This window comes from Uloborus diversus, chromosome 6, assembly GCF_026930045.1.
Source record: "Uloborus diversus isolate 005 chromosome 6, Udiv.v.3.1, whole genome shotgun sequence".
NCBI lineage: Eukaryota > Metazoa > Arthropoda > Arachnida > Araneae > Uloboridae > Uloborus > Uloborus diversus.
In genome coordinates, this window is record NC_072736.1 from 120,284,893 (window position 1) to 120,345,840 (window position 60,948).

Genomic DNA, 60,948 nt, shown 5'->3' on the forward strand with positions numbered 1-60,948 from the left:
TGTCAAAATAAAAAATTGTTAGAATCTCATAAAACTTGTGGACATCAAAAAACATACATGGAAAAATCAAATTACGTAGGTATAAAAATACGCCCTAAAATGATTAAAATTATGACTCTGAATGATCTGAAATTGCCTTGGGAGTTGCTTTTATTTTGAAACCTCTCAACATATACCTAAATTGTAATTGAACCTTTTATTTCAGGAACCAGTTAAGCGCTTATGCTGTTTTAAGGAGAAAAAATTTTTTTGGCAGCAATTTGCAAGCTAAGCATTTGTAACGGTGGTTATTAATGTCTAATTAAAGTAGACTTAATCTGGATACTTTACATAAGAACTCAAAAAAGAAAGAAAATAATATCTTACATTTTTTTCTTCCATACAAAGAAACGCACTTGTACTGGTTTCTGAAGTACAATTTAAAGAAAAATCCTTTTAATTTTCGGCATTTTTGAAGGATTTTTAATTACATATGAGACTGTTGATTAAGAATAATGTTTTTTTTTTTTTTTTTTTTTTTTTTGATCGGCTAACTGAAGTGATCGGGAGAGTAACTCCTTCTGTAAGTGAAGAATTAAAAAAAAAAGCAGCGGAAAGTTTTCCGAAATGGGACTAACATCTTGGTCTAAAGAAAAAATTAAAATGTTTTAAGGACGATACAACTTGAAACTAGTCTCTTCTTATAATAGGCTCCAGATTATCGAATTGCAATATGTTTACTTCAAAACGAAAATAAGGATAATGTAGAGAAATATTTTTTTAGAAAATGGAGCAAGGTCGAAGTTTAGGACAACCAATTGGGAAATATTGGGGTATTCATTCAAAACAATGAATACTGTATCTAGCCTCTTTTAGTCCCCCCCCCCCCCCCCCAAGTTGCTACAGTAGCATTGAAAACCGTAGATGTTTTTACTTTCTTTTTTTTTTTTTTTTGTAACCCATATTCCGTTCCAACACTTGTTAACAGCTCGAGGTATGTTCAACTGATACCAGCTTCATTTTCTTTTTCTTTGACAGCTGCCCATTATTAGAAATCTGAATATTAAACAAAGTGTGACGTAAAATAATTATTTAGAACTCTGTCTGTACTTAATATGAAATATTTTACTTATTTTTTTTAAATATTTTTTTCCTGCATTTTAATCCATAATTGTGTTATTATATTGTTAAAATTTAATTTTTTGGAGATTTTTCCTTAAGTTCAAAGGAATTACTTTGAAGAGTCATTTGAGTTGAAATAAAATAACATCGTAAGAACATTCTATCTTATATATGTCTTAATATTTAAGCATAATTTATGATGTTTAATGTATATTCTATGTCTTTCAAAATGGGGAAGCCCCCCGCCCCGACCCCCGTTTTGAACAACTATCGATGTCCCCATTTAAGCCACCAGCGGCTTTTTTTTTTTAAGTGGCACTTTTTTTGCGAGGATTTAGGCAATTTATCTTTAAGCTTTTCGGAATGTACCTGAAATCTGGAAGAAACAATTCTATATTCCCAAAATCAAAATGGCTTAGTTAAAGTAAATTCAGCAAAAAATGAAAATTCGGTCAGAAAAGTTTAAAGTTTTCAACAAAATAATAAATCGTCAAACATGTCAAAATAGAGTAAATCTGGTAGGGCCAGTTCTAATGATTAAGGAATTGCAAGTCCACATTTGGCCCACCGTCCTTGTTATAAACAATGCTATCCTTCTTGAAAATGCTTTGCCGGAAGACCGGACAACTTTTAACTATAGATTTAAACATGTTCACATTTGCAAGTCTGAATATGCGAAGAAAGTTTCATACGCTGTAATACATCGTACTTTTAACATTCTGTTTTGGTTCCTTCGATTTTAATAACATGTAAAAACAAAGAATCAGTGTTCCAAAATTTACTGGAAAATTAAAAAAATAATAATAATGAAAGAAATTTACGTCTAATTTATAGGGCTCGACCGATGGCATTTTTTGGCCGATGGGCCGATGCCGATTGTTGGCCGATTGTTCAAAGATGGCCGATGGCCGATTGTTTTCCTCCAGATGGCCGATTGCCGATGGCCGATGCTGTTGGCCGATGGCAAAAAAAAAAAAAAAATCTAACAGAAATAAATTGATAAAATTGTCAGGGATTTAAAGGACCATTAATTCATTTCACTTTACTTCCTTTCTATGCATAAGGAATTGTAATACTCCGCCCCCCCCCCCCTTCAAAAAAAAATTCAGATTTCGACCTAAATTTTTATTTTACGATCATCCAATTTAAACTTCACAAGTTTTTTCTGCGCATATGTACATGCATATGTACCTAAGAACATATAGATGACCGAAATATCCATTTTGAAAGCCTCATTAGTTAAAATTATCGCAAATTCTCTTGTGATGTTTTCATGCGCGTAAACTTACGCCACTCAAAAACGTTATGAAATAGTAAGTTGAAAACTCATATGTAGGTAGTATAATCTAAAAGTTCGAGGACAAGTTGTATAAAAATTTACCGTGAATCTATCTACAAAATCGTCACCTTGAACGACTATGCACTTCTGCCACCGTTCGTATAGCTTTTAGAAGGACTCCTGGAAGACATTTATCGCAACCTCCTGTAAGGGCTCTTTCGCTGCTGCTTTGAATTCATCGTGGGGAAGAAGGCGACTTTCATGTTGAGGATGCACGGTTCGATTGGTCAATACTCTGATATGACAAACCAATAACATCACGTTTCGTCGGACTTAGCTCCGTGTGACTTTTACCTGTTCCCAGCAAAAAAAACATTTGCATGGACGCCGCTTTCTTCCGTCAGGAGAAGATAAAGCTGCATCACAGAAGGTAGTGAAAAATGGCTTCCAGGAGTTTTTCCAAAAGTTATATGAACACTGGCAGAAGTACATAGTCCCTCAAGATGACCTTTTGTAGGTGGATGTGCTTCGGTAATGTGAACTATTCTGGGTAAGGTTTTATACAGCTTATCCCTCGAATTTTCGGATCGTACTACGTACAATCTGTATAGGGTGTAGTTATGCTTCTCCTTTTTTGACTGCTGTATAATGGAAGACGAAGAACAACAGCCAAGAAAAAAAAAATGGAGGAAAAACAAAGAGACTGTTTAATAACCAATTGATTTTTTTTAAATTGAACATATAACTAAGATTTCAATAATATTTTAATAATGTTTGGATTTAGGTAAACTAAACATAGTTAAAAAGCATTAAATTATGTTGTTTAATCATTCAAAAAAAATAACTATGAAACCGTCAACAAATTACGCTATTAAAGTGGAAAGATTGCACGTAGACATTTTTTAGTCATCAAGTTAAACAAAAAAGGTAACAGATAAATTACAATATTAAATCATAATAGGAATATTTTTATACTTATTTAAAATTTATGAATAGAAAAGTTGGCATTTTTCATAAAATGTATAACAATGGCGTAAATTTTGCGGGAAAAAGAAATAGCCACGAAATGAGTGAGATTCTTAAAACGCAGCTACCAATAAACAAACTCAATATTTACCCCAAGTTAATAACTGAATACATATACATACTACTTGATTTGATGTTTGCACACGTAATATTGAACAATTTGATTGATTAATCTTTTATGGAGCACTATACAAACACGTTCAAATTAAATTTTTCAATTCAACAATAATTTTCTGAAATTTAAAAAATTGCATAGTAGAAAATCCTTGAAACTTTTCTATAACATATTATTAAACATATGATGAAAACGAAAATAACTTATTCATTGATTTTATATAAATACTTAAAAATAGTTAAAACAGAAAAAAAAATCGATCGCTATTAATGATGCAAAAAAGGTGGCGCATTACAAAATATAGGTGAAACAAGTATAAAAAATACGCAAAATGACATTTCTTGACCAAAATAAATAATCGCTAAATATTTAAGAAATGCTTGAAACGACGAGGGCGGATTAGGGGGTCACCCTCTAATTTTGGAGTAACTCACAATGTTAAACTTCGGCCCCAACTTCGGCTTAATTTTTTTAGTACAGAAGCGCTACCACCAACGCCTCGGAAGAGTTTCTGAGTCCGGCACTTCCGAAGCACTACTTCAGCACTTCCGAAGAAAAATTCAAAATCTCTTTGTTGTCCGAATTATGTCACAATTCAAAACGTCTTTAATCAATTTGTAATTAATGCTCTAAACTCTTCCTAAACAATAGATAAAACTTGAAAAAAATCTCTAATTTTATGAATGGTGTTAGTTTTAAACAACTCAGAAGTACAACTTTAGTTTAATTTCAGAAATTGAGGGAGTGGGAGGAGGAGCACGCAAGTGTTCTCGAAAATACAAAAAATAGTCGCAAAAAATAGAGTTCAAAATAATAGTAAACATTGAGCAGAAAAACCCTTTTAAAACTTGCACCCGAGTTTGTTTTGACGTGCAGTGGCGGATTTAAAATGTAGCAAATGTTGCAATTGCGCGAGATCCCCATAACCATAGGGGCACCGTAGGAGTTACAACAATGCTTTTGATAAATGTTTTACAACTTCTGTGATAGAGAAATACGGCCCCAAAATGTATTTCGACGGGCCTCAAACTTGTAACTCCGTTGAAGCGATACAGAAAAGACTGCATTGCTGTGATTCATATTACAAACATCGAAAAATTAAAAATTACCGTCGGTTCAACGGGAATCGAACAAAATGAAACAAAACCGGTTTCGCCATCTCATATTTGTTTCCACGGTCTCCAATTCGGTAATATATCACCAAATGATCGTCAGTCTGAGACGCTATATTAGTTTTGCATTGAAATAAGTAATTAATAGCCACAAAAAATCAGTTAATAGGCTTTTTAGAACATCCCATCGAAAACAAAAAGGGAAGGTCACAACTGGAACGTGCGCACTTCCCACAGGCGAAAATTTAGCCTTCTACAGCTTACCATTTTTTAGTTATGACTTATGAGAGATACACACGTGCATCCAGCCGCAAGAAACAACGCAATAATTAACGTGTTTGGTACCTGAATGCAGTATTAAAAACTCTTTCAGGGGTGACTAAAATATAAATTCATACTGAAATTTAAGTAAACAATTTTGTTTGAAAACAACAACTCCCTTTACTTTGTATTAAAAAGTAAAACAAAGTTCTTTTTTTTTTCAAAAACATCGGCCAATTCCATCGGCTTTTCGATGTTTTTAAGGCCGATGGGCCGATGTTTCCTGCAAGTTAGCATCGGCCGCCGATGCCGACGCCGATGGTTAAATTGTTGAACCATCGGCGCCGATGCATCGGCCAGGCCGATGCATCGGTCGAGTCCTACTAATTTAGCTCTAGCAACAGAAATTTCTATATTCCGGTGATTCTTGAAGTGATAATATTCAATTACAAATTTAAAAAATTCAGAATTAAATAAATTGTATGACCGATCACATTTTAATCAAAACAAAATAAAATTGAGTTTAACTTCTTCCAAAAGATAGTTCTTGATTGTAACATAGAACCTGACAACGGGCCACAAAAATCAACTTCAGGTGTCCAATATGGCACGCAGACTGTCGAATAGGCTTACGTGGCTAAGAACGCTTTAAAACTCAAAAGCATTGGTAATTACAAATTACATCCGAAAACACAAAAATATAAATGAAAAGAGATACTTATAAACTTCCGTTGCCGGCATTCATGTCACAAAGTGAATTATCGCACATCGTTCAGACTAGAGGCTTATTTGAAATTCCAAGCGGAGCACAACCACGAACTGTTATCTTGATAAAATGAGACAACCATTATTCCATTCAGTTCTGGTCACAAGTTACGTAGTTCTTTACATTTGCATACCACTAAAAATAAAGAAATGATATTGCATTAGTGAATAAATTTAAATGAAGTAAATTCAGGCGGCTAGAATGAAATTTATAGTTTAAATTTTTCCGAAATACCTAACCGCAACCATATCACCAGGCACAAATTCAAAATGAAATCAACTACAATTGTTTTTCCTTCGTGCGCTGGAGGGACAGTAACAAAATATTCGATAGCAAATTTCCCCCTTCTTGGCACGCCAGCACACCGAAAAAAGGAAATACATTAAGACATGAATAAAAAATTAAAAAATATTATAGTCCATCCGTTTGTGTGCACAAATTATAGCTTAAACATAATGGAATAATTGAGACATTTCAAAAAAAAAAAAAAAAAAACACTCTAGAAAAATATGTCATTGCAATTCAAGCTTTACGTAAATTTTCCCTACAGAAAGGTTTTGTGAAACAATCAGCTAAATTATTTTTAGTTTCTCAACAAAATTTATTCCAAATTCATTTTCATCAATCAAATTCCGTAGGAAATGGTACCCCACATCAATCTGCTTAGTTCTGCAATTTTTTCTTGCAGAACTAGAAAAATCGATCGCAACTAGATTAATAGTACTCTATACTGTGACAATCAGTCTAAAATACTGAATTCTTTTCATGGCATTTAAAATTCTTTTTATTCTCATAACTTCCTCAGATTGTTCACTAACTGAAATATACTCTGCTTCTATCGTTGAGAGTGCTACGTATTTTTGTTTGAATGTACACCATATTATTCGTACCCTATCCAAAAACATTACAAGCGCTCCCCCCCCCCCGGCATTATATTCCAGTCGTCTTGATTTGAGGCGTAATCTGTATCAGAATAAAAATGATTTATTCAGTTTACAGACAAAATTTAGATTTCAGGGACCGACAAACCCTTCAGGTTGTCTCACAAATCTCTTCTTTTAAATCCGCATATAGATACGTATTGCAGACATCTGCTCGGAAATGGACCCAATGTAACTTATACACAAAAATTGAAAAGAAAGCCTCAACCAAAGGAAAGGAAATTACTGAAGAGAACACTTGCGAAAAGTATCCCCCCCCCCCCTCCAATAGCTGGTTGTTACCTAAAATTACCAGTCTGGCCTTGAAGCGAATTATTTCGTTCTGCTCATCTGTTCTGTTGCGTTTTGCCAATCTTCCCTTTCTGGCATTCTCAAACTTTGTTTCAAATTCGAAGGAATTACATCTTCGGAAATGTTAGTTTCTAGTTTACTTGAATTATCCCCCCTATCTTCATCAGAATCTGATACTTTTCTTGAATTATCATCAGAAATGAAATCAAAATATTTTGGGTCATATTCAATGTTATTTTCAGAACAATTAACCTCGGTTTCACGATTCGGACTTTAGAATCGTCGTGTCAATATATGCTTTGCCTTGGTATTTCTTCAACCAATTTAATTCTCACAACATGCTATTTCATGATTTTCAGGATATTCTTCTTCTACTTCAGATTTACTCAGAAGTGAAATAAAACGGTATACCTCTGTTTCCCGTTCCAATTTTTTTCCCGCCCAGAATTTATTTTCATCGAATTTAACATTCAGCATTTCTGTCACTTCACTATTTTCGGGATCCCAAATTCTATAACCTTTCATATAAAACGCATATCCTACCATGACTCCCTGTTTAGCTTTCATATCCAATTTGCTTATTTTCTGTTTTAGAAGTGCAATATACGAAATACAGACAAAAAACACGGGAGTGTTTAATAGATGGCTTTCTTCCCTCAATTAGTTTAAAAAAGGTTTTGGTTCTTCCTTTTAAAACCGCTCTAGTCCGTAAGTAGTGGAAGCACATAGCTGATTCGGCTCAAAACTGCTGAGGCAAACCCGATTCATTTAAAAGTGTTCTAATTCCATTCATTAATGTTTAGTTATAATGTTCTATGACGCTACTTTGTTAAATGGAGGATTTGTTGGTTTTTTCGATTCTTATGCTTTGGTCGCTAATTTAAATTTCAAACCGGGTGTTCAGAAATTTCTTTTTGAAATCGAATTTTTCCCGTAATTTTCTCTGTTCTCTTTTGAAACCTGACAAAGTATTCGAAAACCTCACTTTTTTGAAAAATCGTCTATTATTGTGAAAATAATCCCCCCCCCCCTAAAGAACTCAACTGCTAAGGAACCCATCGCATTTAAATGCAAAAGATCTTACCCGGCTTTGGCTTGAATCTCCGTTACAGGTTTAAACGAAATTCTGCAATTTTTCTTTTTACGGGGATAACAATCTGACATATTTTTACTTTTTATATGCAGTGAAAGACAGTGAAGTACAGAATCACATTTTTCAGTATTTTTAATATAGTTTTTGTCTTCATCATAAACGCATTGATACCAAACTTTAAGACTCAAAGGGTTCTTAAAGCTAAAACATAAGGAAACTGACGATTTCAAGGTTAAAAGAGTTTCAAATTCTACTGTAGTTCTAGGTATCTACTTTTCTAAATGAGCATGTCCTTCAAGGCGAAGAAAATATGACAAATCTCAATTTGTCGAACGGAACTTACATATTTGCCGATTAATAAAATACTGGTGCATGCACAAATTAAGTACGCACAATTAAGTACAATATCTAATGAAATTTGGACATGCGAGAATTCAAAAATTTGAATCGTTACAATTATGTCCCCAAATTTTCCGAATCGGCAGACAAAGTGTTCCCAATATGGCAGTTTTGGGGAGGTCATAGTGACTTCCCGTGACTTCCCATCGAGTGCCATTGAATATGGTTTCTAAAATTATTTTTAAGTTCACAATTTTCAATGCTATTAGTGCATTTTTCCAGAAGTAAAACTTTAATTTCTTACTGACCCAAATATAAAACTTTTAAAACACAAGGGTTTCGTGTTTGTATCTAAAGATGCTTATTTTTATTTATTTTTTTATTTTTTTGAAGTGCTTCATTGATGATTTTTTTTAATTATAATTATTTTAGTTTTGTTAGATAAGTATGAAAGCTGGCTCCAGAGTTCAGAGAATTTTGAGTCTTTCAGAGTGGCAAATTCTTCAACAAAAATATCATTAAACTTGATACTGTTTGCATGTCTCTCGGTCACGTTGTTATTTTATTTATTTACATTGCTATAACGTAAAGTTTATCAATAAAATGGTTAAATGCAAACTGTTAAAGAATTTAAAACTGAACATAAGAAAGAAAATAAAACAGAAGGAAGAAGTCAATCGCGATTCGCTAAAAATTTACTAGAAGACATAAGAATTTAAATTTTAAGTACTCACATGCTATATAACACAAAATATTATCGTAAACAAAATCTAATGTTCTAATAACTTTAAAAACGATAAAGAAAGGAACTGATTTATTTTTAAATCAAATTTGAGTTTCAGAAAATGTTTAAAAACTATCATACGGGCAGTAAAATATTCAGAATCACAACAACTACTCGGATTTTTGCTATAAAGCAATCGCTACAACTTAGCAACTAAAAGAAATTGCAAAGTCAACGTCAACGAATATTGGAATACGAATTATGATTTCAAAATAAATACTGTTATTTTACATACATTATCGATGATAAAAAAAACTACATTTTGAGAACAGGGAATGAATAATATTACTAGCACTTACCTTTAACTTGGATTACAGCTGAGCAGTCCTGTCTCAGCACACCCGAAAAATAACTAACATGGCTGTCGATACTTTGAATTCATTAGTTTCTCTTCCCGTATGAAAAGAAACACCTTTTGCGCATCGTTTTGCGCAATCTAAAACAGTTTTACAGTTTTTTTCTGTTATTTAGAAGAGCAGTATTAAACTGTAGGAAAAAGTAGTATATTACTGTAAAAACAACAATTATTTTTTGCAGTGTAGGCTGCCTGGGCCTGGGGCTCCATCTTCTTAAGGGGCCTCAAACTTCTCAAAAACTTCTGCGTAGCAAAAAAAAAGGGAAAATTAATTTGAACTTTGACATCTTGAATTCAAATTATGTTTTTCGCAATCACGAGTGTGTGTTTGTGTGTGTGGGTAGTTGTGTGTATGCGTGTTTGTGTGTGGGGGTATGTGTATGTGCGGGTAGTTGTGTGTATGTGTAGGTGTGTTTATGTGTTTGTGTGTGTAGGTGTATGTGGGGTATGTGTGTATGTGGATAGTTGTGTGTATGTGTGTTTGCGTGTATGGGAGGGGGTATGTGTAGGTGTGTTTGTGTGTGTGTGTGTAGGTGTCTGCATGTATGCGTGTGTGTATGTGATTGTGTGTAGGTGTATGTGTAAGTCTAGGCAAGTAAGTGACGCAACCTGGAGACGGCTTTCGCTATAGGAGCAGCATCGTGAGGAACCGGTCGACGGTGATGCTGCAGAGGGTGGCGGTGGAAAATAAAATGATAGGACACTAAAAACAGTCAAGTGAGAACAATAAGCAATCGTAATTGCTCAAAAAATCATGTTTTTTTTTTTGAAAATAATAAATATTAATGATTTATTAATTGAAGACATATTTCTTATAAATATTGCTAACATTATTTTAACATTATTTTACGTAGACTTAAAGGGATAGACTACAGAGAGGGGCCTCCAATGCATTGTGGGCCTTGGGCCTCGCTTTCTATCTGAACCAGCAATCTTCGGTTCAGATTGCTGAGGCTCTGCTCAGCGAGGGAACTGAGCATTGAGAAGCAAGGAAATTTAATTTTATCGCTTAATGATTCGGATGATTTCTTTGGGAAGACAAAGGTCAAGTATTTTTGCTATGGATTCTCTAAATCAACGTATCCGTAATACTAAATGTCTATCGCTTTCTCGCTTTTAACATAAAGCAAAACTGAACTCAAAATGAGGGAACGAGGGCCAGTCAATGTTGGTAAAGAGGCTCACTACCATCCATCGAAGATATTAGAAATTAATAGTGCAAAAATTAACAACTGGTTTTATTTCTAAGTTTAAGTTAGAAATTTCCAATCAACAATTTAATTTAATTATTTGGCCGCATTGCCATAGCAACGTCTTGTTTGATGGCTGCTGGGTAGCTCTACTAATTATTGCCGTATATGATGAGTAGTTTTTGGCTCTTTTTGAGGCAAAAGAGATAAACATTTAGTATTGGGAGGGCGTTGCATAGCAACATCATCGTTGGATCGTCGCTAGTATAGTAGAGCTATCTTCTCCTCAGTACCAGAAGTGAACGCGGGCACCGACGGAAGTTCACTTTTTTAGGCAAATGCGATAGGCATTTAGTATTACAGGAGCGTTGTTCTAAAAACTGTAATATATTATCCTTGCTCACCACAGCTGTTACAGGTTTGTAAATCTTTTTGCTATGCAAACAACAAGAATGCCATCAACTCCTATGCAAGAGTCAATCGTTGATGCAAATATGTTGTAAGAAATTGACTGCACTGAGTTAGCACCCGTTAGCAGGACCCGTTAGCAGGACCCAATTTCCCAATAGGCAGAGTAGGCAGGTGCCTTAGGGCGGCAGAATTTTCAGGGGCGGCAAATTTTGCTTTATCCACACATTTTTTAAATGACCTTTTTATTCCTGAATGCAAATCATTAGCATTCTTTCATTTTTCGGAGATAATTTTTTCTCGTAATTTAATAATGATTACTTTCACACATTTTACGAATATCAAATATATATTTCAATCATGGTAACTGATCAGCGTAAAACAGTAAGTGAAGACGAAAAGCGGGTGTCAATTTCAGAAAGTGTCGTTGCGTTTGACAGAAGTCGCCACAAGATTGGAGTTTGACTAAGATTTTTAGTGCTGTATACTAAAGTTTATTCAGAACTGATTTCTTGAGTTTTGTAATCAAGCCACACAAATTTAGCCATTGGCTACAACAGTTTTAACCAATCAGGGGCCCCTTAAAAGGGGAGGGGGGGCTAGGCCACGGCCTATTCAGTAATCAGACATTGAACAAGACTGCTGTAGATGTTGCGCGATGTTAGATGCATTAATACGCTATCAGTCTTTGAGGATTTATTTGTCTCATCTGAGAATTTGACTGCTCTGTTTCCTCATAAAAAATTACAATTAAGTCGATGATTTTGGATGGATTCCTCGAAGGAAAGAAACGTAGAAGGTCAGAGGTAGTTCTGACTCTGAGAATTGGAACATACTATCTTCGTTCACCACAACTGTAATCGGGGCTGTACCAACCACCGTCTCTATTAGAGACAATAATAGCACCAGTGACTCCTTGCGGAAAGTACAGATCTCGCCGGAGATGACCTCCGCGAACTTCCATTATGCAAGAAATGAACCTGCCCATTACAGCCGGACCAGGAATGCGGACATCGCCAACGAAAACGGTGGTTCCAGAACAGGAGCGAGCAATTTGGGTAGCCGGCTCCAAGAAACATCTTATCCACTCCACCTACCACGGCAAGATATCCTTTTTCGGAGATTTGTTTTGCTGTTTCTGCTTATGTTCCTCCCACCCCCTGCCATTATTGTTATTATTATTTCGATTCAGAGTGAAGTACGAGGTGTGTGTGTGTGTGTGGAGGGGGGATCTTCCCACCCTAGCCTCTCTTCGATCGTTGCGTCACGATTCCGCGGTGGCAATTCTTTTGTACTTTTGTTGCCAACATATAGGAGGAAGAAAAAAAATGGTGAAAAAAAGAAAGATCGTTGAAATGACGCTCGATGCCATTTATCACCTGAGCAATATGGTATAAACAATGGATATGTGGAATGGAATATTTGAGGCTTGTTCGGTAGCGTTTAGTTGATCGAACGATAGGACAAGTGAGTGGTAAATAATTTTCTGGAAGACTTATTCGTGAGCTAAACGAGTTTGTAAAAGTGTGAAGAGTTGTTTCTCTGCCACGCTGTAGAATCATTACGCATATGTATATGACTATAAGCAGCACTTCCTTGCTGTCCTATTTAGCCATGCGCGGAATTCTCTTTCACCACAAGTTTCATGATTACGGTTGTTCACCGATCCGTCAATACAGTAGAATCTCAGTCCAACATTAAAACGAAAGCTTATGATGGCAGTCAGAGATTTTTAAGGTTTCGGATTTGGATGCCGTTTCTTTAATTGCTCCCAAGAATTCTGTTGCTTGCAAATAAATCTATTTTTGAAATAATGAACTTTTAATATTGTATTAGCGGCATGCTGAATGCTAGTGCTAGAAATTTAAAATCTGTTCCAATGCCCTAATTCGTTGTTTTATTAAAATTGAAACATAAAACGATATTTTGAAACAATCTATTGAAAAATGTGAAATTTTTCCGGGGGGGGAGAGAGGGCGCTGACCCACCCAACCCTTATAGCGACGAGCCGGATCTGGTTCCTAGAAAATAATGGGCAGCTATGTGCCCAGTTTCTGTCCGTAACGTATCTTGCAAAAACCAGGAACGTTTTCCGCTAAAAGTCAATAACCTTCCTGAAATATTCTTGAATCTTTCGGAAGAATCTCCTCGGTTAAAGCAAGGCTGGAACCTTCAAGGGAAATTCGGTAGATTTAATGTAGTTGATCAGAACCTTCCTGGGTTACTATGAAAGCCCCAGAAGCATCAATGCAACCACGGTCAAAGCTAAGGCAAATTTGCAAGTAATAACCAAGCATATCCCTTGCCTGCAATTCTTGCCATCCAAAGTTGCAGCTATATCCAGAGAATTATTCGCTCTCATCGGGAGCTTAGTCAACCTGGACGGGCCGGAATCGAACTGAAGCCGATGTGCTTATTAAACACGCTCAGTCAATCTTTAAACCGGTAGTTTAAAATATTTTTAAGAACAGTGAAAAGTCTGCATTCGTGTAACTTGCAGTAATTCAAGAAACTTTTTTGCAAAGATATTCGATTTTACGGGGGAAACCGTGAAATCCCGAAACGTTCCACGGAAGTAATCAGTGACGTTTCGGAATTTTTCTACAGTGTGGATCACTTCCGAACTACATACCAAACAGCTCTGTTATTGCATCCAGAGTTTCACTAGCGATCATTTGTGTGAAAGCTTTCTTCTAGAAACGGTGTCTTCTACTCGGATAATTAATTTGACTGTAACATAACGTGAGCGATCAGCGGTTTGCGGACCCTCGCTGGAGTGTTAAATTAGTTTTAACTTCCAGTCCAAGGGCAGATCCAGGTATTCTTCTAGGCGGCAAAATTTCGTTTTTAGAACTTCAACTTCGGAAAAATTATAGAGAGTTTCCAAACCCCCTCCCCTACTCGTTTAAAATTGCATTTCTGGAACTGCAGTTTCCAAAAATTTGCAGAAGAGCTTGAACCTCATTCCTTCATCTAACATTATCAAAGATGAAAGTTTGTTGTTGTTGTTGCCGTGTGCCAGCTAGGCTGGCAATTTGGGATGCGCTGCTTCACTTTTCCAACTGTACCGTAATTTGGTGTAAAGCCCGAATTCTACAGTACACACAGGGTCGATTCTAGCAGGTGTGAGCGTGTGCGCCGCACATGGGTGGCCAAAGCAAGGGGTGGCCGCAGGTCGCACCATATAGTTTTTGCAATTCAGCAAAATCCTCAAGAATTTCTCACAAGATAACTTATAATAAGTCGAATAAATATGCTGAATTTTAAATGTTCAATTATCAAAGTATGTGTCGATGTCCCGACAGCAAAGCATACACTGTTATAACCAGAGGTTCCAGACGAGTGAATATATTCCCCCTAAGGTGAAAGCATGATGCCCAAGGGTGCAATACTAGCCAGGAAGTAGAGCAGGGGTGCGAAAACAGCAGACAATCGTAGACAGGGGTGCCAAAACAGCAAGCAATCGCAAAATGACTTGCTAGCGCATGCGCTTCCGGCATACATTCACCATCCAACTACTTCAATATGGCGGACGAATGATAGGTTGCATCTAAGCGTGGTTCTATGTCTTTCACATTGAATGAAGTACACTATTGGATTAAATCTCAACTTTTCTAGGATAATTCTTTAAAATAACAAGTAAGTACAGCTTTTGATCACTTTGTAGCTTTTAGGGCTTTCAAACATAGTTAAAAGTACGTTTAATGCTTTTCAGTTACCGTTAGTCCGTTACGATACCGTAGTACCGTTAGTTGTTGATTTTCAGTTGACCGTTACTGTCGTGAAATTTCCATCATTCAAAACGCTACTAAATATATCTTTCATTATTTTCTTGAGTACTCGATAAGCAACATTTAATCACCAAAATAATAACCGCAATTTATCACTAATCAACAAGTGAGAACCTAAATAAAAATGATTCTTGTGCTTCGTAGATTACTACACAACAGCGAGCGCAAAAAATAAAAAGGAAATCTCTCTCCGTCTAGCTTCTTTTTTTTCTTTTTCGTTCAAGTGTTTGAATCATTTCCTGTTAGCGTTTAATGTTTTGTTAGCGTTAGGAATTTCTTATTTCTTTAGGTTTTTTCAACTGTCGAAAAATTTCATATGCATTTTAGTTTATTGTTACTCTTGATTGAAATTTTTAACGTTCGAGAAAGGATTTTGTTTTTCCGTAACTTTAATATCCCAGAATATTTTTGGCTCTTCATGTAAATAATTCATAAGTACATCTACACTTTACTTTCGGTGCGGTTATTTCTCACAAATAATCATTAACTTAACTATGATTATTGAAATAATTACTCGTCTTTAACTTTAAATATATTTGTGACAACTCTTTGATACCAAATAAAGTCTGTAGATATTTATTGTTTTATTCATTTTTAATATTACTTTGCAAAAAAAAAAAAAAAAAAAACTTATCAGTACGCAGAGTTTTTTCACAAGTTTTTTTACCGCCCCTAGAGCTATTATAATTATTATTATTTATTTTTAAGAAAAGGATAAAAATTTCACAGGTCCGCAATGTTTTTCATTTGCTTTTACCGACCCGTGGGTCAAAAGAGGTTGAGAAACACTGATGTAGAGAACGATCAGATGAATTAAAGCAATGAGCACTCCTTAACTATGTTGAAAACTCTGAAATATGGTCAAATGCTGTAATTACAAGTTTTAATCATTTCCAGTACTGAATTCATGCAATGTGAAAAGTGTGCAAAATGTAGACTATCATGAATCAAAACAAAACTATTTAAAAAAAACACACAATTATATTAAAAAAATGCACACAATACGGGGGAGGGGGGGGAGGAGAATCTACAGTAAGGGTGCCATTTCTCTCTCCGTAGGTTCATTCTTTTCACCCCGGCTGCCTACTTTTTGAAAGGTGCCTGTTTTTCACCCTAGTTAGAGGTGCAATTTCGGCTCCGTACTGGGTGCCGCTGGTGAACAAGCGTTTCACCCCTGAAAGGTGCCGAATGCAACCTGTAGTTTTAACAGTGTAGTTTAAGAAAAATAGAATGTTAGGGAACATTGTGTTGGTTCGTTGTCCATTAATATCTACTCTTAACACACATGCTCCATTTGGTTGCAAAATTTGTCACAGAACCGGTAATCAGACATGGATACAGGGGAGGGGAAATGAGGGAAATGGCCCCTCCTTCCTCCTGAAGCATGTAAGGGTGCCTTCTAAAAGGAGCACCGAGGGAGGCCACTAATGTTTACCCTCAAGCTTTTATAGTCCTAAAGAATGAAGGCATATTTTATTTATATAAAAAAGCTATACTGATTAGATACTCTAGCAAGCATTTCAAACAACAAACTCTTTGTTCCACAATCGTGGATGCGTGGAGAGAAAGTGGAAAAATGCGACTCCCCTCAGAGTCAAACATATATGAATGACGAACTAAAATTTTGTAATTTTCTCCCTTTACGGCAATTTTTTCTAATTAAAATCCCGAAAGAACTGCCTGGTTTCAGATCAGGTAAGAGGACAGGGCTCTTGCCCCGGGAAGCAAACTTAAATGTGACTCTAAAACGAAAAACGAAGATCCAAAAGGATGCCATGACCTCCTTGACGAAACTAAAAGAAGGCTTAAAATTGCGTTTCTAGGACTTTAATTTCGGAAAATTTCGCTGGTTGAACCATCGATCTTAAGGACCCAATTAAGTCTCTGATTTCCCCCTTCCACCTTAACTTAATCAAACACAGCCTAAAAATGTTGGCCCCAAAACCCAAAATGTGTTTTCAGAGGTCAGCCCTTCCTAATGCCATCAAAAATTGCTTAATGACACTTTCCGGATTTCTTTTTCGAAATTTTTGCGATGGAGAGCCCCGAAATCCATTCGCAAACATTGCTACCAAAGACAGTCTCATTTAGCGTCTTTAGAGAGGCCCCCAATCCCACCCCCTCCCACTTAACGTATTGAAAAACAAACTAAAATTGCGTTTTTCAAATATCAGTTTTAAGAAGTTTCGGGGAAGGACCTCGGATCCCCCTTTTGCCCAACGCAATCACTATACCTCAAAATTTTAATTTTAGACGGTTCCCTGGAGCCACAGCTTCCTGCTAAACTAGCCTGAAATTGACTTCAGTTTCAAAAACAACAGTTCGTGAGGGCAAATTGAACCCCCTCCCGCTTCGGGCGTGAAAAATAGTTTCCTGAAAATTAACACACCACGACACAAATTAGATATAAATTCTTACTTTGAATTTGCTCGTTCCTCCTGCGTCCGATAAAAATTATTGCTGCTGCCATCTATTGACTACAAACTGCATCATCAACGGAGTTGAAATGTGAAGCGCCGTAATAAAGCGCTTACAGGGGTGGGGTTCAGTGGCGAGTGGCGTAACGGGGGGGGGGGGGGGGGGGGGGGTGAGGCAAGTACCGCGGGTGGCACTTTGTTGTAATATAACACCATACTACTTAGAATATTTCTTACAAATTGTGAGAAATAAATAATATTGTGAGATACATAAATTGTGAGAAGACGTTTGTTGTGAGCCACAATATCTAAACATCGCTTTCTTTAGTTTACAAATAACCAGGGTTGTCAGATTTCTGAAATTCCGGAAGTTTTAGAAACACCCTTTGAGACGTTAGGCGGTAACAAGCGTGTGCTCTCCTTTGGAAATGTTTTGTGATTGAAGCACTAAAAATGTACTTTTAAGCTAAGTTTATCGATGTTCGGGTCAAGGAAAAGGTTCGGTTCGTCAGAAATTTTACAACATTGAAGTTCGAAAAACGCAATTATATTATACGGAAAGTAGTGGGAGGATCGAGATTTCTCCCCCTCCCCCCCCCCCCCAAAACATACAGCAAACTTTGGTGACGTTAGACAGGGAGGGAAGAACTACAGAAAAAATATTGAAATATAAGTCCTAAAAAAGGCATTTTAAACTTGGTTTGGCCGAGTTTGGGCTGAAGGGTGGATCAAATGGATCTTTTACGACAAAAATGGACTACATTTTTAAAATTTAAAGAAATGTAATTTATTTGGAAGGGAGTTATTGGGAGGCTCTCCCGTGGAAAGTTTATCAAAGGTCAAAAAACGCAATTTTAGGGCTTCTCTTTTGTATGTTCAAGGGGCTCACTACCCCTTCTGAATTTCTTATAGCTTTGCAGGGGCCTAAGCCCCTTAGCCCCCTCCGTGAGTGCGCTACCGTCCATGGGTCTCGTACGTCAGACGGTTTGGGGTCAAAATGTCGCCACCGAAATGTCGCGGGACAAAATGTCGCGGCCAAAATGTCGCCGTTCCAAAATGTCGCCGGGCCAAAATGTCGCCGGACCAAAATGTCGCCTGTCCAAAATGTCGCCTGTCCAAAATGTCGCCGGTCCAAAATGTCGCCGGTCCAAAATGTCGTCGGGCCAAAATGTCGCCGGGCCAAAATGTCGCCTGTCCAAAATGTCGCCTGTCCAAAATGTCGCCGGTCCAAAATGCCGTCGGGCCAAAATGTCGCCGGGCCAAAATGTCGCCGGGCCAAAATGTCGCCGGGCCAAAATGTCGCCTGTCCAAAATGTCGCTGGTCCAAAATGTCGCCGGTCCAAAATGTCGCCGGGCCAAAATATTGCCGATCCAAAATGTCGCCGGGACAAAATGTCGCCTGTCCAAAATGTCGTCGGTCCAAAATGTCGCCGGCCCAAAATGTCGCCGGTCCGAAATGTCGCCGGGCCAAAATATTGCCGATCCAAAATGTCGCCGGGCTAAAACGTCGCCTGTCCAAAATGTCGTTGGGCCAAAATGTCGCCGGGCCAAAATGTCGCCTGTCCGAAATGTCGTAGATCCAAAATTCGTTTATTCAGTTGGTAAGAAAAATTTAAATGTACAAAAATGATGTTTAACACCAAATTTGCAGAATAAATGGTTACTGCCTTTAATTAATGTCTCCGTTAAAAATGGGACTAGACTAACTGAGTTTCATGATAAATTCTAAAAAGATTATTCCGTTTTGATTCGCAACTCTCGGCTGTTTTTCAGCAAACAAATAGAATACAAGTGTTACGTTATCTTATTTCTTGTGACTCGCTATCTACCAACTGTAAAACGTTCTGACGGCGTTCAGTTCTGACGTTCGCTAAATTATTTTAAACTTTTCTTCAAGAATAGTGTGCGTTTGTATGTGACCGATTTTTTGGGGACATTCTACGTCAAAACCTGTAGCAAGAATTCGAACGATACCCGCAAGTACCCATATATGATTTAGGGCTGCGTGGTTTTTTGCGTCAATTCGTTCAAAATAGTGAAGTAACTGAACGTTTTCATCGATATGCGCGACTGTCATTGCTCAAAAAATGATGAACGGAATCAAATAAAATGTTAGGAAGCAGCAGGGGGACAGATTTTGGGCTCAATAACACCAGAGGGTTGAGCAATCGAATGTTTTTTCCTTTCTTTTTTATTATCTGTGATTGATATATCTCAAAAAGTAATACAGTAGACCCTCGTTTTCAGCGGGTTTATTTTACGCGGTTTCGATTATACGCGGTTGAAGATTTGACACCTTTATTTTACTTACGCAGATGAGTTTCGGTTTTACGCAGATGCGGCAATGCAAACAGGTAACATTTTCCTCTCTTTCAAAACCCAAGCTCCTAAAGATTGCAGATTACACGTAACTAACTGCATTTTGGCGTGCTAATAATCGAACTTGGGTCCTTGGAGACATTTTATGCGATTGGTTCCAGAGCTTTTTCCATCAGAAGTAAAGTGATTAAACTCACACAGTTCAGAACTCACTGGAAGAAGAGCTTTTAGGAGTGACAAAGGAGGTCAAAACCAACGCGGATACCGACTCCGGTGACACACAACCAAAAACGCTCACATTGAAAATTTTCGAACCATCCGTAGACAATAGGAATGATCTTTCTGATTTGTTAGTGAAAGAAGATTCCATCATGGAAATGACGCAAGTGATCATGGATGAGTTAATGCTAAGCAAAGAATTGGAGGAAAAATTCTTAATGACTACCAAACAACTATCATAGTCAGCTCTTCTTCATAAACAGAACACGAAATTAGTTTGTTTTCTTTATGCATATTGTGCATAAAAATTGATATAAGTACACATTAAACTTATTATACAATTAGTCATCTTTAGAATGAAGTATTTTTTTTAATCTACGGAACCTAATTCCTATTTTGACACTAATATTAGGTCTCAATTTACGCGGTTTCGATTTACGCAGCATTTCCGTGGAACATAACCCCCGCGTAAAGCGAGGGTCTACTGTACAAGGGTTAAGACAAAATTTGGTCTACAAGTATATCTTAAAGGGCGAGTTGCTCATTTATTTTTGGCTTCAGTCATCCCAAAAGGATGGATCACAGAATAATTTTTATCGTTTTATGTGACTGCTATATCTCAAGAAGTAATGCGAGGATTCATACAAAAATGTAGTATACAAGTGAAATTAAACGAAAACAAGCCTTATTTTCGTTCTAAGTTGAGTTTCGTAATCGTTTACGTGAGTCAGTGTAATTAAATAAATAATGAAAAATATACTGAATTTATGTATGAGAGGGTGAGCATGATATCAATAAAATCTAAATTAGCCGTGTATTCCTCTCATTTTTGTAGCACTTTAACTAGCGTGAGTGTTAAATAAAAACTGAGTTTGCATTCTTATATAATTTGCGTAGTAAAAATTCACTAATTAAAACAGCAATTTTTTCTGAGAGAGAAAAACTTATTTGTTTATTATTATTATTATCAATATTCTTTTCTTTCTGAATTACCAAGCTATATTGAGCTGGAACTATTACTTTTTGAAACTCATTTTAAAAATAAGTCTAGATCAAAATTGATCTGAATAATCTCATTGATATCAGTTATTTCACCCTACATTATGAAATTTTTTCTTTTCTATTTAAAATTGGAAAATGTGATTAGCTGACAAGCACTACTTCGCATGCATGAAAGTATCCTCTTGAAAACCTTCAATAAAATAGCTGTTCTGAAATTGTCCCTTGATGTTCTATCGAATATATAAACTTCATGAATGTTGAGAATTGAAAATATTTGTCATCGCGTAGAGTCGTTTTTCAAAAATCTGAGTGAAAGACACCTGTTTTGCAGTTACGGGTTTCATTGATTTCAAAAGATTTGACGGTGAACATTTCTACGTAATTTCAGAATTTTACTCATAAGAGATGGGAGTTCCCACGGCAGTTTTGATCTTACTTTAACCAACGTATATCTCACTGAAAACGTAGTTTTTTTTTTTTTTTACAGTTCTTAGGGTAATGTTAATAAATCTATGAGAAAATTAAATTTCATTAAGATACTTTTCTATTTTATTTCCACCCTGGCCCGTGATTTCGAATTTTACCAGTGAAAGGGGAGAGGGAGGATAACGGGCGTATGTATAACCAATGCAAATTTCATAGGATTGCCATAAAAACCACTCCCACTTGTATATAAAAAAAAATTCAAAGTCGAGGGCCATTCCGCCTGATCCCCTAAATGACTGACCTGTCGCTACCGTAATAATATGCTAGAGTGAAGGAGTTATTTGTTTTTACTTCATTACGCCAAAAAATACAAACCGCCTATTCTCTTGCCATATTCAAATTGCGCCTCACTATTCTTTCATTCGCGTTTAGAACAGTTTAGTTTTACTTCCATACCAATTTTTTGTCTGAATCCTTGCGTTACATCTTGATCCTTTATGTTACATCTTGAGTATTATTATTAATCAGATTAAACGAGAAAGAGAATTCCGTTGCAGCAGCCTTTCACATGTTTACGTTTGTAATAGTATACAGAAAAACGTATGTTTTTCTGAAAACTATTAATTTTCTGGAATTAATCTGATGTTTACGAATTAAGATAAGAGAAAACGTTTGGAATTTTTGAAGGAACTTACTTTGAAAGGCAATTAATATTCTTTCGCAACTTTTATGCTGGAAAGCATCGACGTACATTTAAATTTTTCGTACAAATTGAACTAGCGAATTTTAGGCCGGCGACATTTTGGACCGGCGACATTTTGGACCGGCGACATTTTGGGCCGGCGACATTTTGGGCCGGCGACATTTTGGACCGGCGACATTTTGGGACGGCGACATTGTGGGCCGGCGACATTGTGGACCGGCGACATTTTGGACCGGCGACATTTTGTACTGGCGACATTTTGGACTGGCGACATTTCGGGCCGGCGACATTTCGGGCCGGCGACATTTTGGGCCGGCGACATTTTGGCCGCGACATTTTGTCCCGCGACATTTTGGCCGCGACATTTTGGGCGTATACCACGTCAGACATGGTACCACGTTAATTTTGAAAAACTTTTTAACTGACTGGCAAGCAGGTATCGAGTCGGAGGAGGGGAAAGAGGGGTTTTAGCTGCATTTTGGAAACATGTTTCGAAAATTTCGCCCCAGACCCATTATTATAGCCTATAAACTGCACTTTGAACAATCCCCCCCCCCCCTTCCGATACTGACCCAAAAACAAAACACTTGATCCGTCCTTGCCTGCAAGGATTCCTGTTTAAGCCTCACAGTGGAACATTTTGGCTCGAGAAATCTGTAAGAAGCGATCACAAATGCAAATAAAGATGAACTGACATCATCCATCTAATGAGCAAGGAAAATAGTTTCTGAACAGAATTGATCTGGATTTTCTGAACCAACCAATGTATGGTTAGTAAGAGCAATTGAACGACGAAAGCGATTTCGCACAACATTAATTTATTACTTGACACTAATGTCCTTATAACTGTTCCCATGCTTCAGGTTTATTAAAATTCAATTATGTGTAAATAACTTTTTTAATGTCCTTATAATTTCTTCCACAACTGTATAAACTAAGGTAGTACTATGATTGAAAATATTTGTTAAGAAACAGGGGTTCGGGGGTGGGGGAGGGGAGAAGGCGATTCTCACCCAAAACCCTCTTTGCTGCAACCCTTTAAAAAGGCATAGTTAAACCAATTTTTTTTTTTTTTTTTTTGGTTGGTGTTGGCCTGTTTTTTTCAGGGGTGCAGGTGAAGCTTCTCCTCTACCAATTTTGAAAAATGCAATGACCTTATGCATATGTACTTTGTCATCAAGGGCAGATTACTGACTTAGCCAATGAGGCCGTGGCCTAGCCCCAGCATTTTAGAGACCTAAAATGGCAAAAACTGTTTAAGCCAACGGCTAAAATTGTAAGGTTTGACTACAAAACCTCTCAATATCTTAATCGGCCATGTTCTTCATTTTTAAATTACACTACAAAGTGAGCATCTACGACCTTTTACTCCCACCACCCAACCCCTGGAAGAGAAGAACTCGAAATAAATTGCTCAAGAGGGGGAGGAGGCATATAATTCAAATACTAAAAAATATATTCTTTTATGTGTTTGAACCAGACTTTGTGCGCAAGACCAACAACCTAAAGAAGTTTCTATTGAGCAGCAAGTTACTGCCCCTAAGCCAGGGCTAAGGCAGATAGGCAGAACCACATGCAATAAACCAGACATCACCCCCGAGGGCCCCCTGTTCCTATCATTGCGATGACCACCCAGATGGGAGACTCTCGGGAAAATATATCATACAGCCAAGTTATCATATCTAGAGACTGCAGTTTTGTTCTTGGGTCATTCTCCAGAAAATGTAACTTTTGAACGAAAATATTTTTCAATTTCGAAACCTTTTGTTTTCTTTTTTTTTTTTTTTCATTCTTACATGAAAGTGTTACCTACTAGAAGTAACCATAAACAATGGCCCAGCTAAATTAAAATCATTTTACTGTCTAACCACGGATTGTATGGAAAGGTAAACATCCGGTTTACACGCGGAAATGGAAGCATCTATTAGTTTTCAGGGATGTCAGATTTTGCAGATGTATGTTAGCCTTTAAATTAAGCTGAGTCTCATTCAAATGAGCGAAATACGCGCATAAAAATTTTATTTTTCCCCTCATTCAGATGGAGTCCCCTTAACTGGATGTTTGCCAATTCTATACAATCCGTGGTCAAACAGTACTCATATATAAAACAAATTAAAAAAGGTCTTGTTCACGGAAATAAAAAAAAGAAAACATTTTTTAATGCTTAAAAATTGAGGCCAATTTAATATCCAAGTAGTAATTTTGTTAATCATGCAAACAATAAACTATTTTAGTGATTAGTGGGAATTTAATATTAAACTATCTTAATTAAAGTACGGCTTAATTAGCAGTTATCGTTTTAGTTCAAATGTGTGTTAAAAATAGCATTTGGTAAATTTGAGAATATACTGGCAATTTATAATTGTGGTAGAATGCCTAAGATTGATGCGTTTCCCCCTCCATCATTTACTTTCACCTCACAAATAATGACATCGATATGGTCTGTCACGGAGGTGAGGAATTTTCCATTAATATAGCCCTACTGAATACATTTTTCAGGGAAATATGTTTTTCTCTTCGTTGTTACAATCTGCACATGTCAAGCATATAAAAACATGTTCACTTCTTTTTTTACATTAATTTACATCCCTGAAATTTGAGTTCACGGAGGTGAGAAGTCAGAATAATCACACTAAGTTTTCACAGCAAAATCTATATAAGAGTTCTATATAAGTCCTTGTTTTTCGACAAAAATCTCACAACTTCAACTATGGCTGAAAATAAACAAGGAGGCTCCCTTGTATCATGGGAAATAAAATTTGATGTCATTACTGCCACGTGTTAATCAGGAATGGCATTTTGTGTTTAGGTAACGGAGGTGAGAATTTTTTGTGTGACATGACTACTTATCCTAAAGAAACAAACTAAAACACAATATTAAAAATTTAAATATATTTAAACAATTAGTATTTGAGACACTTGTGAAAAGATTAATAAGTATATATATATATATATATATATATATATATATATATATATATATATATATATATATATATATATATATATATATATATATACTTATAATTAAACAAGTTATTAATCAACATAAACAGTGACACAATATGTGTGACATGCCATGAAGGTGAGAATTCACATATTAAAAAACCAAAAATATAGCAAAATAGAAACTATTATTAAAAAATTGTTGACAGGTTTAAATAGATACATTTTTAATGAAATTAAAAAGCATTGTTAAATGAATTGTTCCTTAAAGTTTTTTCTGCAAAAGGCGTGTGACAGAAAAGTTACACTTTTAAAAAGAATGACCCTCGTACTAGAACTCATCAGTCTGGATTAGTGAATAACTGGGCTGGTGACAGCTGTCATCTCCAGAGCCGTCGCCAGGTTCATTCGTTTGGAAGGGGGGTGTAAAAACTGATTTTGCCGACTGACTCCAAAGTTTTGGCCGACAGCAGTGGTACAACTAGAAAAAAGTTTTAGGGGGGGGGGGATACATTTGAAAAAAAGAAAAAACTAATAGGGAAGGGATGAGAGGGGGGTCCGGGGATTCTCCCCGGGAAAATTTTTTAAACTTGTAGTTATAAAACGCAATTTGGACTTCCTTTGGTAAAGTTAGGTGAAAAAAAAAGTACAGGGGTCTGAGCGAAAAAATCTAGAAATTGAAGCCTAAAAAACACGATTACAGGCCATTTTAGTGACCTTAGGGAGAGGAATGGAGCTCAGTAACTGTCCCCGATCGATTTAAAAAAAAAAAAAAAATTTAAATCAACTCATCCTCCCTCTAAATTTTCGAAATTGAAGTTTCAAAAACGCAATTGCTGACAATTTTTGAATATTTTACGTGAAAAAGATTATGGAGCTCTTCCTTGGAAAAAATTTCAAAATTATGGTTCTAAAAACTAAAGCAATATTTTATATTCATGGGCTATTCCACTAAAGTTATTTGTAAGTGTAGTTTTAAAAATCTAATTAGAAAACGACAGTTCGGGGACCCTTGTCCGAATATTTTCTGAATTTCAAGTTTTAAGAACACATTTGTAACAACATAAGTTTTTAATATAGGGTCAGTAGTTTTTCAAAGTTAAAGCTCAAAAGCGTAATTTTAAGCATTTTTTGATATTGTTTGGTTTTTGGGAGCGTTCTCCTAGAAATTTTCCGAAACTGAAGAGCTGGAAACGAAATTTCAGATGCTCCATAAGGTGTTTGTGTGTGGTGTGGGGGGCTTCGGAGGAGTAGCATTTTGAAGATCTTCTTATGTTCGAACGAACCAGAAAAAAGATTTAAAAAAAAAAGAAAGAAATAGCTTGTGGGTGGGGGGAGGCTTAGCTGACCAATAAATAAGCAGTGACTATTGAACACTTTTAATTCAAAGACTTGATTTTTAAAAGGAATCAAGATTTTCCCCGAACATTTTTTTTTCTTATAAAGATCACTTTGTTTTCACAAGTTGTGGTCTTTTCTTCTCATCAATAATAAAGAATAGTTTTTAAAAACATTCAACTTAACGGTCTTGGGAAACCACAAGCCGCCCTGTGCCACCCCCCCCCCTCCCTCTTCTCCTCTGGTTGCGCCACTGGTTGACAGGAAGGGAAGAACCATGGAACCCTTTCTCTTTCTTTAATGTCACGAAACATAGCCTAAAAGTGCAAGCCCTTCAATTTCGAACAATTTCCCCCTCCTCTTACGTTTCTGCACTGAACCTAAAACTGCGCTTTTGAAATTTCAACACCAAAGGTTTTGTGGAGACATCTCTTAATCAAAAATTAGCCTCAAACGCATTTTTAAGATTTCAATTTAAGAAAATTCCGAAATTCTCGCTTTCCCAAACGCTACTATAAAAGATAGCCTGAACCTGGACCTGAACATGCGCTTTTGAGATTTCTATTTCAAAATGTTTCCAAGATAAATCCCGAAGCGCCCCCTTTCACCTTATGTATCCAAAGGTACTCTAAAACTAAACTTCAATTTCGAAAAATTTCCAATAGAAGCTCTCGACACCCCTGATATCTGACAGATAGTCTGAAACTGACTTCAATTTTGGAAAAAAATTGAGAGGCACCCAAACCCTCTTTCGACATTACCAAAAATTGTCTAAAATTACGATTTTGATGTGATTTCAAACATCAACGTTCTGCTCTTGTTACAAACCACTCTTCCAGTATCAAACTTAAGCGAAAGCAGCAGTGCAGATAGTCAAGAGCGCCTAAATGGTCTAGTTCTGTCTGATGTCAATACAGAGTGAAATCAAAGTCTTATTTATCTAAAGAATTTTCGAAAAAAAGAAAAAAAAAACAGAAATTTCAATTTTTAATGCTTTAAACTTTTTCTGTGCTCATTTTAATGAACTGTTAATCCTATGGCAGGTGAAAACACTTCACTATTTCTGTCTCTTAACTGAGAAAATATTTTAAGCATATTACTCATGCATAAACTTTGAGGTTATTTATCTCTTTTTAAAAATAACCAGAATCACTATAGGGTGTATTGGTATTTGAAAATACACTGCGAATATGTAACAGGCAGATTTACACCCAGTATTCCATCTCATCACCCTACTTACAACTTCAATTTTCAGTATTTAATGGAAAATATAAAAAAGGAGAATCTGAAAATTAATGCTTTCGAAATATTACATTAAAATAATCATACCTTTTCTACTGCATTTCAATATTTTTTCTAAAACTCAAAGATTGAATGCTTTCAGTTTTTTCCTTACTTGCCACAATATTGCTCATTCACATGCGAATGAAGTTCAAAACTTCAACTAGTCTTCTTTTTCGGGGGGCAGTTCAAAGTGCAGAATAAAAAAAAATAACTCTTATAGAGTACTAACAATTGGAAAATGTTGGAATTAGACGTTTTTTTCACGTCTCTTTTTCAGTGGAAACCAAATAAGCAAGTATGTACAATAAAGATAAAGCACAATATGACAAAAATGCAAAAAAATGAAAAATGTGCAGTTACTGCCTTTTACCTGCACACGACAAAATAGACATATTTATGTAAAACAAATTAAAATCTTTCAACAACCAGCCTCATTGAGCTATTTATTCCCTAATCAAGAACTTAGGTTTTAATGAATGAATACAGCATTTTAACTATTAAAAAAATAATAAAAATATTTACTTATGTACACAACTCAAATTCAAATGATTTCGTTAGTTGTCGAAAAAAAAAACCTTAGATTACCTTAGTAACAAACATTGAAATGCAAAAACAATTATTAATTTCAAAATGTATGTGGTTTTAAAATAAAAGAGTTTTAAAGTCTGAAAAAAAAAAAAAAACCTCCGTGTAATCTGAAATGACAGCGAATAATACCATGGCAAAAAAAAAAAAAAAAATGATTTTCAGTCAAAATTTAATGTTAGCAATTAAATGAAAAAAAAAAAAAACAAAGTGATAACTTTTAAGATTTTTTAAGCATTAACTTAAAAAGATTTTTTCTTGTAATCGTCATAACAGTATGCTAATTACTTCAAGACAATGAGTAAAGGCAAAGGAGCAAAGTCATTAACGACGGCTTCCTCTTTGCACTGTAGGGTTGTTTATTTTATGTAGCATAGAATGCGTGAAAAGAAAATTCAAGCTAGGTAAAATAAACAACTTTACAGACACAGAAGCAATCTTAGGAAGCTCATCCTAAGATTGAATACTTTGACATTAAGGAAAAGGGATGCACAAATATGCGGCCCTGTATAATCGCACCTCATTAATTTTACTTTTTTAAAACAAATAATTGGCGGAAAATTTGCAAGGAATCAAAGTACTTCATTTTGCAAGGGGAAATTTTTTTTTTCTTCTTCATTTGATCAATTTTCCCTGAATTTTTGTTATTTTTTCAAAATTCCCAGATATTTCCCTGAGTGATAAAGTTCCCTGACTTTTCCCTGATCTGTCGCCACCCTGTACAATAGACGGACTAATGACCTGTTCTCCTGTCACTCACGACACAATACACATCTTTGGTCCACAAATAGGCATCTCCGCTATTTCGATTTTTACCCATCATCCTAAGGCGGAAATGGTGCTGAATGTGTATTCAGAAGTTTGTTTCAAAATCTAATTGTATATCTACCAATGTGACTTTGAATTGTAATACTTTAATTTGTCTTTCATTTCGTTGTCCTGTGTATTTTTCCCACTTAGATATAGGGAATACAGAATTCGCTCTAAAAATAAAAAGCTGATTATAACTGAAATTGCCGACTGAGAAAGTTATAGGCACCCCAACGGGAGGTCCCTGTGACCCCCCAGAATGTCCTCATTTGACAAATTTTGTCTGACAATTCGGTAAATTTAGAGACATTGCTGCAATTTTTAAACTCCTGAGTGTCCTTTCTCATGTGTGCATATTGCATACCCTTATTTTATCATTCGGCAAATTAAGATTTCCTCTCAAATTGAGAATTTCCCAAACATTTCCGTTCGGGGCGACCCTGGATACAGCGTCAGCAAAATCAAACTTTGTTGAAGCAACTGCTGGAAAGTTGAGAATACAGTGTAATTACCTGTCGGTTAAGTGATAATGTCTTTCACGTGATACACAAAGAGATGTCTCTGCAAACTATTTATATTTTTTTATTTTTCCTTCTCCATTAGGAGGTGAAAAAGTGCACATGTCAAGCTGCATATTACTTTACTCAAAGATTTTAATCCCGGAATCTATTGAAAAAGATTAAAAAATGCCGACTGTAACTGAAATTTCTCAGTGGGCGCTTATTGTGACGGAAAAATAAGCAGTCGTAAATCAAGCAATCGGCATATATAGTGAGCAGTTAAAAAAATGATCCTGTTTGCCATATGAATTTATCAGAATGAACATGAAGCACTGTCAAACATAGTATGAACGCACAAACTGTTCATATTTTATTTTCTCCTGTCAATGCTTATTATTCACTAGCATTCCCGTACCCGGCATTGCTCGGGTAATGGAATTAGCAGGGGTTAACAGTGCTTGGTGCACCTAGTTTCGAAAATCCCCTATAATAATTACTTATTACCTATAACTTTTTCTAATTTGGGGAGGATCCCGGGGCCCCTGGACTCCTTACATATATGCCTTTGTCCTTAACCGATCTTTAACTGTTATTAACGATCCTTTTAAAGTATTGATTATCTTTGCAAACACAGGCCATCCATTTTATTGAAACACCTATGTTTAATCAAGAACTTCTTTGTATACAACATTTTTAGTTTTTTTTTCTGGTGCTAAAATTATTAAGCTGCTTGATGAACTGACTTTGGAGAAAGCTACATAACATCGGCCGTGTGAAAAAAAGTCTTCTCTTAAATCGGTCCCTGCTACTTTTAATGTCTGTCCTTGTGACTTATTAATGGTTATTGCAAAGCAAACTTTAAGGCACTCTTCTAAATTCAAAAGGATAATCCGCCTGTGATGATGTTCTTAAAAACTTCGTTTCTAGTTTTGAAAAAATGAAAGCAATAGACAGAAACATTATGATTTGACTTGAGAAAAGTCTCGAAGAACCACGTGAGAAACAAAAACAATATCAAATTTATAGTTCGCTATCGACCAAAAGTTGAGATGAAGTTCTGAATAATGTTTTGTTAGGAGGAAAGCCTTCGAAAATAAGGGATTTGAATTCAATGACAAGTTTTAATTTCACAGAAATTAAGAGGTTTTAATTAATTTCTCCCGAACTAATTAAGATTTCGAAAAATCCTTTCTTAGTGGTTACTTTCGTAATCATGCAGACATGCCTGCCAAATTTCAAGTCTGAAGCTTCAGCGGTTTCGGCTGTGCGTTGATATATATATATATATATATGTTATCTCAGGACATTGATTTTTATATATTAAGATTATAAATGTGTGTACCATGTGTACTACATTTTTTAAAAAATCAAACGTTTTGTGAACGCCGAAACTAAAAAGTCAAAAATACCGATTCTGGTTAATTTGACGATTGGGCCCTGCCATATTTCTCACGGATCAGTCAAAGCTCCCTTAAAATGAAGCGCAAAAGAAAACAGTCGGCAAAAGAATGCTGAACAATCGTGTTTACTGTGTAAATGAGTGGAAATGGAGATCCCATTATTTATTTTATCTTGTGCCAAGTACCAAAAGGTTAGATATGTAACTTTGTTGTTTCCTTTATTTTTTAATTAATGAATGCTTTGAAATTCCGAATATTGAAAATGCCGACTCAAACTGATTTTGCCGACTGGATGAAATCACTGGGAGGGTGAGACCCCCCCCCCCCTATAGCGACGGTCCTGGTCATCTATCTCATTGAAGCTGAGAGCGGCAAAGAACTGGTAGATAAAGCAAATTTATCTCAACAGCGAGTGTCTGCAGGACAGTACGGTTTGACACGTGATTTGAAGGCAAAGCTTGGGTATTTAGCAGGTGCTCTCAGCTTCAATGAGATGACATCTACCTTCACTATTCCAGACTGATGAGTTCTAATAGGAATAACTGCATTCTCTGGATGTGATACCCGAGCTGTCTGGTACATTGCATTAGGTGCCTATTGATTTTGTTGTTCACAAAAAGCACTATATAGGGAGAATTTTGGAAGTTTCTAAATTAGACAATTTACTTTGCGCTTATATTTTTCATAAGAGAAAGATTCACTCATTTTTTTGATGAATTAAACATGTCATTTATTCAATATTTCCCCCCTTTTTACTTTCTTCTATATCTAATATATAGAAGAAAGTATAGGATTCGTGCAAATTTTCGAATTTCGAAGGATTCGAACGTTTTGAGGTGTGCTGAGTTCATTTCGACTATTTTTGGAAAATGTCTGTCTGTCTCTGTGTGTGTGTGTGTGTCACGTCTGTGTGTGAACAGTTTTTTGTGGCCGCTCTACAGCAAAAACTACCGCATGAAATTGAACGAAATTTGGTACACATATGTGCCCCTATGTGAACTTGTGCCCATTGGTTTTTGGCGCGAATTCCTCCAAGGGGGATGGAGCAATGGGACGTTTTTTGAGTTACGCGTGCTTGCTATTCCTCAGGAAGTAACTGGCGGAATCAAACAAAATTTGGTCCATATGTTGCCCCTAAAGGGAGCAGGTGCTGATTCAATTTTGGTGTCAATAGCTCAAATGGGGGTTGAGTTATAGAACGTTTTTTTGTCGTCAATTGTGACTGCTGTATCTCAAGAAATAACGAACGGAATCAAACAAAAATGTTTTGACAAGTAGCCCTTAGTGGGTATAAGAGCTGATTTTATTTTGGTGTCAACAGCTAAAAAGGGGGTAGCGCAATCGCCCGTTCTTTTTTTCCATTGTGAGTGCCCTATCTCAAGAAGTAATGCTACGTTCTGGTTGAAATTTGGAATATATGTGAATCCATATGTAAACAGGCTTTGGTTCAATTTTGACTCCAATCGCTCCAAGAGGTGTTGATTTTTTTTTTTTTTTTTTTTTTTTTTGCGAATAAAAATAGTTTTATTAATGCAACAATAAGAAAGATAAATCGTAATAGATTGTCGTCTGCGTATTTTTCGTGATTTTAATTGTATGGAAATGATCGGAAATATAATCTCAATGATGTAAAATTTTTAACTGTTGCCATCTTATGTTTGTTAATAAATAAAATATTTGTAATTAATTCAAGCAAGACTTTTAAAGTAACTTCCAATTTTCGCTCTTTGTTTTGTTTTTACAATAATTCAGACATTGGGGTGGTCGTCAAGCTTTTGCATGTGTAATTTTGTTTTTGTTAGGAATATTGCTTCCTCGTCAAGCATGGAGAGGGATCAGAAAAAGGAAAAATATAGAAGAAAGTTTCGTGATGGCCACAACATACTAGTTACAGTTATGACAATAAATAAACATAAATAAATAACATATAAAAAAAGCCATCATTTTTGAAGAAGTTGAATTTTTTATTTTGAGCACACTCCTATTAGATACTTCAGCTGATTCTTCAAAGTTAAGGTAGATTTGTTTTAGTAAGCGATATCAGGACAACCTACGTTTGACATACTTAAACTCTGCTCTGTTCCTTATGTTTTGTGTTATGTCTGATTTGTGGTGATATCTAATGAGTTAAGTTCTTTGAACATGCAACAGCTATTTCCCTGCAGAAAGCAAGCAAGAAAAAAATATGAGACAGTTAAGTTACAAAATTTTATGCATACTTAACTTAAAAATAAAACTAAAATAAATTTAAATGAATGTTTAAATTCATTAATTATTAATTACATAAAACCTGTATGACTTTCTAAAAGTTATGTTGTTTTTTGACAACACTATTTGAACAAATAAGTCTGGTTCAAACAACAGAACAAGAAACAATTTTTTTTGCCAACTTTTTTTCTGTAACTCTTATAAATCAAAACTTTACTTCCCTTTTACATTTACTTTTAAAATCAAAATTGACATTAAAAATGTAGTTCTCATTTTTAACTACCACTCTTATAATCGATTTTGCACCACTTAATTATATTGTTTTATTTAATGCAAGAATGGAACAAGCAATAATATGAGTATGTTTGAGTTCACCCTAAGAAAAATAATATAGACAAGGTAAACAAGACATTTTCCAAAAAGGTCTTAACAATCATCACGAATTTATTTTCAATAAATAGATCAATATAAATAACAATTTTATACATTAAAAGGGGAAGTAGAAAATTGATTGTAAAATTCATAACAAAAATCAAAGGAATAAATTAATGAACACATTTTCAAAAAATAAAACATGTTTAACGTCTTCTGGCTTTTCTTTCCAGTTTCTTCTGTTTCTTTTCATCGACCTCAGGTGCTGGAGCGAATATCCAGGGGGCTAAAATATTTACCCAAAGTAAATAAAATGCCCGACCTGGTGCCTGTATAGATAAAAATATATTTAAAAAAAAATAAATTGCAATTAATATTAAAAAATGATTAACATTAGCATCACATGAACCTGATTATCGCAAAATTAAATTAGCTGTAAAACAAGATTTTCCAGAAACACCATTGTTGGAAAGCTTAATAATTGGAAATTTAAGACCTTCAGCTTTCCAAACAAGCAAATGTTCGTGATCAGAACTACTTTCTTGTTGACAGCCTCACAGTAATCCTAATACTTACTCTAGATACACTATGTGTCCAAAAAAAAAGTCGCATGCCTTAATATTTGGTTGGATCACCTTTTGCGCGTATTACAGCTTTCATATGCCGTGGCATTGCTTCATCGAGCTTTTGTAGAGTATCTGTTTTTATTTTCGCCCACAATTTCATCAAGAGGTCTCCTAAACGTTCGATAGATTAAGGAAGTGTGGTGTGTAATCTTAAATCCTTTTCGAGTAGGTTCCACAGATTCTCGATTGGATTGAGGTCTGGACTTTGCGGTGGCCAAATCATGTGTTGAAATGATGCATCGTGCTCATTGAACCAAGATTTAACAGTTGTAGCCTGGTTTATTCTGGCGTTATCGTCTTGGAATACACCATTACCGTCAGAAAAATATAAGTCCATAGATGGCACAACATGATCATCCAAGATGTTAAGGTACTGTGCAGACTTCATTTGGTTGGTGCACAATGCAGCCGAGCCTAGTCCAGACGAACAGAAACACATGGGCGGATTTATGGGGGGTCAGAGGGGGCAATGCCCCCCCAGTTTTGGGAGGACATTATGTAGTAACAACACATCTTCCAAAAATTAAAAAAAAAAATTATTATTTTTTTTTTTTTGAATAGTTTAGAAAGGCATGGGTAGATTTATAGGGGGGGGGCATAGGGGGCAGTGCTCCCCCAGGTTTAGGACGACTTTATGTAGTAACTACACATCTTCCAAAATCTTAAAACAAAAAAATCATGACTTTTTCTTTTTTGAATAGTGCAATGAAAATGAAGAGAAAAGCGAATGTCCTTTTCTGATGGGAGAAAAGAAAAAGGGGAGGGGGGGGGGGGGACGAACATTAAATACGAATAGTACAACTGTCACTGGGATGCTGAAAGTGTGTCTAAATTCACTATTTTGGACTGAAAACCATTTGGGCAAGTATATGAATGAAAATATAAACTAAACAAGCCATACATTAAGCTGCAACACTTATAATCATTGACGATTATTTTAACAAATTAGAACCTAAAGCAAAAGGGAAAAAACTCCCCCACCCCCCATTAGCGCTAACAGACCGATCTACTCGTTATGATTTGTGTCCACATTTCAAGTATATTTATACACAATAAATATTTATGTTCTTAGTAAATTAATTGGCAATTTGAGAAATTCTAAAAAACAAAATACATAGTTTTTTTTTCTTTTCTCTCTCTTTTTCTTTTCTTTTTTCTAAGAGAGAGAGAGAAAATAAATACTACCGCAAACGGAATAAATTTCAGTTATCTGAGTGTTCTGATTAAATGATTTTTTTTACTTAGAGGGAGAGTACAATTTTACTTACTTTATAAATACTATTTAAAAAGTAAGGTAAGTCATAATTATCTAAGTCTAAGTGAGTCAGACCTTGTCATTATTGAAAACTAAATAATTGAGTCATCAAAAGTTTCGAAAAAATTTACTGAAAGTTTATAAAAGTCTATAAAAACCTAACAAAGCTTGGTAAAATCGTAAAAATCCTTTAAAAGTAAAAACTGACGAATTTTTGTAAAAATCACAAACAAATCAAGCAAAAATTTGCAGGTAAGAGTGATATACAAATAGGGCTGAATTTGCCTATAAGGTAAACAAACTATTGCTTAGGGCCCCTGCTTTGAAGTTGGTCCCTAACTCCAAAAAAAAAAAAAAAACATGATTCGTTCTTTAAAAAATGGAAATTGCTTGAAAAAACTAATTTCATTTTTAAGTGCTTGAAAACCTTGAATATTTGGAAATGTGTGACTACAAACCTTAAAGTTTAAAATTTCTAACAAATGGTAGAGGGGGAGGAATGCCAAAATATGTTAAATTTAGCTCCTTGCCACATCCTGTATTAAAAATGTAAAAATCATGGTTCTCACGTTTGTAACATATTATTTGAAATAAATTTTTGTGACTCACATGTTTCATATCTTGCTCTTTATTCAATCCCGAATGCAGTATTTTAGAAATTCTTTTGTATTGATTGTTTTTATCTTATTTCTTCTGCATATTGTCTATCTGTTTAGCATGGAAAAAAATACACACTACTTCTATTTCTTTTCGTTTTCTGCCCCACTTGAAACTGAAAAAAAGTTGTTGTCATGAGAAATCTATGGTTTCTTTTAAATTTAAAATAGCTATTTCTCATAAAGTTTAAACAGGACTGTAAAAATTTACAATCAAGTACTAAAATATCAGAGACTGGAAAGTACAAATGAAGTGTGTTAAATAATTTTATTTATTCTAGAGTCCTTGAAAATAATTAGATAACTATTTGAAAATCCTAAGCTAAGTGGGCTCCAATTACTTCTACTGCATATTGCTAATCTGTTTAGCCAGGAAAAAAAAATATACACTACCTCTATTCCTTTTCGTTGTCTGCACTATTTATAATTCAAAAAAGTTGTTGTAATGAGAAATCTATAGTTTATTTTTTCTTTCAAACTTAAAATGGCTGTTTCTTACAAAGTTTGAACAATACTGTATAACTGTATAATCTAGTTATCAATTTCAATGTCTATGCAATCAACCTTTATAAGGCTTCAAAATGCAGAATTTTATATCCATTGTACAAAATTTCCTGCGGGGGGAAAAAAACCCCGGCCCCCTAAAATTGGAGCCCTGCATCAATCTCTTGATACCAGCTCCCTCTCTTACGGTCAATTCAAAAAGGACAGCATGAAAACACGCATTAATGAAAACGACACACAAAAAAGTAAAGCATGGACTTATGCATGACAGGAAGCAGACAAAAACATGAGAGTGGGGTGCAATAAAAATGTTGCTAAAAAAGAAAAAAAATCCTGCCCCCCCAGGAACTCAGTCCTAAATCCGCCTATGCAAAAACAACCCCAGATCATTACATTGCCTCCAAAAGAGTGCACAGTTTGAACGAGACATGTAGGGTCCATTGCTTCTTGTGGCTTTCTTCGAACCCTGATGGGTCCGTCATCTTGAAAGAGCGTAAATCTTGACTCATCAGACCACATGACCTTTCCCCAATCATTAACAGTCCAATTTTTATGATCTTTTGCAAATTTCAGTCTCTTTCTTCGATTAATGGCACTCACAAGTGGCTTTCTTATTGCAACACAGCTTCTTAGTCCCGATTTTTGAAGTTCTCGTCGCATTGTGTGCTTGGAAGTTGTTTTACTTCCCTCGTTGAAAAGTGCTGTGAGTTGAATTCTTACGATTTTTCTTCACTAATTGCTTTAGAGAACGCCGGTCACGTTCGTCCAGAATGGATTTACAACCACAAAGATGTCGCGAACAGGTAGCTTCTCCTCCGTCTTTCCACCTTTTAATGATGCGTTGAACAGTTTGCAATCCTATACCACTAATTTCAACTGCGTCTTTGCATTTTGTCCCACTTTGGTACAGGCCAACAATTTACCCCTTTTTGAACTCTGTTACATCACTTCCTCGAACACAACTGCCGATTCCAGGCATGCTTACTTCGAACTAAACAGTGCAACGCCCGCATTTTAAGCTTGCATCGAGCAAAGATTTATGCAAATATCTGTAAAACTCATCAAATCACTTTCTTCCAAAATTGGAATGTTTAAAATTCGACCGCGACTTTTTTTTTTGGATACTTAGTGTATATTTGCTCTGAGAAATATATGACAAAAAAAAAAGTGAAATAAATACCACTTTAAGTTGGAAAACCGATCAAAATATTTTAAAGTACATACAGTTGAATCCTACTACAGCAAACCCTCAATGGATTGGCTTAGGAGGTCATTATAACTAAAGGTTTACTTGGGGTCAACGAGAGGCTATGTCAACCTATACAGAAACTAGGGCCCAAACCATTGAAACATTTAAAACGGCAGTTCTCAACCTAGGGGCGAAGAAGAATTTCAAGGGGCGGGAGAGATAAATACAGTTGGCTCTCTGTTTAGCGATGCTCTATTTAACGACTTTCTCTATCTACCGACGCCTTTTTACAGTCCCAGATGGTCCACTGTAGTGTTAAAAGCATTCTATTTAAGGACGCTTTCTACTTAAGGACGATTTTTTGTGGTCCCTTGAAAGTTCTTAAACAGAAAGCCAACTGTATCAAGAATAAAACTAACAATGATTTATTGAAATTTGTAGTCACATGTGAACATTAAATAACAGTGTCAGTCCGCTCATTAATTTTGTGATAGTGATCAATGTGCACACCAACCTCACCTAGATCCTAAATTACCTCAAAAAATTTGAATTTTTTCCTTTTATTTTTGGAATTCATATGTTCTAGTAATAATAGGTTCATTGCTTACTAACTAATTTCAGCTGTTCTAATCAGCTCCAATTTCCTGTTGTATTGCTTGTTAGTACAAGCAGTACAACAGGAGAGGACATGACCTGATAGATGTATCAACCACATACTAGGGTTGGCCTAGCAGTCAAAATTTTACCATATTCATTACTGAATATTTGAGAAAACTTATATGAATTTACCTGTTTCTAATATTTTTATTTTTACTCATACATTCGTTTACTGTACATGTGGGAACACATAATTTTTTTCATGTACTCACAATACCAAACAGTAATAATTTATTCCAATTTTGTTTTCTGTATGTGGCACAGCATAGCCTATTAAGGCTTTTGCACCAAAAAAGCCCTAATAGAACCAAAGCTTTGTGTATGTTACTCTCAAAATAAATAAAGAAAGGGGACATTTCGATTATTGGTAAATTGGCATGGCCATCAAATTTTTGGTGGGAATGATTTTTTTTTGGATACCATGTTGCCCTCTGATAACTCTATATAAACTTCTCTACTTTTTGTTTACATATGCAAAGGAAAAACATTTCTATCGCTGGCCATTGGTGCCAAAAAAATGACGCCAATGGATAAATATCGCCAACTTCACAATTATCGAAATCTTCTTGAATGAAATGATACTGCAAAACTCAGTTTATACGTAAAACTTCTGTGAAAAAAAAACTTCTAAAAAAAGTCGACTATCATTGGTTACGTTACCTTGACCTTTGCTATTAGAAGTGTAAAATTTCGAACAGTCAAATGAACCAACCCTACTTGCTGCATTAAAAATTGTCCACTCACAAGATCTGGACAGCACAATAGTAGTACAATTTAAAAAAGTTTGTATTTGTGATTTGTTTATGGTTAACGGCTGTGTATAACTGATGTCACACTTTTTTTTCAACATATTTGAATCCCTCCCCCCTTTGTCACAAAGTTTCACACTTCACCATACCCCTTCTCTCTTTGGCATATGTCACACTGTTTTTCATAAACATTCTTATAAAAAAAATCTTGCAATGTCACATTCTCCCAATTGTATGTCTCTTTTGTCATTTTTTCCCCCTTGTCACCAACTGTTACAATTTCATTAACCCCACTTTAAAGCAGGACTTCATTCTTGGACAGCACCCTGCTTTGTGATAACCCACTGCAAGTAGATATTTCCCTACTATTTGTTTACGCATGCAATGCAAAAACAATTCTCGTGCAGGCTTTGGTGACAAAAATTTGACGCAAATGGATAAAAATCACCAATACCCCAGAAAAATGGAAAACTTCCTGAATAAAATGATATTGCAAAATTCTGTTAATACGTAAAACTTCTGCATAAACAATATTCTTTGTAAAAAGATCACTTAATCATGCAAATTATTCAATATCATTGAGTACCTAAGTAGGCATGACCTTTTCCGTTAGAAATATAAAACTTCCATCTATCAAATGAACAAACTTTACTTGCGACTGCATATAAATAAAATTAAGTATTAAAGTTACAAAAACAATCAAAAGGGAAAGATTTTAACTGTCCGTAATTGCCTACCAAGCCTAAATAATAAAAACGAATGCAATAATTTCATTCCTTTACGCTCAAGCAAGAAATGGCAACACATATTATCCAGCAATTTCTTCGTGCTAAGTCAAGTGAAAAATCAAATAAAAATGAATTTTCGCTACCTTATAATTGCTTCTAGCTCCTTTTCTAGTCATCTTAGTGAATTTCTGTTTTCGAGCCATAAAAGGAGGGGGGGGGGGGGGGGTAATGTTTTTAGAAGTATTTTTCCCGATCTCTCCAACCGTACCGGAGAACTAAAATGCATTTTTTATGTAGAAAAAGCGGTTCAAAAAATGAATTAAAACTTAATGTTTCACGCTTCCAACAATGAATTTCAACAATGGAAAAGAGGTAAAATTAAAATTTTTGAGTTTTGCTAACTAATTAAGGCCTAAAAAGAGGCCGCTGGTTGAGTACTTAGGTCGGTCTCTGAGAGTCGGACTGAAGCCACCTACCATACGATTCACCCATAAATAGGTTCTTTGAAGTATTTCTAACTGCATTATAGGGCAAACCAAGGAAAAGCTCAGGCTGCACAAGCAGAGCCTGAAAGTTTCAGATTTCCTGATTTAAAAAGTCTGCTACAATTGAAATATTTCTAATTTGGGTACACTACAGTAGTCAGAGCAGTGTCCAAGGGGAGCATTTTAGGGGTTAAACCCCTCCCATTAAAAAAAAATGAATCTTTTAAATGATTTTCCAAAATGTATTTTAAGCTTAAATAAATTTTATAGTTAAGACAATAATGCAATGGTCACCCTCTTTAATATTTTCCCCCTCTTGATTATTTTCCTGAATTGTGTGTAGGATTCCCAAGTGGTTCTAGGAAAAAACGTCCCCAGCAAAACGTCCCCGGAAGAAAAGTCCCCGGAAAAAATGTCCACTAGGAAAAAACGTCCCCTTGAAAAAACGTCTCGTATAAACAAAATTGAGATGCTAAGTTTTTTTTATCATTTTATGCAATTGTTTAAAATTTTATCAGCATTTAGTTGAATATATTGAATTAAGAAAGGATTTTAGTGGTGCCATCTGTTAAGTAGCTGGTTAACAAGACGCGTACGTCACTGCCTTTGTTAATTGCTCCAATCCCCTACAGTAGTACGGCTCTAGTTAACCAGCTAGCTAATAGATGGCGTCACTAAAATCATTTTAATTTCATGTGTAGTTTTCTTGGTACTTTAAGTTAAAAACTGAATTTCGAATTTTAATGGGAGATTTTTTTTTTTCTGTTTTTTGTAATCGCTAAAAGTGAATTTCAGGTTTTAATATTTTAATGCTTTGCTGCGTCCCTGATGAGGAAACTGTGCAGAGGAAAATAAGAAACTGATGTCAAGTGCGCATGCGCTGCTTTGAAAACTACATTTTTGCCGCCAAAAGACTCAGTTGCATATGACTGCTTGAAGTGGAAAGTATAGTTAATATTTGTTGAAATGCAAAATGCCTTTAACCTTTACAAAATCAAACAAAGGTAGAAATGTTTTGCACGATGAGGGATATTCCTATGTTAAGCAAAAGAACGGAACAGATGAAAAAGAAATATGGAGATGCGTAGAGTGGTACGTTAATAAGTGTGCCGGACGAGTTCACACACGAAGTGGTGAAGTCATCAAAAGACGCGGATGCCACAACCATGTTGAAGACAGTGTATGCCAAAGAATGCGTATTGTAAAAAATGAAATTAAAAGAGCGGCAGAAAAAACTCAAGAAGCACCTGGACGCATCATTACCGAGGCAGTCATGAATTTGCCATTGTCAGCGCAAGCAGAACTACCGACCAAAGATTCATTGAAAAGAACGATACGGAATCAAAGAAATCGAGTTGCAGCACCTCTTCCAGAACCGCAATGCTTTTCGGGTTTTGATATTCCGGTGCCATATAACGAACACAAAGGCGAAAGCTTTATTGTTTACGATAGTGGAAGAGGACCTCACCGCATAATTATATTTGGCACTAACCGCAATTTGGATCTTTTAGCTTCGGCGGAAGAAATATTTGCTGATGGGACTTTTAAAGTCACTCCCAAACCCTTTGAGCAGCTCTACACTATACACGCTGTGAAATATAATTGCAACTTTCCGTTAGTGTTTGCTCTCTTGCCAAATAAACAACAAGGGACGTATAAAAGGGTTTTGGATGAGATATTAAGATTGCGATCATACTGGAGGCCGAAGTTCGCTATAATAGATTTCGAAAAAGCAGCAGAAAATGCTATACGGGAAACATTTCCGTCCATTGAAATACATGGCTGCTTTTTTCACTTTTGCCAAGCTGTTTACCGAAATGTTACAGGGGAAGTGCGAAAAAATTACTGTGATGATAATAATCCAGATTTTGCACTGTATCTTCGACAACTCCCTGCTTTGGCTTTCGTTCCTAAGGGTCAAGTTGTCGAATCATATGAGCAATTAATTTGCTCTCCTTTTTTTGAAGAACATGAACAAATGCTCGGCCAGCTCTTAAATTATTTGGAGAGCACTTGGATTGGACAACTCGTGCGAGCAAACAGAAGAAGGTCTCCCCGTTATTCGGTAGAAATGTGGAACTGCCATGAAGTCACAAAAAGGAACATACCGAGGACTAATAATTCGATAGAGGGCTGGCACCAATCATTTTCTTCTTTGTTGTCTGGGGATCATCCCACTATTTGGAAATTTATTGATGGCCTCAAATTAGAGCAATCAAAAAATGAAGCTGAGATTGAACAGTGCATTGCTGGTTTCGTTGCTCCACACCCAAGAAAATCATACAAAACACGCCATCAAAATATTTTGACAATTGTTAATGATTTTGAAAATAGAAACCTTTTGGACTATTTGCGTGGTATCGCCCATAATTTTAATTTTACAGTTTAAAATTGGTTATCCCAGCTGTCGCATTTATTTGCAACATTTTTGTTTGAATTCCTATAATTACACGTAAGTAACTTTGATGAAAAGGGATAATGTTAAGTTTTGTGTTAATAGTTAATTTGCCTTTTTTTTTATTTTAGTCCATTACAAAGTAATATGTAATTTTAATCATTTAAAAAGTGTGCAAAATGTTATGTTTTGTCAATTGATTTAAAAATTCTAAATTAACTTGCTTTAAGAATTGGCTTTCAATATTTTACATCAACTCATTATAAAGTACGTAATTCTAATGAAACGTGAAAGAAATGTTATATTTAATTAACCGTTTTAAAAAATCTTTTTGGATTGAAATGCCATAACAGTTTATTTGCATTTTTTGTTTTAACTTATTACAATATGCACAATTTTTACGAAAAATGAGAACAATATTGTGTTGCATCAGTTTTTTTTTTAATTGTTAAACATAAATATTTTAATTGCAATGAGAAGTGAGCGAAATTAACACAGTAAAGTAATTAACACATAAGTAATTAAAGGCTTTTTTTTTAGAATTACGTTTGCATGTGCACCAATATTTTAGCGGTTTTATTTAGTTTTAATAAACAAAAAATATAAAGTTTAGTATATTGTCAAGTAGCCACCAGTAAAATTTATTTACCAAATATTAAAAGTATATAAAGTATGCAGTTTAGTCCTGAGCATCGAAAACTACCAGTTTTTTAAAATCGATTGATATGTATTTATTTTATTTGTTTGACAACTCGTTGCATAAACATCTCCTTATTCGCCATGTATAAACCATTCGTTTTCATTTTGTTAATGAAACGTTATGTCTGTTTACATACAGTAATTCATGCACAGTGATGCTCTTTCATTACCATAAAACAGAGTATTCCAACAAATACTGCACAAAATTCAATTCGTCAGTGGAAATGGTAACACACTTTGCATCTCAATTTTGTTTACACGGGACGCATTTTCATCGGGGACGTTTTTTCCAGGGGACGTTTTTTCCTAGGGGACATTTTTTCCGGGGACTTTTCTTCAGGGGACGTTATTTCCGGGGACGTTTTGCTGGGGACGTTTTTTCCTGTCACCTTCCCAAGTACCTTCGCTGCTAAATGTTTGAAAAAACTAACGATGAAGGAATGGCCGAAAAGTCTTCCAATTCTAAGCATGCAGAGAAACATTATTTAAAGAGAGTATTATGATGTACTCCTCCCCCCCCCCTCCAAAAAAAATAACTGAAGGACAAGGGAAATGGTTATTATTTTTACTTTTTTAGGGGTTTTTTTATGGTCAAAAAAGGAACTCTTTTTGGGTTTTGGGATAGGATATATCCTCAAACCCCTTCCCTTTGATATGCCTTTGGTGTTGGATGAATTTGTCGTTTCACGTGTCAAAAGAATGTCTCTGTGCAAAACAGCAATTGTTTGGTATAAAATTTCTATTTTCATTAAATTCCTGTTTCATATTTGATGAAGATAAAAAGAAAAGAAAAGAAAAAAGAAATTAGCATTAGGTGGCATAGAAGGAATGTGTATGGGTGACATTTTTTCCACTTTTACAAAATGTTGAACGATACAAAAAACGATTTTATTTAAAAAAACCACAAAATGTAAAAAAAGAAGTTTAGTTATCGAATTAAACTGAACTATTCAACATGTTTAGTTAGTTTTCCTTTGACAATGTAAGTTATAAAGGAAGAAAGTTTGAACCCCTCCCCCTTTTTGAAAACCTGGACACAGGCCTGGTAGTAGGATTCAACTGTCTATGCATCTTGCAAAACACTTTACTTTTAAGATGTGAATTAAAAGCACAAACCCACTAATGTCAGTAAAATTAAAGTATAGGGGATAAAAGTTCTTACCAGAAGCCAAAATGCCAAAATGTAATTGGAAAATAATGAGAGAACTTGAACACCAGCAGTAAGAATTATTAAATCCTTCAGATGTCTGAAAAATATTAAAACATTCTTAAAAAAAGGTTACTCTAAATTATAAACACACAAACATAAAATTATTATGTACACAAGTTTATTTTTTCTAAACAATCATTCTCATCTATAGATTGAGTATAAAAATTATTATCAATACCTTCTAATTATTTTTAAACTTTATATTAAAATCAAAAAATTACTTCTCTTTTACATTTAATTTATTTTCAAAATCAAAATTGACATTAAAAATGTAGCTCTCACTTTTTTCAAAGCAACAAGTATAAATTTTCAGCTAAATAGAAGAACTCACTCTGAAATTCCGGATTCCATGTTAAGATCGATGCCACCATCGAGTAGCTGCCCCGTTTCAGAAAAGGAGGCTTTTGCCATATAGTTCATGAATTGCAGACCACCAGCATAAACCATTATTGAAAAGAGTAAGACCATCTGAAAGAAATGTATCCTGGATTCAATAACAAAAACTAAGCTTTTCTAAAAAATAATAAATAACATGTGAGAACAATACTGCAACTAAAATTTTCCTTTCCCAGCTGTTCATGTGTTAATGATTTCCAAATTTCCAACATTCTATACCTGTGTGCAGCAGCGGTTTCCCTATATCATCGACACCATGCTAAACTAACGTATGTGAAAAACTACATTTTTCAAATTTGATGTTTTTTGTAGTACTCAAAAAGGGCTACTGGTTATAGCTACTTTAAACAATAGTTTTTTAACTCTTTAAGTTGTCTATAAAATTAAAACATTGAAAACAACTAAACGCATCAGGTGGAAAAAAAATTATATTCAGTGGTTTTAAAAAATCAAATGTAAAAAGGAGAATTTCCACACTCTACCCCTTTTTATTATAACATCAGAGATAAACTAAAATTTTGTATTTAGGGATTCAAGTTTGAAAAATTGTCAGGTAAAGTTCCAAAACCCATTCCTTCTTCTAACGGCATCAGATGGGTTACAATTGCAATTTGAGGGCTTTAATTTCGAAAATTTCTGGGGAGAGTCCCCAAACATCCCTCTCAGTACCAGAGGAAAATAATAACTAAATAACCTTCCCTCATTTTGACAAACTGGGAAGGAGTGGAAAATCTTAAGTTGTGTTCGACCTCTGAAAATCATAGCTATGCCTTTCAATGGCCTCTTTTGGAAAATGCATAGTAGAAAGAAGTGACGCAAAAATAGTGACCAAATTATCAGAATTAAACAAAACAAACTATTTAACAAGATTAAAAGTTCTATGAAAATCATAATCTGCAAAGTAAATAAAATAAGCCATTAAATAACATTAAAAAGTGCATTGAAACATAAAAAACTCCACAAATAAAAACAAACATATATATATTTTTTTCTGCCAAGTTAGAAAGTAAATACTTTGCCAAGCACCCCTGTACCACTATTCTACAGTCTTATGGATAAAAGCAAAAAATACACAATAGTTTTCTTACCACTGTTAATGCTGTGAAGTGTTCCCAAAAGAAAATGAGCATTATACCTACGTAGAGGAACTGAAAATGAAAAAACAAAAACCATCAAAATTTTGTAAAAGTAAAAGCAGAAAACGATTTTTTTTCTGAAAATATCTTTAGCACATTACATGATTCTTTCATACAATTTATCAGGGCTGTGGAGTCGGAGTCGAAGTCGGACTGATTTTCGGATAAAGGAGTCGGAGTTGGAGTCGTTAGAAAACATGCCGACTCCGACTCCGGGCTTCTTTTTTTCTTTCCTTTTCACTGACTCTCCTTGCATTTTTTAAAAACTGATTACCAATTGGTTCGATTACATGTATAAAAAGATACTAATGAGAAAATAACTGCCATTATGGCAATTAGCTAGCTTGAATGCTTACCGAACTTTCTGTAGCCGTCCCCTAGTTTGCTTGCTTTTTAACTTAACTAATAGCAACTGTCAGCAAACGGTTTTGTTGCCTAACATTTTCAAGTAATCACTTTCAAATAAAAATGAAATATAGTGTTTTGTTCGATCTCACTTATAAAATAGTAAAAGAAACGTAACAAATTAGTAAGTCGACACCCGTAGCTAAGGTTGAAACGTTTAAGTGTGATCGTCAAATTCAAAGAAGTTCTGGCGCGAAAGCACAAATCCAAAAGACTCGATGAAATAATCTAATGTTTTTATCTTTATTAAGACTATTTCTGTAAGCTTGGTTCTCACTAAAAAGAATGGAACAAAATAAGTAAATGATTTCTTGATTACAACACTCAAGAATTGCAGTTAATCTTAAAATCTTCATATTTAGGTTAATTCTAAAGCAGCCAATAAAATTTAAATTAAAAATTTAACGAAGAAGAAATATAGGCATAGTAAAAGTTATTCGTACAAATTTGTATACCGCCGCGTTTTATGTAAAATTAGCTCCTGACGTATATGTGCCCCATTTTCGTTGAAATTTTTTTGATGAAATATAATTTAAAATATATTCGTGAAAATTTTCAGAATTAAAGTATTTATATTTTTTTATAAACTCTGAAATTAACTTTGGGTGTCATCTACCAGATGGGTGTCAACCGGGGCAAACCACCCCCTCTGAAGAACTTGGATTTAGAAAAAAAAGTTTTTTTTCTCTCAAGTTACAGCTTTCAAAAATTGAAAGCACACGATTTGATCAATATCTATTTGTTAAACATTAAAGGGGGGGGAAATTACAGATAATCCTTTTTAAAATTTTTAAAAGGGATTTTTAAGTCATCTCACTTTTTAACTCGTAACTATTGGAAAGTTTGATTTTTAAATTGAATTTCTAACGTTGTATGGCGTCTTGGGTTTACAATAAAACACAAAATGCGAAATTTTCATAAAAAGGAATTAATATTTCAATCTGTGTTAAGAGGTTTTCCCCCTTCCCTTGAATGGAGAGAGGGAGTTGAAAAAATACAATTAAAAAAATAAAAAAAAATTCGGAGTCGGAGTCGGGCGTTTCAAAATCTAGGAGTCGGAGTCGGGGTCAGAGTCGGCCATTTTCTTTCCGACTCCGCAGCCCTGCAATTTATTAGTATGGGAAAAAAGATTACTTAGCAAACAAATAATTTGATAAATTTAAATCAAAATAAATCTCAATAAGTACATAATAATACACTTTATTTGGATAGTGACAAAGTATAGTAAGCAATTTTTATTCATGCTTGAAAAACTAAAAAAACATACAGCATACCTGACAACATCTACCAGAAAAAAATCAAGTAGATGATTGAGACACACAGCAATATCATATTTTTAACTGTTATTTAGGCAAAAAAAAAAACTTTTTTACTATCCATCAAAGTACAATTAGGTGCAAGTTCCTAACATTACATACACAATCAAGAGAAACACTCAAAATGAAAGAATCTCCTGGAAAAACTAGTAGAGTAGGCGGGTATGAAGAGTAGAACTTTGTTTTACATGGATCTATTTTACGCGGTTTCGATTATATGCAGTTTAAACTTCGACTTTTATTTTATTTTACGCAGATGAATTTTGATTCAACGCGGATATGGCATTGCAAACCAGATAAAATTTTCCCCTCTTTCAAAATCGAAACACCTGAGATTGTGGATAACAAGTAATAAACTGCATTTTTGCATGCTATCAAATGAGCTTGGGCCAATGGAGGCATTTTTTACGATTGGCTCCATTTCCATGGGATGTAAACCCCGTGTAAAACGAGGGTCTAGTGTAATTGAAAAACATAGTACAGTGACATCTTGGAGCAACCAATTCATTAAATGTGATTCGCCATAATCTGCAAAACTTCTCAAAAGTAAATAATACATTTTGCAATAAAGAAGCCCCTATATTCTATAATCAAATATAACCGTCTTTGTTAATGAATCAGGTTTCCTGCATTTTCTCTTTAATTAAAATTTTTTCAATAAAAAAATACTTTTTAAAATTATGAAATGAACAATATGATAAAAATAAATACAACCAAACCTCATTAAGCTGCCAACCTTAATTATGGGATGAAAGTTGGTGACTTTAGGAGCAGTTTAGGAAGGTTTCACCAATCCTTCACAAATGCATGTTTTTAGGAAAATACATTTAAAAGCATGTATTTTGCTAAATGAACATTGATAGCAATTATTTTTCCTCCCGTATTTCTCTGACAGTTCTTGGGCAACCTTTTATTCCAGAATTTGGTAAAGAAAATTAGCAATAAATAGCTGGTTTGTGGCTTGATTTTTATTTTTATACTTGCAAAAACAGAGAAATTCTTCCTTTCTCTTATTCGCTGCAACATGAAAAAATGTGATTTTTTTCTAGCTTCACTTCGAGCCCCCTCTCATTGTAGCCAGGGTTATAAATGTCATTGAAAAAATTAAAAAAATACCCTTCGAAATACTGCCGGCCCCGTTTAAACGAATACTGTCTGTTCCAAGAAATATTATTCAATTAAGCGGGGAACTTTTATTTACCTTTCCTGGTTGACAACTTTTGTCTTAAAATGTAATAATAAATCAATACCTAAGTAATAGAAGAAAATATGTTTTTGATTAAAAAGCATTTTAAATAAGCTAAGTAATAAACAAAATTGTATTATAATTATTACCGTCAATTTGCAATAACTCAAAGCTAAAGGGACCGACTAAAAACTTTGACTTATCGGCAGTTCGACTTACCGCTAGTTTCGGTTTTCTGTATTTTAATATTAAAAACCATTTAATTTATACGTACACATAACAGACAAAATTACAGAACTTAAAAGCTTTTAAGCACAATATGCACAGTTTCTCCGTGAAGAGTTCTGAAGACAAGGTTATGTCTGGTCTCGAACTTCTCCAGCCATAAAGCACTGACTTGGAAATTGTTCAGTAATAAAGCAAAATTCGTTGCTTTCTCACGCAGCAAAGACCTACTTATAGGAATCGCATGGTCTTGATTTCGATACTGCTGGAATCACTCAAAAAGAGCTTATTCTACATCAGGAAAGGTGCACATCTTCGTTCGTTTCAAATTCGGATTCATGGATTAATATAGTTTTTTGAAGCTTCTTCTTTTTCTTATAATATCGTTGATAGAGTAATTTGGAGTTATTCCATATTTCAGTGCAATATCTTTCTTTTTCATTATTGGATTCTTTTCAAAGTCATAAATAAAATTTACTTTACTTTCTAAATCCAAGATTTTTAGCTTTCGCTTAGACATCTTTTATAGTAAAGAACACTCTCTCGCTCTCTCTCAGGAACTTATCAGCAAATGATAGAATTAAAAAATGAAGGGGACGCATCTTATCATAGTTCAGCCTTTGAATAAAGGTATAATCAATTGACTTGACTACTTGACAGCTTAAAAGCAGATTTGTAGTCCGGCAACAAGTGTAAACAGCACACTACAACAAAAGGAAACAAGCTATACTCGTTTCTGCACATGTAACTCCTTTATCGCATATTGACTCAACATGTGTTCTCCTTGCTTTAGAGGACTATTGTGCAGGAATTGAGAGTGAAAGTGGAGGAATTCTTCTCTCAGAGAATTACTTTTTTCTTTCCTTCTTTCGTTCCTTCGAAATAAATTTCAAGTTATCTTTGAAAAACTTCGAGTTAAAGGAAGTTAACTTTGAGAATAATGAGAATAATTAGCATGGAATTAAAGACAAAGGGATTAGGACTTGATAAAAACTACAAGTTACAGTAATATTCGAGTTATCAGACTTCGAGTTATCGCGAATTGATTGCATAGTACAAGTACATAGAAAATTATAAATATGTAACTTACAACTTAAGGTATTAAATCTTTGTTTCGACTCTTTTTTTTCAGTTCATATTTTGTGGAGAACAGGGTTCATACTCTATTTGGATGAGAAAAATCCATGACTTTTCCAAGACTTTTTCATGACTTCATAAAATTGTTCATGACCTTGTTACAAGAAGGGAATAGCACTATTTAATATCAAATTTGCCAATTTTTTCAGAAAAAAGCATTAGCAAAACTCCTACACAAGTGCCACTACCTCGTCGAAGCAATTGTAATTGCAAAATTATCAGTGTACACCTAAAAATCTATTCTTTCTTATTTGTCTTCATCACATAAATTTAAAATCTCAAAGCAAAGTAAAAATACAGTGAATTGAATATAGTGATTCTTAAATACTCTTAATTTTATTAACAGGCAGAATGATAATGAATGGGACAAAGGTTGAATGAGTTATTACTGAGTTTCAATAGATTTTTCAAAAGTTGCCTTTTAATGTCAACTGCGCATTTAACCATAAATATAACCTGACAGTATTTTCGTTTTTTAAAGTAAAGCCATTCTTTAGCAAATTCATGTTTCTAAACCAGATATTTAAAAAAAAAAACTGTTAGTAAGGGCCGTGGTAGCCTGATCGGTAAGGCATTGGACTCGGGACCGAAGGGTCTCGGGTTCGATCCTCACTGGTCGAAGACCCACCGTTGTCATTAATGGTGGCTGGGCGACGTTAAATATGCTCGTGGTCACAATGTCCTCCAAGTGAAATGATACCTCTGGGGGTGCCAGACTAGGAAGTTATTCGGCTCCTGGACTGGTTCTAAATTGTCTCTCGAACTGTTCATAGATGGCACCACCATCTATTGTGTTGTCTGTGTGCTGTCCTGGAAAACAAAATTCCGGAAACATTGTGTGGATTAATAGAGGTATAAGCTTCCCTAGTGGAATAGCAGAAACCTCAATATGTGTGTGTGAAAGAAAGAAAGAAAGAACTGTTAGTAGAGTGAATAAATTTTCTGATTCATAACTACTTGTTAACTTATTTGCACATTTTTAAATGCACATAAATTAATAGGTTCAGAAATTCCAGAACATTGTGTTTGATTCCTGATATTGAACGTAGCAGTGAGTATCAGGGATTAGTTTTGCAGGCCGCATGTACTACTGGGTACTACTGATTTAGAGTGTACTAGAATTCCCCTACTTCTGTATCCCAATGCCTGACTAAAGATCTTCATTTCTAAAACCTTCAACAATTTAAGATAAACTATGATAAGTTTAATAATAAAGTTTTTACAAGTGATGGAAAACTCGGATGCAATTGAATTGCATTTTTTTAGTGAGCGAAATCAAAAATCTGCATGCTTGATTCTACAGAATATATAAGAAGTGCTAAAAATAATGGTAAATTAAAAATGAGTAATGGTCCAAGTAGTAAAATTACATTGCAAAAAAAGACGAGTGGATGCTACAGAAGTGGATGCAATGAGATTTCAAAATTCAGACTTGTTTTTGGGATTATTCAACTTTCCAGTTTTAATAGCTTTTATGTGCAATGCTGTTAAATCACTCAAGATTTCTAATGCTCTTTTAGCTACCCTTACTTTCTCTTCAGTCAGGACATTTTTCCGTGACTTCAAATAAATTTCCATGACTTGGAAAGAAAATTTCAATTTTCCATAACTCTTCCAGGTCTGAAATATGCTAAAATTTTTTCCATGACTTTCCAGGATTTCCATGACCCGTACAAACCCTGGGAGAAAGTCCAAAATAGTGGATTCCTTGCTCAAGGTATTTTGAGAACAATTTTCTTACTTCAATTACCACTGTTTAAGTAATTAATATTTCTCAATTTCTTATCCTCTGCAATGTTTATATTTTGTTGTGTTTTTTTAATTTAATTATCGACTGTCTGTTGGTTATGGCAACTATAAAAGAAACTAGATAGAATAGTGGAAACGCTTTGGTGAAATATGAATGTTGTTTTTCCCACCCATTGTTAACCCAAAAATAAAATTTTAAATTCTTAAGTCAGTAGTTGCTCTTACATTTAATTTATTGTTTACATATATAAAATTTTCTCAGCAAAAATATATATGAATGATGATTATTATCATTAGATTATCCAGCAAAATTATTTGATATTAAGCAGGGATCTCAAAAATTACACACATGTGGAAAGATTGGGTTCTGCGAGATTTGATTCGTATAAGCGGGGTATTCATTAATCCGTTACCCGATTAAGCAGGGCTGACAGTTATATAAAAATTTATCTAAAATGTACATTCATTTATAAATAATGAAAGAAATATTAATTCTAAGTCCATATATTTTTTTAATAACGTAATAAATAAACAACATTGATTTGAGAATGCAGTAACTATTTTAGTTTGCACTGAATAAAGTTCACTCATTTAGTCATAGCAGAAGACACATCAGGGATGAAGACTACCTTCAGGAAGGAATTTCCCTCAACAAATAAGAAGGGGTTACACTGGCCCCTTCAGTCTTTTTAGGTATACAGCAATTTCCAGCCTTTCTACTTTTGATGAAATTGATGTCAGAAAAATTTATTTTGACAGTATATAAACAATGTAGAATTGACAAGGCAATGCATCTGAACGCTACCGAAAAATAAAATTTTCTTACTTCTGCAATCGCAGCCATTGCAGCATAAAATTTAAGTGTTGCTCTATTTTCTTCAAAAATCTGCTTTTGACCCTTCGTTCCTTGCTTCCCTTTTTGAGGCTGTAAGAATAGAAAAGTAAAAATATGATATTAATGCTAAGAAACAAACAAGAAAATTCAGCCAAATGGAAAGAGAAGATATTTAGTCCAATTTATAAACGTAACATGGATGCGATCCCTGTTTTTCACTATGTTGACCCCTGCTCAAGTCATGTCATGAGTCAGAGAAGACCTACTACTTCTACCGTGCTACAGATCAAGGGTCTCCAACCTTTTTTACTCGAGGGCCATATTGTAAATTTTTGGAGGCGAGACGAGCCAACAATAAAACAATATTTAAGTTGAGTGGTTATTAGTATAACAAATTAATGCAATACTCCTTTTACTTCCTTTTACAAAAAAGGAAGCATTGTATTCGCGAAAAAAATTTCACTCAAAAATCGGCTTTAATTTCCATTTTGCTCACCCCCAAATGAATGTAGAGTTTTATTTTCAACCCGACCACACATGGATATGTGCCTAGGAACATACAGACACCCGAAACATCCATTTTGATGATCCCCGAGTTAATTACAACAAGTTTTCTTGTGACATCTGTATGTACTTATGTATGTGTGTATGTTTGTCGCATAACTCAAGAACGGAATGTCCTAGAAAGTCGAAATTTGGTACGTAGTCTCCTAGTGGGATCTAGTTTTGCACCTTCCTTTTTGGCTGCATTCGTATGCTCCAAAGGGGGTCTTTTGCCCCTCTTTGGGGGGAAATCATTGTTAATTTCAATGTAAACTCAAGTACTGTTATAATTTGGCGGACACTTGGCGACATATCGCCAGTCTTTTGGTCGCCAAGTTTTTTTATCTGGTTTTAATTTGGCCATTGTTGGTAATATTTAGAGAGTAAACTATTGAATCATATTAAAACTGCCAATAATGAGAAAATGACATTAAATTGGAGTAAAAGGAAGTCATGTGATGCACACATCAGCTCATTTATTCTATATTCATGAAATTATTAATAACGTAACAATTTAAATTTATACTAAAAGTGCCTAATCAAATATTAAAGGTTATCAGAAAAAAAGGAAAAGTTTTATGACTGTGCACTGACTAATGCATATTTTTTTATTTCTGCATCATATAACTGTGTAAAAGTAGCTAACAGAAGAAAAATGAGTGAAAGAGCTAATGCTAAATTAACACAATTAAAATCTACAAAAATGCAAAATGAAATATTAGATATAAATAATGAAAGAAACCATAAGTTTAAGGTTACATATTGTAAATAAGAACATAAGAGTGATTTGAGGATTCCTTTCCTAGTTTGAAGATTCTTTGTTTGTGCTGATTGAAAATATTGGATATATATCAAAATATCTGCTATTTTTGAAACTATTATGATATTTTCCAACTCTGTCTAGGATAGAGCAATCCCTGTAAAAGATAGGGAGTAGTTTGGAAAATGTTTTTGGGATAATATCAGAGTTTCCAATATTTAAACAAGACTTTGTAGATTACATTGTGGCAAAAAACTTGCAGCTAAAAATCACTGGATCGACAATTTTATTCAATTGATTTAAACCAGTAACTTTAATCACGATTAAATCTAATGATGTAAAAAAAATAAAAAATCATTGATTTAAATCATTTTTTAACTTAACCCTGGAAATTTGCTTGAAAATTCCAAGTGCCTTTGTCTTTGTCAATACAATTTTTTTTCTTTATACTGATTTTGTCCCAAGTTTATCCTTATTTGACCATTCTTATCTATTAAAATTTTCTTCCCTTACTCAACCTGAAAATTTAAATTTTTTTTGTCAGTAGCCATTGGACCGTTTTAAATTAGTCGTGATTCTTTTTATAATTAGGCACTGTATTTAAGACTTTTTACAGTGAAATCTTAAGGCATATGTAAGAAGTGAGAATGCAAAAAAGTATGTAAGAAGAAATGCTCTAGTATGTAGATCCTGTTACTGTAACATACATATTTAAACAAAATGGAAAAAGGATGACATTATTCCAATCATGAAATTGTGTAAAAAAATTTAAAGCCCACACATACACATAAAAGCAGTAAAAAAGATGTTTTTAAAGCTCATTAAAAAGGGAAAAAGTTTGAAATTTGTAAATTGTTTTATAACAATTTTGCATCAAGTAATAACAAGTCAATACATATTTCTTTTTATGTACTTTTAACAAGTTGTGGGAAAATTAAAATGGGCAACTGATTATAAGAAAGTATCTTAATATAACAGGGGCGTGCACAGAAATATGGGGGCCGGTCACAAAAAATTTTTACGGGTTCTTCCGTATTGTTTATTTCTACATATTTTTCACCCCTAATTTTAAAAAGCTCAGGCCCCCTTCAACCTGGGGCAAACTTTTTGTAGTAGGTATATGTTTAAAAGAAAAAAATATATATTATAAACTTCCATAACAATAAAAAAACTCAGATGAAAATCATAAGAAAATGCTTGACTTCCGTAAACTCTCATGTACCTTAAACAATATGTTGTATACAATTTTTCATATTTATTCATTGAGGTTGAGTTCACCTCACTGATATTTTCAAGAATTAACGAACTGTTCGACGACAATTATTATGTGCCTCATAAACGTTAAAAAACCTATACTCAATCCAAATACACAAAGCACATCCTCAGGAGTTTTTCTAATTTTAATACAAAGTAATTATTTCAGACTATGTTGAACTAGATTTCATCCCCGGATTTCTATTTGGTTTTCCTTTTAAATCAACTCACCGCCATTTTTTAAATATTGATTGAAGTTCGTTAAATTCTTCTTTTATTTATTTAGTTGCACATGAAATTGAAATATATCTTTTTACACACGATGAAATCGTAAAATTAATGCAAATTCATAACTACTCGAAAAATTGAAAAGAAGCCGACGTATTTTCGTTTCTCTACGTTGCCATCATAGAATATATTTTTACGTTTTTTAGTTGTGTGTTTTAAAAGAAAAAAAAACATTGCTTTCTTCATTTAATATTCAGCTTCAGGAAAAGTAATCATAAATTTGTTGATTAAAAAAAGGAATAATTTTTCTTTTAGCTTATAGAAAAATAAATATACGAAACTACTAAACTTTAACAACGAGATTATAGTTAGGTTTTTATTAAGCTGGCAACATTCTTTCCCTTTCTTCGGTTTGTAGCTGATGCTTTGAACTCCATGGCTCCGATGTTTCCTTGATGTGGTGATGTTTCTTCAAAAAAGATTGCTGTAATTTATTGAATAATAAAATAAACTCTTTTTTTATTTTTTTTCAATAAAAAGAACAAAGATGGAAGATATTGTTGCTTTCGCTGACAATTTAAGGTTTGATATAGAAATTGCTTTAGAACAGCAATTAGGAGCATTACCTTTGCCATTCCCTGGAATGGACAAATCGGGATCTTCTATATGCGATTTCTTTGTTCGGGGTATCTGCAGCAAAGGTTCTTCTTGCCCATTTCGGCATGTCAAAGGTGATAGAACTGTTGTTTGTAAGCATTGGCTTCGAGGGCTTTGCAAGAAAGGCGACCAGTGCGAATTTTTACACGAGTATGATATGAGCAAAATGCCAGAATGTTATTTTTATTCTAGATTCAATGCTTGTAGCAATAAAGAATGTCCATTTTTACATATAGATCCTGAAGCTAAGATCAAAGATTGCCCGTGGTATGATCGAGGATTTTGTAGGCATGGACCAAATTGCCGGCTTCGTCATACGAGAAGAGTTATATGTGCGAACTACATGTGTGGGTTTTGCATAGATGGACCAAACTGCAAATTCATGCATCCGAAATTCGATTTGCCAATTCAAGACCCTACTGCTCAACCCAAAAAATCGATTATCACTTGCCACTATTGCTCCGAACCTGGCCACAAAGCTATTTCGTGCCCTAATATGCCAGCTGAACTGCGAGATGATCAAAACGTTAAGAGTAATTCACAGAGTAACATTAATCAGATTCAGCTTGTTAGTATTCAATTACAGGATGGCTTAAAAGCAGGGTTCAGGCCTATCGAGCAAGTGACTTGTTTTAAATGTGGGGAAAAGGGTCATTATGCTAATAAATGTCCCAAAGGCCATCTAGCATTCCTCAGTCTGGCGTTGCAAAATAATCCCCGGCCACAACTGCAGCAACAATCGTAGCACTTGTGATATAGTTAAGCCTACTAAATGATATCTACCCCCTGCCCCTTGAGCTGTGCTCATTTTTCAACGTCTAAAATTTGCCATGGAGTTTAATAATCGTTTAGTAAAATGATTTCAAGGAATTTAGATATGTATTGTAAAAATAGGTCTTCACATCATTTTATGCGTTATAAAAATATTTCCATTTATTAATTATGTAACACCATTCCATTTCTTTCGAAATTCAGACATACAGTAACAGATTTATTTATACATTTGCCTGTTAGAGAGCTGAAAACCTGCCTTGGTGTAATCTTGAAACTTACGTTTTGTTATTTTTGATTGATGCCGAAAAATGTGAACTAAACTATCAATCGCTATCCTAACTCATTTTTTAATAGAATGAATACTTAATCAGTGTTGCAGATCGATTAATGTTGGTACTTTATATTTCCTTTTTATATGTTGGTTTACAGAAATTTTAAATTATTTAGAATTGCATAGTGGAATTTCGGGTCCTGAACATCATGTACTTATTTCTAATAAAATAACATACTTATAAGTCCTAATTGTATATTTTTATGGTGTTTCTCCCTAAAATATTTAGGAGGACAGGGCCAACAAGAGGCCATGTCAGCCCAGTCTAAAACTAGGGGGCCCCAGCTTTGAATCAGAGTTGAGTAAATTTGATGGAAGAGAGGGGCTCAGCAATCAAACTGACAAAGTCTCAACTCTCAGCAGATTGTAGCTAGGAGGCTACGCTCTATCCTCTTTTTGCATTGTTCAATGCACCTTTGAAGTTTATCAACATTTGATCCCAAAAGCAGATATTTCTTGAATAATAAGAATTTACAACTCTAGAATGAGTTTTTTTTTTTTTTTTTTTTGTGTGTCCATTAAAATGGCAAGAAAAGATAGTTTAAACTTTTTCCATTACATTTTTTTTTTGAAAAAGGGTTTTTTGGAATGAAGGAGTTTTTTCAGTGCCCTCCCCCTTTTTAAATTTGGGAGAAACATTACTTTCACCTTACATTAAGTCAGCAAAATTGAGAAAATTCTTTCTCTTCTATCTTAAAATAAAATGATTTTTGCTATGTTGTCATTAGTATAATTAAAGGCTACAGCACATATTTATAAAATCTCAGCATTGTTAATTTACTTTCTTCATCAGTATTTTGTCCACTTGTTTGTTATGTTTGTATAAGTTATGTTAAAATTTCCTTCATTAGTCATATTTTGCATTGACTATTTGCAAGGTGACATTTCAAAACTCACTAGGGTGCTTAAGCTCAAAGGCAAAACTGAAGATGGGAACAAGCATTAAAGCTTTAACTTCATGAAAATGTGAATTGTTTTTTTACCTACATCAGAATTACTTTATGGAAAGTATGACATCGACTGTTATGTTACATTTTCTTTTCTATAATAAAGTATCAGTTCAAACAAAAGTAAATTAGAAACATAGCTTTGTTTTTAGAAAATTCTGAACATAATCGAATGTCAAATTGTAAAAGGCTGGTTTGTAAGTACTCTGAATAATGCCTCCAAGCAATTACTTTAGTCACATATTTTGGCTTTTTTTGTGGTAATTTACTGATGCAGTTTGAAATACATAGTACAGACCACCTTTATAATTATTTGAATTTCGGTGCTATTTTTGCAGTATTTGTTCAGAAGTATTTTTTTGTGAGTGTTGTAAACCTATGGTATATTTTTTCAGCATTTTAAAATTATTACATTGATGAGACCCTACTGTTATCAATGAAAAGCTCATTTACAACCAAAGTTTTTCTGTCGCATAGAAAGAAATTGCCATTGGAGACTTATATCAACACCATTCTACATTTTTCAGTAAAGTATTACACAGTATGGGCTCCCAATTTTAGAATCCCCAAATCCAGAACTTTTCCTCTCAAATATTGAAGGACAAAAATTCCTTTTTTTTCTCTCAGTTTTAAAAGTTGAAAATTATTAACGTTCGGCAATTACTTGTTGAATATAGCACTTTCAGTTCAATTTTTTAAAAGGTTTTTTGATGCTACGTGATATGCGTAAATAAGTGTTTTACTGTAAATGTGTTGCAATCTTTTAACATCTACTTTTGATTAACAATAATTATTTTTTCTTCTCATAAATTTGCAATACAGAACCTATTGAATAAAAGTACAAAGTTATTTTTAATAAAAATATGATTTCTTTAGTGTATTGATCGGCACATTACATAAAAATGTGACCAATACCGCACAACAGCAGAGTTCTCACTATTTTTTGAGTCAGAATCTAAAATCCGGAAAGCTTACAGTGCCGAGTATTTTAGATTTGTGGTCCCCTACTAGACAATACTGTTTGAGAACATCAAGTTTCAGCAGCCGTTCCACACATGGTAATGAAAAATCTTAAAATAAACATTTAATTAAATGAAACTTAAAATTTACTGTAGTGGAGAAAAAATCCAATGTGATGATGTAGAGAATCACTAAGAAAATTGCAGACACATTGTTGTAAACATTGTAAAATTTCCCAAAAATTGAAAATTTTAAAGAAGTTTCTTCCCAATTTTGTTGAATTTTCTTCAATAGGGTTTTAAGGAAACATTCTCGTGGGATTTTTTCTTTTAATCCCAAAGCATGTCTTATGTCATCTTAGTTAAATTAGTTAAGGGTATAGCTTCAAATGTTTTTTCGTTTTCTTTTTCTAACCTTTTGTAATCATTTTTGTGATTTAAAAAAAAGATTCTAGGCTTTTTATAATTTTACCTTAGGCATTACCATACTATTTTTCAATTTTTGATCCCATGTTTATTACTTCTAAAATTCAATATTAGTTGCACTAAAGGAGCTCAACAGCATGTCAATACAAATTTTATTTATTATGATACTGACTTCTCAATAATGAACGCCTGAATCAATTTTGATTTAAAAATTGTTATAATTATTGTTTACTAGCTCATATGAGGTAGTGAGAAGCAAAAGGATGCAAGTAGAAAAATTAAAAATTGGAGATAACCAGTACAAATGGTAGGTGAACCTTTCCTCTGCCTTGGAGCTAGAGATAGTACTAGTACACTAGTAGGTGCTGTTACCCAGCATGATTTAGAAAAACTTTTCAATGAAAACCTACCTAGGACCTGATCTTTAAATGTGTTACTCAAAACTTGAAAATGTCCACTTACATCCCTTTGCTTCTCACTGCTTCATACGATCATAACTTTCTCAAGTTTATTATTATTATTATCAGGGCCTGCAGGTTGATGACCAATAAAACCCCTAATAATGTTCTAAAAATGCACTTGCAGAGAAGATCGAAATTCCTATGGAAACAGATTTATTTATATTTTAAAGCAGAAGTTGAGATACACTTAATTTTTTTCAGAGCTTCAACTGCTTTAATATGCTTTTCTCTTCAAATACACTGTGTGACAATAAACGTTTTTTTTTTTTTTTTTTAATTTTGCTGAAATGCAAACTCGCCACAACCAAAGTTAAATATATTCACCAAACTCCCTAACTATTTTATGTAAAAAGCAAAATATACTTGGCATTATTACTGAAAATAAATCACTCAATTTTTCAAAAGGCTTTTTCAAAAAAATTTAAGAAGAAAAAGTTTGTGTTTCAGTATTGAGAAAGATACACTAAAACATTTGATTTCAAGAGAAAGATTACATCCAGAATCTGAAATGTAGTTTCTACTGAAACCTGTTCAGTACCTGATCTGCTAGCTTTTCAATGTGCTTCATTTGTGAAGCTGTGTATTTTTTTCATTCCCTTATTCAGGCCCGACTAGAGGCTATGTCAGCCTAGTGAGAAACTAGGGGCACGGCGACACAAATGCAAAAAAAGAAGAAAAAGGGGAGAGGA

At 34.5% G+C, this 60,948-nt stretch overlaps 2 protein-coding genes across 2 annotated transcripts; one reads left to right on the forward strand and one right to left on the reverse strand.

The window, feature by feature from the left end:
- Positions 1-33,429: 33,429 nt before the first annotated feature.
- Positions 33,430-55,860, reverse strand: LOC129225285 (transmembrane protein 208-like). Its single transcript, XM_054859870.1, has 6 exons — positions 55,708-55,860; positions 52,911-53,009; positions 46,019-46,078; positions 44,866-45,002; positions 44,487-44,571; positions 33,430-33,710 (listed from the first exon to the last, which is right to left on the reverse strand). The coding sequence occupies exons 1-6, from the start codon at positions 55,711-55,713 to the stop codon at positions 33,588-33,590; spliced, it is 510 nt and encodes a 169-aa protein (XP_054715845.1). The 5' UTR covers positions 55,714-55,860; the 3' UTR covers positions 33,430-33,587.
- A 315-nt stretch (positions 55,861-56,175) lies between these two features.
- LOC129225286 (cleavage and polyadenylation specificity factor subunit 4-like) lies at positions 56,176-57,312 on the forward strand. The gene has a single exon (XM_054859872.1). It carries the CDS (start codon positions 56,252-56,254, stop codon positions 57,104-57,106), a length of 855 nt encoding a protein of 284 aa, XP_054715847.1. The 5' UTR covers positions 56,176-56,251; the 3' UTR covers positions 57,107-57,312.
- Positions 57,313-60,948: the final 3,636 nt, after the last annotated feature.

Bases quoted from the DNA above. Each gene is read 5' to 3' on its own strand.
- LOC129225285 (XM_054859870.1), bottom strand. The intron at 46,079-52,910 runs GTAAGAAAATTT...TTTCATTTTCAG, and splicing joins CAATGGCTGCGATTGCAGAA to TTCCTCTACGTAGGTATAAT. The intron at 33,711-44,486 runs GTAAGAACTTTT...TTATCTATACAG, and splicing joins TTTTGGCATTTTGGCTTCTG to GCACCAGGTCGGGCATTTTA.
- LOC129225286 (XM_054859872.1), top strand. From the start codon at position 56,252: ATGGAAGATATTGTTGCTTTCGCTGACAATTTAAGGTTTGATATAGAA.